The sequence below is a fragment of the Poecilia latipinna genome, unplaced genomic scaffold (assembly GCF_001443285.1).
Source record: "Poecilia latipinna isolate Pla-1442-1.1 unplaced genomic scaffold, P_latipinna-1.0 Scaffold390, whole genome shotgun sequence".
NCBI classification, from domain to species: Eukaryota; Metazoa; Chordata; class Actinopteri; order Cyprinodontiformes; family Poeciliidae; genus Poecilia; species Poecilia latipinna.
In genome coordinates, this window is record NW_015113006.1 from 175,383 (window position 1) to 247,471 (window position 72,089).

At 37.7% G+C, this 72,089-nt stretch overlaps 2 protein-coding genes across 4 annotated transcripts; one reads left to right on the forward strand and one right to left on the reverse strand.

Moving 5' to 3' along the window:
- Positions 1 to 2,845: 2,845 nt before the first annotated feature.
- On the reverse strand, positions 2,846 to 35,511 carry LOC106950296 (alsin-like). 3 transcript variants are annotated; one of them, XM_015037052.1, is made up of 41 exons: positions 35,288 to 35,509; positions 33,557 to 33,751; positions 32,362 to 32,522; positions 31,259 to 31,483; positions 29,848 to 30,038; positions 29,737 to 29,769; positions 28,729 to 28,929; positions 27,711 to 27,829; positions 27,358 to 27,596; positions 27,179 to 27,266; positions 25,557 to 25,726; positions 23,767 to 23,923; positions 22,859 to 22,955; positions 22,589 to 22,666; positions 21,247 to 21,453; positions 20,113 to 20,284; positions 19,841 to 20,036; positions 18,878 to 18,943; positions 18,540 to 18,699; positions 18,267 to 18,398; positions 17,486 to 17,614; positions 17,294 to 17,317; positions 15,330 to 15,400; positions 13,682 to 13,748; positions 13,403 to 13,584; positions 12,471 to 12,536; positions 12,267 to 12,365; positions 11,949 to 12,113; positions 11,332 to 11,443; positions 11,113 to 11,190; positions 10,911 to 11,041; positions 10,309 to 10,461; positions 9,796 to 9,910; positions 9,558 to 9,715; positions 8,594 to 8,695; positions 8,323 to 8,502; positions 7,475 to 7,520; positions 7,227 to 7,288; positions 6,196 to 6,345; positions 6,021 to 6,117; positions 2,846 to 4,413 (listed from the first exon to the last, which is right to left on the reverse strand). In XM_015037052.1, the coding sequence occupies exons 2-41, from the start codon at positions 33,574 to 33,576 to the stop codon at positions 4,375 to 4,377; spliced, it is 4,938 nt and encodes a 1,645-aa protein (XP_014892538.1). In that variant the 5' UTR covers positions 33,577 to 33,751; positions 35,288 to 35,509; the 3' UTR covers positions 2,846 to 4,374. The 3 variants fall into 3 exon arrangements, 2 of the variants coding, with proteins under 2 accessions (XP_014892538.1, XP_014892539.1); XM_015037053.1 differs by lacking the exon at positions 17,294 to 17,317 and having other exon boundaries at positions 35,288 to 35,508; XR_001425583.1 differs by lacking the exons at positions 2,846 to 4,413; positions 6,021 to 6,117; positions 6,196 to 6,345; positions 8,323 to 8,502 and having other exon boundaries at positions 7,252 to 7,288; positions 8,541 to 8,695; positions 35,288 to 35,511.
- Positions 35,512 to 61,618: 26,107 nt separating this feature from the next.
- Positions 61,619 to 66,134, forward strand: LOC106950297 (frizzled-7-A-like). The gene has a single exon (XM_015037054.1). The coding sequence runs from the start codon at positions 62,461 to 62,463 to the stop codon at positions 64,153 to 64,155; it is 1,695 nt and encodes a 564-aa protein (XP_014892540.1). The 5' UTR covers positions 61,619 to 62,460; the 3' UTR covers positions 64,156 to 66,134.
- The last annotated feature ends 5,955 nt before the right edge of the window (positions 66,135 to 72,089 follow it).

The following is a 72,089-nucleotide window of genomic DNA, read 5'->3' on the forward strand; positions in this document are numbered from 1 at the left end:
ACCAGTAAATTGGTGTTTGTTATGCCATTATCTGTCAGATACAGGCGACTTTCTGAGGTCTGATAACCTCTGATTTTGAAAACTCAAGTCGGACTTTTCCAAATAACAACTTTCATGCTGTAAGAACATTACAAGAAAAAAATGAATATGATAAATACTTTTCTTGATATTGCAGTAGTACAATTTCATAAATCTTTAGTTTTAATACACTTATTTAATCAGTTCACACCACAGATTGTCTGCAGACTGAGATGATAGCAATGGAGGGAAGTTCTTTGTGTGTCTGGTGAATAATACATTGGACATTTGGATCATCGCCCATAATTAGTAAAAGATTTTCTCTTAAAACTTACACTTCAGGAAGCTCCCCAGAGCCTTTTATAAGAGAAGCAATATAAATATAAATTCTTTGATTCTCACCAAATTCACCCAGAATTTGTTGCTATAAAACTCAATCCAAGTCTAATCTGAAGAGAGCAAACTGTCTAATGTACGGAAGAAGATTAGGGCCAATGATAAAAAAATAATTACAACTTTTTATCTCAGCAGATTGTAGTCAGAGTCCTGAGAAAAAAAGTAAAAATTCAGAGAAAAATGAGAAAAGTTAGAAAATTCTGAGAAAAAAAAAAAAAAACATAATTCAAAGGGGAAAAAAGTCAGAATTCCTATTTTTGTTCATTGGCCCTAATCCTCTTCGTATGTATGGAATCAAATATCTGGTAAAAATTTATTTTGTTAGACTGTGTTTGCTTATAATTATTATATTCCATGATTCTTTAATTAATCCTTCATAATGAAAGCAGATCTCACAACTACTTTCTGCCATTATATAAACAAATTTAGTTTTTTGTTTGTTTTTTTATGTTTTACACTAGAAACCAAACATGAAGCCAGCCAGAGTAGAGCTGCAGAGTTTCACAGATTAATCTGCTTTTCAGAGTTAACACAGTCAGCATCAGCCTGATCCAGTGACGTGCGGTCAGGGGACGCAGGTGAGGCAGAACTTCACCTGTCATCATGGAAAAATAATATATAATGATAAAATAATTTATATTGCTATTTTCACCTTGTGGTTTGGACTACAAAGTACCTATTTTTCATTTAACTTCACCAAATCTGATGATTTTTTTTCTTTAAAATCGCTGGATTTTCGCATTTTCCCATTCAAATGCTCAAAAGCGAAGCCTGTGAGGCAGCAGCGAGCTGGGCCTCACCTGGGACTGCGGTTGAGAGCATGCTCCTCCTGTCTGTACGCCAGCAATAAAATGGCTAAAAAACATTTAATATATGAACTTATTTTCCATAATTTAGCTGATCTATATAATGTAATGTACAGTGTTTTTGTCACCAACTGTGTGTGTATCGTGTTTCGTGTGCTGAGGAGCGATCAGAAATGGCAGAGAACAGATTCAAGGTGAGGCAGACAGCTCTTCTGCCTCATCGCTGGGGGCGCTCATGATCCCAGAAATTGTGACTCCAGATCTGCAGAGTAAGAGACAGTAACAGCGAGCTAGCAGCTAGCCATGCAGTAAAGTCAAGTGCAGCGATATATTTATGGTTTTCTTCTCTTACCACAGCAATCACTTATTAATAATCCCAAAATAAACATTAAGCCTAAAACTATACTACTGCAACAGACTGAACTGCGCAAAATTTTCTTATGCAAACAATAACTTGCAGGGGGTCTAGATTTGTAAATCTGATTTTGATTAAGTCAGTGCCTCACCGCCCAAGAACCTCACCGCACGTCACTGGCCTGATCACAGACTAAACACAAAGCTGTCAGGTGTTTTGCACTGCAGGTGTTCATTCTCTCTTTTTATCCACTTTCTGCATAAACAACTATTATGTCCCTCCAACAAACCATAAAACATGTTAACACTACACTGACCTTCACCACTGGCTCCCTCCTGTGTCCATTTGGTGCCATTACTCAGACAAAATCTGCAGACAAACTGAAAAAAAAATTAAAAAATTTTAAGATTTAAATAAAGTAAATCTGAAAGCTTCATATTCACAAACGAAAACAGCAAAGCACAGGGTGAAAATATATATATTTATATAAGATAATATGAGATATTACCTTTTTATGTCCAAGTAAACAGCTGTGTGTAGTAATCGTAAGTTTAACTTGGCACACTCTTTAAATATTAGTAAATTGATTCTCCAAAATATATTACACACACACAATATTACAATGTTAAGGAGGTGTGTATATGTAGTCTGTGAATCTTAATAAAGGCTTCCACTTCACTCTTTAGTGAGAAAGAACTGTGGAAAAGTCTTAAATCATCCCTGTCTTTAAAATTTTCTATCTAAAATGCATTTTATTTTATTCGTTTCCTTTAGTTGTTCGTTCTTTCCTTCCGATTTTCCTGCCGTTCTTGCTTATTTACATATTAAGAATAATTTACATGAATATTCACTGAATGTGACGATTGTGTATAATTACAAAAAACTTCAGTAAAACGCATTTAAGTGCCAAGCACGACTTATTTTGAAAACGGGAAGGGTTTTATTTTGAAGAGTTCTTAACCGGATCTGGTTTTCCTGCTCGTCTTCCGTCTTGTGTTGCTAGGATACGAATAGCCGTTGAAAAGCGTAACCGTTTGCTTGTTCAATAACATGAAAATGTTCAAAGATTTCTAAATCTCCGTCATGATTGTAAAAGCTTTCACTACGAAATGCTGATATATTGTTCAGTGTTTGAACAGTAGATAAAGGGAGAAATGGCGAGAAAATACCGAATACTTTGTTACGTAGAAAATGCTGAACTATAGATCATTGTCCAAAAACTCATGAATCAGAGACAATGAAGACAAAACAAATCAGTCAGGACACATTCCAGGAACCAAAATAAGTTTATTACCCCTTTTTTATTCTTTTTTAAATATTCAACCATCAAACTAAGCATTCAGTGCAGATGATCAGTCTTTTATAAAGCTATGAAGTTAAAAATTACACAAACTTGATTAGAAAAATAATCACTTTTAGATCCATTCAAGTGATGAAAAGGGATGGTAATGTGTAAGGTGCTACAGTTTGTGAAAACAAAAGCAACTGAAATGTTCACTGCGATGCAGGAATTACTCTGAGTGCATTTAAAAAGCAGTGTTTTAGGAAAATAATGATTAAAAACATCAAAGTACCTCTTAGATAAATAAATGATTACAGTACACTCACTACAAGAGAAAAGAAGTACCTTGATGCTTCATCGTAAAAGATGATATAAACATACCTTTCTNGAACNTTTCCTGGCATCATTATAACATCTGAGATTAAATAACTGATATTTGAACATTGGCTCTAATCATCTTAATTAAATCTTTGTTTCTTTCCAATTAAAATATATTACAAAATATTTAACTTTAAAAGTAGTGATTAATGTTCAGTGCTGACACAGTACAAGACATTGAAAAGGTTTGTTAGTTGTTTTAAACACTCATGAAAACCACAAACAGGCGTTTAATAAGACAATGAACTGCATTTCTGCATCCAAAGCAGTTTGACATTATTTTTTTTTTTATATTTTCTCTCATAGAAACAAAAAAATTACAGTAAAAACATGATTTATTCCCTTTTCTGTGCACGTAGCTGCTCTAGTAGTAATAATCCCATTGTATTTATTAACCTATACGTTCTTTTCAAGACAATTGTGTTAGTAAAGTGTTAGAAAAACATTTAAATTAACTTTATAAGTGTTTGAATAAATCAGGTTTTTAAAGTTAAGTTGTCGTTTCCTTTTGGCTGAAGTTTAAATATAAAAATTGAGAAAACAAGAGAAACACAGCAGCTCCAACTTTTGAATCACAATCAAACATGTTTAAAACAAAAATCCTCCTAGCAGCAGTCGGACTCTAAAACCATCCAAGTCTAGAAATGTTTATGTACATACTGCCATTTATTTGCACAATAATTTACTCTGTTTTTCTGCTCTTCACTGATATATTGTACTGTAAACAATCTGTTTCTTTTTAAAGTTCAGTACGCATGCACATTACGATGCACATCCCTTGGATTCTGAGTACAATATCTGTAATTTTGTACAGTATATTACTATTACTTTTGTTTTCCATTTATATATTTTCAACACTTTTGTAACTTTTTGTTCTGCTGTTGCACATGAATTTCCCTTCTGTGGAATAATAAATGTTCCTTTTCCATTGTGAACGTCAGTGATATGAACAGGTGTTACCATGTTCCAACAGCAGGGGACGCTGTGCTGCGTCATTCTGCCAACTGTTGCTTCCTGAATGATCGGCGGTCAAATCGGCTTTTTCTGTAGCGCCGGACGGACGCCGACCTCTCTGCCAGCAGCAGGAAACTGGGAGATAATACTGGTTCTGCTCCATTAAACTGGGACTGAATCATTGGTTATGTAGTGGATTCCTGTTGGATCTGGATGAAGCAAGCCTACGGAGAGTAAAGTGACTCAAAAATGTGTTTTTGTCCAGAATATAAAGAAAAAAAAACTGAAGCTTTTTAATTAGCATCAGATGAGTTCCTGTTTCCATGGGGCATAAATATGATGTGACACAGAAGCCCATTGGTCTCAGTAACTCCTCAAAATGGGAAAAACAAGAAGGCATGCAGTCATGTAAGTTCTGCCTTAACCTGTTCAAATCTACAGACAGAACAATAATAACGGCAATAATATCAGGGTTTGAACAGTTTCCAAGCATTTTCAAGGTAAGTTTTCAAGGACCACACTATGGAGATAAAAACAATATAAATTAACTAAAACAAGACGGTTTCAATTCACTACTTTATGTAATTTATTACTGGTATTAATGATGCCTCATGATAGTATGCTACAGCAGGGATAAGGTAAATTAAAATATAACAAAATGTTATGTTTTGGAAAGTCTCTCATCCCCTAACCACCTGACTGGTCCAAAAAACAACATAATTTAACCCAAAATAAATAATAAAATTCTATAACATTGTTTACGTTGTTTTATACATATGTGTGAAACAATGTATTTAAGCATCTAATTAAATTAAATGCTTTAACAATATACAAAGAGAGCTACAAATAAATCTCTGAAAAATGTTCCAAGTATGTTTTCTGGCATTTAGCAAATAGAAATAATTTTGGTGATTCTGACTGAAGTTAAAACAGACAAAATTTATCTTGTTTTACGTCAGACAGTGAGAAAAAAATGTTTCTCTTTATTAATTGTCTGAAAATATCTGGTTTCAACTGTAAATAACGTTGACATTTATTACAAAACTGCAGTCGGGTAGTGACTAGTTCACTACCCGACTGAAAATAAAAGGTTAAGAACCTGTGTTTACCTCCGCGGCAGAGGCTCCGCCGAACCCTTGAGACCGACTCATCAAACCCCTGGGGTTCGACTGAACCCAGGTTAAGAACCCCTGGACTAGTTACATTTTCTTGAGTAACTTTTTTTTTTTTTTTTTTTAACAAAAAACTTTTAGGAGTATTTTTACTACTTGGTACTTTCTACTTTTACTTGAGTAAAAATTATGTGTTTTCTACCCACTGAATGAAAAATAAACATGTTTTAACCAAAAATTCACCAGACAGAGACACACTTGCAGTTTTTGTTAAAGCTTCCTGTTTTTTATTGATAGAAACTGATTTGGAAAATTTTCATTTGCCTGGTTTTGTTATTATTCGTTATTTAAATGAATTATTGTAATTTTGATTTTCAAAATAGCAAAATTTCCACTTAACTTTATATTTTGGTCCGTCTGATGATGGGATTTTTAAATGATTGCTAATTTGATCCATTACTCAGTACATTAGTAAACTTTTAATCAAACTTTTTTATTACTCATACTTGAGTAATTTCTCAAGTACTTTTTCCTTCTACTTGAGTAAAAATATGTTGACGTTTTGCTATAGTTTTTGGGAACTCTGAAGAACTGCACACTGACTATCAGGAACTTTCAAGCAGTTTCCAAACTTTTAATACACCCTGTTGAAATTCAAGGACTTCAAGCACCAGTGTGATCCGTGTTTTAGTGTTTTGACGACTGTTGGACTTTCTCACCTTTAGTGTGGTGAACATGAGGCCCATCTCTCCGTGCTGGAGGTTGGGATCCATCAGGTCTTCAATCAGGCTGACTTCAGCTCCCAGGTTCCTGACCCTGCAGAAATAAGAACGTGAGCTACAGAAATGGCTCAGAAACATCCGAACTGGACTGCCGGTGCTGGTGAATCTGCACCTGGCTCTGAGCACCACATAGAGGAAGAGGGGGAACAGGTCGTCCATGCACCACAGGAAGTCCCCGGCCAGGAAGGGCTTCACCTCCAGCGTCAGCTCCTCAAATGTCTTCTGAATCACCAACAGTTTGTCCGACGGCGTAAACGTGGTGCTACGTGGAGAACATGCTCATTAAATACGGATTTTAATCCAGGGGTGTTCAAAGTGAGGTCCGGGGGCCATTTGTGGCCCTTGGACTGGTTCTATGAGGCCCCAACTGCAATTCATAAATGATACAAACTTGGCCTTTACATGCAGATGGAGACTTTTAGTTTGTAATCAGTGTTAAAATCATTATCAACATAATATTTTGACACAGGAAAATGTAAAGTACAACATGAAGTATTCGTCTTTTTATAACCAAATTTTAAAATCAAGAGACTTTCACTGAAAAGCTAAGATTTTATCCTCTCTTAAAGCTGACTAAATATAGCAAGCGCAGTATGATATTGTAAAAAAAAAAAAAAAAAAAAGTAAATTTTTGCCAAAAAGTTCTGAAATTTTCTAGAAAAATTGAGGAAATTTCTAAGCTTCAAAAGTCAAAGATTTGCTAGAAAAAAAAAAATGAAATTTTGAGATTAATGTGAGAAAAATTCCACAAAAAACATTGAAATTTATGAGTTTGGAAAGTTGAAAAGCTGCTTTAAAAAAATCGGGAATTTTTAGATTAACACCAGAAATTTTATACAAAAATGTCAAAGTTTGTTCTGAAAATCTTTTCTAGAAATTTTCTGAGATTAATCTCAAAATTTCAGAGATTTTGGTGTAAATTTACTTTTTTTTCCTATTTAAAATACACCTTTGTAGAAATCCCTTTCAAATCTTGGATCTACAGTAGATCTCCAGCTGCTTCATTTATCTGATTTTAGGTTGTCTGTTTTTAAGTTTACAATTTTGGAAAAATATGTGAAAAAGTTTGGACATCCCTGTTGTAATCCCTCTGCAGTGATTTTATCTGAGCCGATTATTTGTATTGTGTTTATTTTGTGGCACCTGATTTGTTGAAGAGTCTCAACAGCAGAAATGAAACAGGCGTCTTTACTGCTGGAAACGATCTGCAGACACCATAAAATAAAGTAAAAAAAACAAAGTAAATACAGTTTATAGGGACCAAAGATGACTTTAAACATTTTTACATCACAACAAGAAACTCCAGTGTTATTACTTTTTAATTATACATGTTTTTAAATCATGTATGTATGAAGGAGTACTTGCAAAAGCTGAATAAAAAACATCCTGACCTGCTTTTTCTCCCCCAGAATCGACATCCAGTGAGGCCAAAACTTCCTACAACAGGAAACAAAACAAATATCCACAAAAAGCAGTTAGCTAACTGCTCAATGCCTGATGTGAGGAAAACACTGCATGTTCCTCACTGTACGTCAGATATCTTTCATAGTTTGGTTGAGACATAATCAGGTCCAACTTATGTAAAAAAGACAATAAAAATTAGCTAAAAACAATAGTTTCAATTCACTGTGATATTTTATTATGCATTACTGTTATGCATGTTTTTTGTGGTCGTATTCTTCACTCTGCAGCTTGAACAAAGTGAGTCAAAATATTACAAATATTATGCTTTAAAACATGTTTCACACACACCTGACTGTTCTCAGAGCAAAACACAAATTTAATTCATGTTTACTGAAAGAAACTGATTTTATTTTCTGTTATATGAATAGTTGTCATTTTCGTCGTTAAAATATCAAAGATTTTCTCTTAACTTCATATCTGTCTGATGATGTAATTCTTAAATATCAAACAATTGATCATTTTAATCAGTTACTGAGTGTTTAAATAGACTTTCTACCAAATACTTTTTTATTCTGACTTGAGTAATTTCCGGTTCTGAATATCAAGCACTTTCAAGGACTTTATACGGAAATCAAGCACTTTTCAAACCTTGAAAACATATAATTGAATTCAAGTATTTTCAAGGATTTTAAGCACCTTTACCAACCCTGTATTTATGATTTTCTTCTTCTTGAGGCAGTTTATGCTCTGGAGTGACAGAGCGGTATATTGTGTGTGTGTGTGTGTGCGTGTGTGTGTGTGTGTGTGCGTGTGTGTGTGCGTGCTGCAGACTGACTCCTGAACTCCCAGGAAGCCGAGGAGCGCCTGGTCTGGCTGCTTGTTGAGCCGCAGGATGCGCTCCCAGTACAGGGCCTCCTCCTGCTCCTGCTGCAGGCAGTAGAGGGTGAAGAGGGGCGGGTAAAGCCGAGGCAGCAGCAGAGGGAGGAGCAGCGAGGAGCAGCTCACCACAAACACCCTGAAGGACAAATAAAACAACACACGACTTAAAATGACCTCTCAACATTTATCTCGTTTCCTCATACGGCCTCCTCTGTGTGAACTCTGACCCCTGATCCACTTTGATTGAGTTTCGTCGGGTTTTATACGGACTGATGTCAGGAGCGTCTGGGATGATGCCGCCATCATCTGGTAACCCTGGAAACAGAAACCTGCAGACAGCAGCAAACAAACAGCCAAAGTTTGATCATCAGTTTTGTTCTGTAGTTTGAGGTGAAACCAACAGCCTTGGAAGCAACACGATGAGCAAATAAAGCCCAGATTTCTGTTGTTTAAAAACATAATTTAATGTTTTTATTCTTCCGTTTGGGTTTAAACTGCTTGGAAAAACAACATAAGCTCTCAAAAACAAAAAATATCCAGCTGTTTTTAGCAATAAGTTAATATTTTTTGGTGTCTGGAAGATGAGATGTTGTTGAGTCACGTGCCTCGTTACCTAGCAACCCAAGTGGCGCTCCAGCACATTTAGAGAGCTGATTTTACTGCTGCCTGTGTTGTACAATGGCTCCTGGAAAAGACAAGTGTTTTGCTGTTGACTTGCCATTCAGAAACCACTTATTGTATTTTCCTTGGTTGTGCAGGAGGCTCTACTAATGCTTCTCAAAGATGTACAGTAATATAATTGTGCATTTTGTTTGCAGCCATTTTCATTTGCAAGTGTAAACTTTAAGTTGGGGGCATGGCCAGCAGCAGCTTATTTAGATTTAAAGTGACAGAGCCTCAAAACATAAAAAAAAAACTACATAAAATTGTAAAATCATTCTGAAAAGAACTAAAAAAAGCAGAACTGACCAAACTATAACCTCATTATTTCAGAATTATATGGTAAAAATAATGAAATCAACATGTTTTGTAGCTCATAGATCTATGCTAATATCCTGGTCTGTTTAAGGAAGCCTAGTAGGCCACCTTTAAATCAGGGTCAGCCATTTTGAATCCTTTAATGTGAACTCAACAGGTTCTTAAAGGAATATGCCGCCCTCTCTTCCTCTTCTTGGTGGTGAATAAATCTACCTGATGATGCTGTACAGGTGAGTGAGGTAGGCCTGCAGCTCCAGCACCGCCTGCCGGAGCAGCCGGCGGTTCGATCCCACGCCAACGTATGTCATCCTGTACGCCGTCACCAGCGTCTCCACCAGCCAGCCCAGGGGGTGGTGGGGCGTCTCGCAGGCCTGACACGGTCACACACACACATGATTCATCCGTCCTGTGGAGGAGCTGCACAGATCAACGCTCAGGTGGGAGAATCGACCTTAGTGAGGTATCGTCTGATGTTGTCGTAGTTTGCAGTGGTGACCGCCTCGCCGTACTGAGGGATGAACTCCAAACTCTCCAAAACTTTGGTGTGAGATTTACTGAGGTCTGGGCTACACACACACACACACACACACACATATTTAATCCGATCATAACAGACAGCTAAGTGTCACTAATAATCAGGTTTCACGAATGAAGCTTGTTTTATTCCCTTTCTTTAAAAAAATGACAGTAAACTTCTTATGGTTGACATTTATCGAAAATTATAAGTTGCAATTTTTAGAAAAGTTTTGGCTTTAAAGAAGTTTTATTTTTGCTGGATTTAGGGGAAAATTGGCTCTTTGGGTTGTTAAAGTTGCAGAACGCTGGTTTAGGTTAATATAAAGATAGATGGAAGATTTAGTAAACAAAGCAGAGGTTAAAGTTAGGAAAAAAACAAATTCTAGATTCTGCAGGAACCCTGACTTACTGATAAACGTTTCCTTGGTCTTGCGGTTTGTGCGCCTACCTCTGCCGTCGAGCCGTTGTTATGGTAACGGCGATGTTGTCCCAGGCTGCGGTCCGCTCTCCATTGCCGGCGCCGTCACAGCCGAGTCGACTCCAGCATTCGTCAAACACACAGATCCACCTCTGAGCTGCGGGCACCGCGTACTGACCCAGGCTGTCGACACACAAACACATTCAGGACGAACGTCGCCGTCGGGGCCCGGACGAACGTCACCGTCGGGGCCCGGACGAACGTTACAGTGAATTTTTGAATGTTGACGCTGCTCTGTCCTGCGGTTCTATTAGCTTAATGATTGTCCAGCTTTTATATTTCAAAATAAAACTTCAAAATGGTGAATTTTGCGTATCTAACCGGACTCTGTTTGTATGGTTTCTCTTTCTGGAACAGCCGCCATCTTTAATCCCTGGCTCCATTTAAGATGGCCAGTGGCGCCCTCTGCTGGATGGTGGCCAGACTACAACACTAACAGAAGATCTAAGCGGACGTTGTTTTTTTTGTCATTAAATTGGAACTAATTTTAATCTAATAAATCTTTAACTGATAATTAACTGTAAGTAGATTGACTGCTTGCATCTCTATGAGGAAGTAAAGTAAATACTCACAGTGGCTCATCTTTCTCTTTGTTTTCATCCATGGCTGGTTTGACGTATGTTCCTACGACCTTCAAACCGGCGCTCCACTCGCCACTGAACAGGCCGTCCAGACGGTCGCCATTCGCAAGCGTCAAAACCCCCTGCAGAGAAGAAGAAGAGCGATCAGTTGATCTGAGGAAAGCCTCCAGAGCAAAGCGGGCGTGTGTTTTACCTTCCCATTGACGGTCCAGTCGTCACTGAACTCCCCATGAAAAACCGTGTCATCGTCCGACACCAACAGGCCTGAACCCTGATTACAGGGATAAAACCATTAAAACCAGTAGAAACGTAACAAGTCTGGTTTATAATGCATCTGGCTGCTCAATTACAGACAGATTATAACTTATATTTGACATTAAAACAAATCACAGTTATCCTTTGCTGTTCTTACACTCATCTTGTTTTCTTTGAATGACCCTTCAAAATAAACTCCATACTGGGTGAGGACCACAGCGCTGCCGTGCCGCTGGTCATCCAGCCAGAAGCCCATGTACTTCTCTCCTCTGAGAAACAAAAACGAGATTAATTCAACCCCACAGCTCTGCTAATGCAGGTTCATTAAATTAATTTAAACTAACAAAGATCTAAAAGATCAAAAATTGTTTCAGAAACTTTGCTACAGAATGATAATCCATCGACTAAGGCATTTTTTATGGTGACGGAAAATTAGGGGGAAAAAAAGCCAATGTGAATAAAGTTACGTTTTATTTAATTGTTTTTGTGTTTTTTTAATACTTTTGTTGAACTTTTTTAAGTATTGTGATTTTATATAAATCGACTGGATGAATAATAGTCAACAGTATGCTTGAGTTTCATAAATGCACAACATAATTTTTCCTCATTAATAACCTTTTTTATTTACTTCAATGTTTTCTCAATTTCAGTTTTCTTTATTTCATTAGTTTCAGTTATTTATAATAACTTTGGTCCTAGTTATAGTTTTATAAAGCATCTGATCGTGTTTCTGTGTTTAATCTCACATTTTGTTCAGAAATGTTTCATTTTTACCTCATGATGTCATCGTGGACTCCGTACCCCGTCTTCTTGTCCTGAACCCACTGGCCGATGAAAAGGCCTGAAGACGTGCGGGCCAGTTTACCGGCGCTCAGCATGCCGTAACCGTGGCGACGGCCATCACAGAAACAGCCGTCGTACACCTCTCCGCTGCCGTACCTTAGTGCCACCCGAAACACACACAAGGGGGCGCTCTAAGTTAAGACGTCACAGATCTGGTGACGCATCCAGTTACCGACGGTTCTGATGTTCCTGAACACATTTCTTTGACTCGGTTTGAATAAAAATGGCTCCATAAAACGCCGTACTGACTTGTACTTGCCAAAGCCATGGATCTTCCCCTCTTTCCACTGTCCTTGGTACACGTCGGGTTTGTCCTGCGCTCTGTTTGGCATTACACACTCTCCGTAACTGGGGGGAAAAAAGATAAAAATCTGGTTTAATTTGTAGAGAAGATTTAAAATTCACAGTTAATGCCCCACAGTTTGAGAACGACTGGTCCAGATTCATACAGACCCGTCCTCCAGGCCACCCTTGAAGTTTCCCTTGTACACTCGGCCGTCCGGCCACTTCATGGTTCCTCTGGAAAACAAAATGTGCAAATTACACTTTCAGCTTTTCAGCACTTCAAAGCGTTACCAACTCATGTAAACGACGATAAAAAAGGTTCTTTGACATTTTTACACAAAGTCTCAAAATGATATATAAAATAAAGTTTATTTTCATCGATTTATCAAAAGCTTTTGACGACGAAAGTCACAATTTGTAGAAGCAGAGACTCGTCTGTTTCAATAATCTCACAGAACATAGCATGGTTTCACCTACAGGTAGCTGATGGTGTCCCCCAGGGCCGGGCTTAGGACCACTTCTTTTCATCGCTCTTATTTAGAATTTATGCAGCTTAAAATTTTTTACACTGATGTCACAGTCGTCTTTTAATCCTGTACAATCAAACCTTTGTGACTTCAAACTCAGAGAAAACTAAACTAATCTTGTTCATGGTTTACAGATTTAGTTTGTAAAATCATATTTGCAGACAATTCTTTTTATAAAACTTAAGTGCAAATGTATTTTTTGAACAGTTTTAGCTTAATTACTGTGAGTGAGACGTTCATTCAGCTGTTGGCCTTTTATTGAGTTTGTATACGCCAAATAATTAATCGGTTACTTAATTAATTGACAATTATTTCCAGAATTGATTAATCACGATCAATCTGATTAATTACAAATAATCACGATTAGTCTGGTTATTAGTGACATTAAAATATTATATTTTCAGCCTTTAAAGACATTTTTTAAAGAATGCATACCACCACATGAACAGATGCAGCAGAGCAGTTATGGCTCTTCATTAAAAGAGATTATTTATTATAGATCTTTTACTATTAAAAGGTTAATTTTACTAATCCACTGATGACGTTTGTAAGGGTTTGCCGCAGCGGTCCGACCTGCCGTGGACTCGTCCTGCCATCCAGCTGCCGCTGTACTGAGCGTCTCTGAATCGCTCATCTGTGACGAACTTGTACGAAGCCGTGCGGCACACTGCAGCCGTGACCCCTGGCGATGACCCCTGACCTGCACCTCCCAGCACCTGATCCACCGCCTGGTTCAGGGACCGCAGCCACTTGTTCTACAGAGAGACGGGAGGGTCAACATGCAGAACCGCCGTAAGGGTTGGTTTAAAAAAACAATTACAGTGATAATAAAAAGATAAACCAAAAACGTACCTTTTCCTGAGGCGTTGAGGCCACCAGGGTGAAACTCTCCTCTGGACATATTATTTTGATCGTATAACTGAGAAAAGTACAATAAAATATTAATTTCCCTGAAGGATATTCCAGTGCTTACATTTTGTGACGTTTTACTTTATTTCTGCTGTGATGTGGTTTTACTAAAAAGCTGACATTTCTGCACATAACTCTCCCTTCCCCTGTTTTTCTGATCACAATCCCTCTTTACCTGAGGCGACCCTGCACCTTCGTTCTGCTGCTGCCTCCCCCTGACTCTTTCCTCTTTCTACTGTGACAATGAAGATTTATTTTAAATAAGGGGAAAGCAGCAGTGAGCACAACTTCTACATTTAAATGAAAAAGGATTGGGTTTATTCCTGCCTTAACTAATAGTAAAGGATGTAAAATAGGTGACAACAACGACATTAGTATTGTTGTTAACAAGCTTATTGCGATATATTAGTGTTACTTATTATTTAGCCAACATTAACTGCTTTACGGTTTGTTTGGAAGAAAAGTTTTTGTCAAATGTTACAGTTTTACACGTCTGATGTTGCAGGTTTTGCTTGTGAGAGACGATGTGAAACAGGAAGTCAGATTAGGACAGGGCGAAGAGGATTGGTCAAAATTCAGTCGTCATGCAGCAGAAAAAAGGAAATGCAGGTCAGATTTACAAAAAAGTTGCGATGGCGAGTAAAAATGGTAAAATCTGAGTAATGAGTGAATTTGTGTCAATAGCTGCGATCCCAACATCACAACTTCCTGACTGACATTTAATACGTAATAAGCTTCAGCAACATACTTGATGTACAAAAGTAAAATGATCACATTTATTACAGTATACTGAAATAATGTATGTTGGTGATTACCACACATTTAGCTTTTAATGCACAAACTGCAATGATTAAAGCACTGAGTAAATATAGTTACATGAATTACATTCATGTAACTAATTACATTCTGTTTATCGCCTACTAAATGAAAAAGCAGCCTTTAGTTTGCATCATGGTGGGCTACCTCACACCTCTAAATTATTTTCTGTAAAGTCTGAACTGCAGCAAATAGGTTTAATTTCCTATCATTTGTGCTGGTCTTTCACAATGTGACACAATTTTCTTTGGCTGTAAATTTACAACAAAATATATAAATATGAGAAGGTTTTCCCCCTAAATGCATAATTTAAAATGTGGCCAATCTCCACTTACACAGATACTTGTTGCTGTGTTGTTACGTCATAAGCAGATTGTTCTTTGTGTGAAACTTATCAAAAAATAGTTGTGTTAATTTGGCCTGATGTTGCAGACATGGCATCTGCACATGACCGTTAAACGCTGCGCAGTGCAGAAGTTCATCTGCAGGACAGCAGATTGTGGTTATAAAGGCAATAATAAAGCAATTACAGGAAGGATGTTCAGTTTTTAGGAACTAATTCATCTTCCTCCGATGAAAAAACGCTTCTACCAAGATTCGTTTTCTTCTTTTGTAGCTTTTTTGAAAGGTTTTAGTTTCATTATTGAACAGAAATAGTCACATAATTGGCTGTAAAGTCATCTGAACTTCCCCAATGACTAATGAGCGCTAATGTCAGTATCATCATTTATCTACTTTCTTCACATTTCTGGTCAGAACGTCTTGAGAAACTCACAATCCGCTGCCGTCTTCGGTAATCGTTTTCGCCCACAGACAGGTCAGGGGATAGATTCGAAATGAGGAGAACTGCAGAGAAACGCAGCAACAGAAATTACAGCTTTTCTGAAATTCTCAAATTAAGCAACATTACTCACTGTGAAATTACAAAATCACTTGACAAAAAACGACCAAATACGTGTCAGTTATCGTCGAAAGGGCTTTTTCTAAAAACAGACAAATTGGGGAATTTTCATTAAAAAAACCCAGAAACCTTAATTTCAGTTTCACCAAACAAAATGTGCTTCTGCTCAGAAACAGCTCTGGAAAATAAATCAGCAATTTGCAACTGTAGGAAAAGTAGCAATGAGAGGAGCTGTAGCGATAAGACTGTATTTAAACTGGATAAAAGAAACTGTTTCAAAACTGTAAATTAGACTCTTTATGATGGAAAAACACATTTAAAGCCAACGATGGAAGTGAAATCAACTGAGATTCAAAACGAAGCACAAACTGAAGATGTAAAGTGTGTTTTTTCACTTATTTCCCAGGAACTAAGCTAATCTGTGGGAGAACAACTTTCCCTCTCAGCTTCACTTCCTGTAAAAGTATCACCAGAAACCTAACCAGGTGGCACATTTATTATACTGAGCCATTAAGGGTCAAGTCTCTGTGGACAACAAGCATTTTTAATTTAATAAACCTTTTCAGCATGAGTCAGCGTTATCAGTTTAAGCTCCTCTACAGTTCATGTTTCCTGTTAATTTTAAACTCCAAATAAGATTTTTACTTTCTGGTCAAAAAGAGTAAATCCTCCATTTTGAAACTCTGTGTTGTTTTACAACATTCCTGCTTTCCCTCCTGGTTTTAAGTTTGAAAGAATCAAACTTCTGATAAAATTTAACATTTCATCTGACTCTGGAGGGATTTTAATTTAGTAGTAAACTATCAGACTGCAGTGACTGTGCCTAGTATTGATCTCCTTTAAGACAAATGTGAATGTAGCATGTTTTTGAGGACTTTTAATGATAATAAACTATATCTATATGCATTTATTTAATTATATTTAAGACATTTTATCACTGTATTCTGGAGGTGTGTTTGCAGAAGGTGGTATTGTCTTCTTAGCTAAGGTTGATTGAATTTACAGGTTATCAATGACTGACAATAGGAGCAGCACTTGAAAAGAAGCAACCTTTTAAACAACGCTAGTAAATGGAAAGTTTAGGGTGATAAAGCTTTGGGGGAAAGGGAAACGTTCCTAAATGTAGCATTTTCCTCCATCAACACACCACAGCAAACCAGACAGTGGAAGACAAAGTTAGTCTCTATAAAACATGAAAACAACCAGAGAGGGAAACACAGGCGACGGTCCAAAGTAACAGTAACGCCTCGTTGTTTGGAGTTGGTCAGATTAGTTTAGTTTCCCTCTGAATGATAGTGGGCCAGCTCTCAGAGTGGATCGCTGCAGACATTAAACCCAAATGAGCACAAAGACCCCCGTTTATCACCACTGAGTAAACATGCAGAAAACAAACGTGAGCACTGGACGTCACGCAGAAAAAACAAGATTTAGTAGTGGTACGATAACATAATTCAACTCACATTGGTATAGACTGAGAAAAATAAAACCCCACAATTATAAAACAAGGTGATTTTTTTCAGATGTGGTTATTTAAATTAGGTGAATCCGACACCACCAAATGAAAATGCTGAAAATGTCGACTAGAGATGGAAATTAGCCACTTCCTGATAATATTATGTATTTAAATGTAAATTTTCACCAATATCTATTGTCCAACTTTCAAAAATAAACCTGAAACCTTCAAATACAGCCGTCTGGAAAACCTTTTTGCAAACTTTACGACGCCCAGTGCTCACATTTATTGAATGCCCCGTATCTGAACCTTCAGAGTGGAAACTGGATGCAGCAAAAACTGGTGGGTGGGACGTCAAACTAAGATGCTCCTTTATCATACTTACAAAGCTCTGAGAGGGAAGAGACCCCTGAGTGAACGAAAGACACAATGAAGACGTGTAAAGACAATGGAGGACGACTGGAAATGTCAGCTACAAACACACCGCCCTGTTTCTAAACCTTAAATGAGCAAAACGTTCTGGCAATAAATGCATTCTGATTTATAGAAGCAACTTATAGGCATTTAATTTGGGTACCTGTGTGTGCACCAGGATGTCGTTGAACAGGATAAACCAGTGATTGGAGAAGCGGCCGGCGAACTGAGGAGTCAGAGATCTGTTGCTGCTCTCACAAATGACACGGCGCTGTGGCAGACGTAGACTCTCCTGAAAAACAAACATTCACCTGTTGGCTAAGGCAGACCTAGACGATCAAACTACCACAGATGTGTGATGCTCTTTTTCTGAAATGCTGTACGTCTTTGAAAAGCAGAAGTAGAGCCTCCTGCCCAACCAACTAGAATGCAACAAGTGGCTTCTGGTAAGTTAACAACACAAATCACACTTGTCTTTTCCAGCAGCCATTGTAAAGCTGTAAAATATACAGGTTTTTGGAACATTTTTGGAAAACACCAAAAATGTTTTTGTTTTTTTTGTGTGTTTTCCAAAACACCAAAAAACCATTAAGTTACTGCTGGATGTTTTGACTGTTTTTGGAAGCAGTTGAAACCAAAACAACAAAGTATGGGAATGTGCACAACTTGAGATTTGCATAATAGGTTCAATTTAAATGGATAAGAGAAACGTAATTTGTTTTCTATATGATGCAAAAAAGTGACAAAGTTAATTATCACGTGAATTAACCTGCAGATAAACAGTCATCCTTACAGAAAATAGTAAATAAACAAAATAAATAAACAAAAAATATTGAGTGTTTTGGAATAATCTCTTCAGCAGAACAAGTTTCCAAAGAGTTATATCTACTCCCAACAAAAGCAGACAAGGAAAAAGGGGGTCACTGATAAGGCGTTGTTCTCACAGTAGTTTTGCCAGAATGAGTTTTCCAGAACAGCTGTGTGGTTTCAGCCTCCTTCTTCTTCCTCAGGAGAGACAAAGAGAGAGCGTCGTAGTGACTGCAGCCCTGCTGCAGAGACTGATACTCCTCAGTGAGCTGGGGAGAGAAACAGGCTTTCAACACACCTTACAGTAAATAAATCTGTAGTTACTGAATTATGGGGGAAAGCTGAAACATAAAACTGAAAGAATAATAAAAATAAGTAGTAAAAGTGAGTGAAACTGAGTTTGTGCTCACCACGTCATAGCATGTAGCCATTTTGAGCAGGACTCTGCTGTAATGGTGGAGCTGCTGCAGAGGCTGGTAGAACATTGAAACCAGATCAAACTCCTTGCTGACAGACTGGTCTGATCCACACAGCTGGGAGAGAACAGCCTGCTGGCCGCACAAGCACTCCCTGCAGGGAGAAACACAACAACTTCATGTTTTTACAGCATCAGAAACAATCAGCAATAGTAGATTTTTTTTAGCAAATTCTGGTTAAACAAAGAGAAGATTCAGAGTGTTTTCAGCAAGGCAAGCAGGGGAAGTTGGACTCCTCCCATGAAAACAGTTAACGTAAAAAAAAGGCCTACAGTGAGAGTTTATGAAGTGACTGGAATCCACCCATTACTTGAAAGTCGCCGACTGCAGAACAATACCTAAAGGCACAGAGACAGATTTCATGTTGATTAGCAAAACAGATGGAGGGAGCAGAGCACACTAAGGGATGAATTTTATCCAATTTTAAATTAAAGGTATTTATTTAACTATAATTACTGGATCCTTGGCTAAAGATGTGTAAAATTTTACTGTGAGGTTAGGCTAGGTCTGTGGGTTGAACGAAACATGTTCATCACATTTTTTGCACAAAATCATTCTTAGATAATGACATCTTAATTTGGTCAGTTTTGGCTCTGGTGAGCTCCTGTTTTAGGGGCGCTTGTCACTTTAAATCCAAGTAAGCCACGCCCCCAAAATCAAAGTTTACACTCGCATGAAAATGGCTGCAAACAGATGAGCAAATATACATTATTTGTATAATATATTTGCATATTTGCTTTGAAAACAGAAGTGGAGCCTCCTGTACAACCAACAGGAATGCAGCAAGTGGTTTCTGTATGGTAAGTCAACAACAAAGCACTTGTCTTTTCCAGCAGCCATTGTACAGCACATATAATTGTAAAACCAGCTGACCAAAAGTGCTGGAGTTCCGCTTGGGTTGCTAAGTAACGGGGCTGGGCTAGGCTGGGGTTGCTAGGTAACGGCATAGCGACTATTGAATGTGACTCAACATTTGGGAGGTTTTGGAATTGTCTCATTTTCCAGACTCCAAAAACCTATAAACCTAAAACTGGTTGGTGTTGTTTTAAGAGCTTTGGTTGTTTTTAAAAGCAGCATAAAAACATGCAAAATGGGAATTTAGCATAACGTATCCCCTTTAAAACTTATTTATTTTTCTGTCTGTGTGATCAGTGACTGCATAAACACTAAATAGAAAATGAAACTAGCAGTAAAGTCAGCATTTGTTCATCAGTTAGGCTTAATAAAATCCTTACTTTTTATACGTCTCCAGGAAAAGTTCAGAGTGTGTCAGCAGGGGAAAGGAAGTTACATCACGGCTCTGGGCGTTTTGCAGGAAGTAGCTAAGCGCCGTGGCGTGTCGACCGATCAGCTTGCTCAGCTGAATAAAACTATCGCAAAGTGCAAAGAAGAGGTGCGTGCATGGATCCCCCAACGTCTGACACGCCGTCTCTGTGGGACATAAATCACATCAAATCCTCTGCTGTTCCTGGGTTTGGGCTCTGATTGAAGCAGCAGAGCGCCGCACCCTTTTTACGCAGCGGAGCGATGACGACCCTCCGGACGTCGTTCATCCAGCAGGAGAACTGCCTCTCTCTGGACGCCAGGTCGTGGATGGCCGCGATGAAACCCATCACGTTGTGATCCATCAGCGCCGCACAGAGCCGGCCGCCGCCGCTCACGTTGCTGATGTAACTCATCTGCACAAAGACAGACCAAGGAGTATGCAGACTAGAGATTAAACAATTAATCGGATTAACTGTGATTAATTGATTATGAAATGATCATCTTTTGTTTATATTACAGACTAACAAATTTATTGATCTACAAAATAAATAACTGGATAAGAAAACAAACAATAGCAACAAACATAAATTAAAAAGAAGAAAAATAAATAATTTATTAATTATTAACGGAAGTAAAGACTCGAAAAAAGGCAATCTGCTAAAACAACAACACACTCAGAGCTGTAATTCAGTCAAAACTGTACAAAAACATTTACATTTTGTATTTAAGATGAAAAAAGATATTTGTCTATAAATACGTTTGGGCAAAAACTCTTCAAGTAACAAAGTTTTAGCTTCACCTGGTTCAAATCCTGCCAATTATTAAAAGCAGATCAGCCTCACACTGCCTTAACGTTAGCCCAGCAGAAATTATTGCATTTCAGGAAAAAAAAAAAATCTTATTTATAAAAATTATTTATTTGCATTTTTAATGTATTTCTAATTGAGTATAAGAAAGACTTAAGAGTTTAAATGAAAAACCTGCAGATCGTACCTTTTTTAAAATTCTGACTGATTAGTCAGACTAATCAATAACTAAAGTAATTGTTAGTTGCAGACATAACAAAGAAGGAAATACTTTATGATACCAGATTGTTGTCACTTTGAGTATTCAGTGAACAAAAATGAAGCCAAAACAGATCGACTGTAGATTTTAAAAAAATTAGACCCAGATGTTTTTATTTAAAGATTAGACTTGAAACAAAAACACTGAATATACGAGTTCTGTATCGAACACATTTTATTCCAAATGTTTCTGCAGTTTTCTCATGTATTCCTGACTTCTAAGTTCATTCCTCCTCCATACACATTCAGTGGCCCGACTGGAAAAACGCTCCACCCATAACAGCCTGGAGTTGTGCGTTGAATCCACGAACCTCGATGCAGAAGGGCAGCAGCGTAGGTCTCTCCGTGCAACTCTTTGTTTTGAGGGGGGAGCTCTGACTCTGCAGCTTCTCGCCGTGAGCCGACTCGCTCTGCTGGCCGCAGTACAACAGGACCGGCTGGACGCAGTCGCCGTCCGCCAGGAGCAGGGAGTGGCTCTGACCGGCTGACAGATCCCAAACCCGGAGGCCGTCTGACAGCTGCAGGAACCAACCAAGAAACGAGTGTGGATTTAGGAAAATCAAAAAAATGTGTTTTCTTTTGATCAAGATGGAGATTTTCACTCATTAACAGCATAAAACAATTTACTGCGGTAGAAAAAACTCAATTAAATCTACGTTTGTTTTTCATATTTGTTAAAGCTGTCACCATGTCATGACAGTTTGTTATGAAACAGATAATCTATGAAAACATCGGTCTCCTCCACCTCCTTCCTTAGCCGCTATTAACATCTGCAGAAATGCAGCGAACCAGACCAGAAGCAACCAATCACAAAACAGTCGCCGGGCAGAAACTCAACAATGTTTTTCTGATGGCAGAGCACACCATGCACAAGATCTACAAGGTTTTTCTGTTGACAAGTTTATGGAAATCTCAGAGTTCAAAGAGTAATCATTTACATCCTCCAAGGGACACACAGATACAGCTGCTTAGGTCATACCAGCCACGCTGTTCGTCTCCATTTTAAACTTTTTACAGCAGTTGCAGCAGAGAGGATTTACATGAGGATGATTAGCGCTGCCAATCACCCTCATGTACTGGCTGGTCAACATTCCAATAGTGGAGAAACAGCTTACCATTACAGGAAAACTGTTTATCCGCCGTTATCAGTGGCCATTACGACTAGGCTGATCATCCACAACAACATGCTGCAGCTTTAATTTGGGATTTTTAAGGATTTATTTGGACCGTTCTTCAGCTAAAGGAGAATATGATCAAATGACAAAACACTGTTCTCTAACCCACACAAGATCAAAATTACACTCACAGTTTGCTGATAATTAAATTATAATTAAACACCCTAATTATATTTGGTTAAATGTCTCTGAGCGAGTTCAAGAAAAGCTAAAAATGAAGAAATCTGTTAAGTCCCTACCAGGAAACCAACAATCTAGTAAAGTCTAATGAAACAAAGTGATCAAATATGCATCCAGAATTATGATGGATGCTACAACATGTGGTTTCTCTGCAGAGGTAAACTTTTCTCTATATTACTGGATATGTGTGTATTTGATAAGCTACATTAGACTAAAGCAGAAAAACAACTAACTAATTAATTAAATGATTAAAGCCTAACATTGATATGACTGTATAGAGAAGAATCAATGACCAAACCTTTGCTAACTGAGGTACGGTGACGGGGCCGTCGACACGACCAAGCTGTCCACACCGGTTTCTTCCCCATGAATAAACCTGCAACACACAAGAATTATTCATTTATAGGGCCACAAATTTACTTTTCAAATCCTCACAACATCCATCAGCTCAAATTAATTTAACAAACCAATAAAAGCAAATCGTTTTAAGCTCAAATTACACTTTGGATGAAAGCTGTAGAGTGGGTTTGATGGATGGTTTGGCTGCATGTTTAAATCTGGCTGTTACCTGACACTGTGCAGTGAGCGCCAGCGAATGGTGGGACCCCGCAGCAACTTTGATCACTTCCTGCCCTGTGAGAGACTTGATGCACAAAGGCTGCAGCCTAAACACACAGAGCACACACAACCACAGCAGCAGTGGTTAGAGGAAAAATGTGGATATGAATGTAACTACAAGCAACAAGTGTGTTAAAGGGGATCTATGATGCAAAATTCACTTTTTGCACATTTCTGTAATTTCCTCTGGGTCTCAACTCCAGTTCAGAGATGTACATTTAAAACTTAATGGTAATATTTAAAGTATTATTGTGAGAACGATAAAAATGTTGATTAAAAACTATTAATCACTTCTTTAGGTAACTGTACGGCACAGCATTCATAGCACCACAAACACCGTCAGTAAACTGCACAGAGAGACATTTTTTAATATGATTTGAATAACAGTTGTGTCAGTTTCTTTTAAAACATTAACTTAAATTTATCATTACAACATTAAATCAAAATTCTTATGACTAAAAAATTTTAAAATAAATACAATAAATGGCATCAACTGCTTCAAAAAAAAAAAAAAAAAAGCCTAAATGCTTAAAAAATATCCACCCAGTTGGAAAGACTTTAATGTTTTTTGGTGTCTGGAAAATGAGCCTTTTCAAAAATCTTCATTTTGTTAAATCACATTCCATGGGCCCTGTGCCGTTACCTAGCAACCCCAGCTAAGCCCAGCCCGTTACCTAGCAACCTCCACAGAACTAAAGCAAATTTGGTCAGCTGATTCTGACAGGAGCTCAAAATAGGCAGAACAGAGCAGACTGAAATCTTATTTTTTGTACAAAAAATGTAATGAACCTGTTTTGTAGAACTCATAAACCTGTTTAAACGTGACATAACGTCACGTTTAAAGTCCATAAAACAAACCTGGCCAGATGGTCTCCGTGTCCCAGCTGTCCTTCGGACCCGCGTCCCCAGCTCCAGACTTCTGTCTCCAGGGACGGCAGCCCGTCTCCTGAATCATCTGATGCTGCACCAGCACAGAGCGACCCGGAGGCAGCCTGGCGGCGTCTCCGTGGCGACCCTGCATGAAAACAAAACCCACAGACATGAGCTCATAACCGAGATAAAACCAGATGGGTTTAGGATCCATCATGCTGTGGGCCTGCTTTTCCTCCAGAAGCCATGAAAACCTCGTCATGGTTTCTTCTGGATTTACCAGAACATTTTAAGTAAAACTCTCGGGAATTTGGTAGAAAAAGAAATGGATCTCGACTGGTTTTCAGTTGTAATAATAAAAATATCAAAATGTGTAAATCTTCACTGAAAAAACTTTCCTGAACAGTAAACAGTCATTTAATGCTGCAACTAATGATTATCTAATATTATTCTACCAATTATTCAAACAATGTCAGAGAAAAAAAAGACTCTGCTGATTTTTCATTTAACCACTTAAGCTTTTTTGATATAAAATTAGAATTAAAAGATACAAATAAACTAATAAATTAATTCCTGTATTAAATAAGAAAATAAACATTTATTTCCTAAAATGGAAAACAGCAATCCTTTAGTGAACGCTTGATCATTTGTCCAAAGGACGCATCTGAAACTTAAATCAATATGGACTAATCTGTTGAGTATTAAGTGATTGATAATTGGATAGAAAAAGGTGCTTAACAAGCTTTTTTGGACAATTTAAATCAGAAAGAGCTAAAACTGCCACTTGAGGAGTTTTAGGTAAAACATATTTGGGGTTTTTATCATTTCAAATGTAAACTATATATTTTTTGTACAGTTGTGGATTAATATCTCCTCTGTGTTGTTCAGCAAATTACATTTTTTGAGTCATTCTCGTTAATGATGAATCGATTTCTATACTAGATTATGTTTATAATTAATTAATCGATTAATGGTTTCAGCCCTACAGTCATTCACAAAATACGTGAACCAGAAGGTTTTGAAGAGTTTGTGTTATTTGTGGTTAGGTTGTAAATCTTCAGAGGTCTCATCAGCTGAAAGGAAGTTCACAGAAACACAAACTGACAAATTATTGAGCCGATCAAACCAGCTGAGAGAAGCAAAGACAAGTGAGGCTGCTGGCTGACTTTCATTTTTATGATCCTGAAACTTCTGGAAACCCAGAAAACGGGAAGTTGATCTGCCGGTCCTGCTTATTTTTTAAAACCAAACGATCCTCCCTGTTTGCCAGCTAATTTATGAACTGAAGACACGAAAACTGGAACTGAATTCATTTGGTTTCTGCAAAATGAGGGTCAAATTTGAAGCTGTGTGTTGTTCTCTTTAGCCTAAAAATGCAGGGAGTGGAAACGTTTGTTCTCAACTGTGAGCTGTTCAGGTTGAAAGTCTTCAACTGTGGTAAAATTTCTCAGGAGAGAGAATGAATAAAAACAGTTTGTTGACACACGGTCAAACACGGAAATGGGAGAGCAGAACTAGATAGAAATCATAATTATGTCCCATCAACAGATCAAAGTTCTACCAAATCCAAATGGAGCTTAATTACCCAACTAATTAACATTTTCTACTTTACTTTTACATTTCTCAAACAAAAATATTTTTAGTTGTTAATTGAAAGTGCCGGCTTCCTGGTTCAGCATCGAAAGCTTCAGGTATTAATCCCTTCATCTAAATCGCAAAAGAAAATGAGCGACTTTCCCAAATAAACAGTCCGTCCGTTCACACCCGTCCGTTCGTACCGTGGGTGGGGGTTCCAGGAAGCGAGCGCCTGCCGCTCGCCGCCGCGTTCCCCTTCTGGTGTGCGTTTGTGAGGCTGCAGCCGAGCAGCGCCTGCCTCTCCCTCTCCACACAAAGACGAACTTCTTCCAGACACACCGGCGAAGATGAGAGCGGCGCAGACGCCCCGCCGCTGCAGAACGGAAGGTCAAAGGTCAGATACTGAAGCATGGATTGTCTCCAGGGGACAGTCGTTGATAAATACAGGGCTTCTGCTTCATTTAAGGCTTTTTAAGACCATCATCAATGAAAAATAAGACCTGTATCATGACGGAAAATTTTTTATTTTATATTGTGGTGGTGTCAAAATTATTTTGCACCAACTGATCGTAACATCGTAGTTTGGCAAAAGAAATGATCCAGAGGCAAAGACAAAAGTTACACCTTTTAGCTAGCTAGCTAGAAATGATATATTAGCTGCTAGTTAGCGGTAGCCTCAACCACCTCGAGACTCAAATGTTTTCCTGACTGAAAAGAACCACGAGAAAAAAGACAACGTAATTCACAAGATTAAATTGTCATACCGCAATAAAATGTATGACCAGTGATAAGGCCAACTTATTTAAGACATTTTAAGGTCTTAACTTTAGATACACGAATATTTGAGACTTTTGAACATCCATCCATAAACAGCAGTGCATAAATATGCAGGTTATTGTTGGATTGGCATAAAAGGTGCAGCCAAAGCAGCTCCAAAGACGCAATACTGCCATAAGTTTATGAAAAAAAGTTGTTTTAATGAGAAAAAAGCTTTGATTGATTCATCAAGATCTGATGTGAGCAGCTCAGCACGTAAGTGGTCCTTTCTTTTAAATGAATTCAGACATTTAAAGAATTTGTTTCAAAGTCCTGGGCTGACGACAATCTAATGCAGAGGTGATAAAAGATTAAGTGTTTTCTTATTTGTAAATCTAATACCAACTGTAACCTCAGAAGATGCTCAGTATTCCTAATTTTAACACAGTTTGATGTAGATTTATCACAAACTTACAACTTTATTCTTGAATTAAAAACAACAAACAAAAATTTTGCATTTCTATTCTTATCTCTGATTTATGACATTATGTTGTTTAATGTTGTCTGAACAGATCATTGTTGAAAATGAGAATTTGTTCTCAATCAACTTAGTTGGTTAAATAGAGTAAATAAATTCATAAAATATAAACTGCAGATCACAGAAAAAAGTCAGGAAACAGAAAAAATCCATTTACAGCAAATGCAAAATGTTCATCTCTTCTGACAAACTGAAATATTAGCAATATTTTTAAAAAGCTTTGAACAAAAAATGTTGAAAAAAAATAAACTGAAGAAGTGAAGTTACCAGTGTAAAAGGTTTTACTGTGTTCAGCCTAAAAATGGAAATCCAATTGAATCATTTGGACTTTTTCTCTTTTGGGAATCACTCAGACTGAGCAGTCTTGATTAAATGTTATTGATAAACTGAGCTCTACACAATAAAATGCTCTGCAACAACTAAACGTATTGATCTGTTTTGATCATCGGGTCACAGAACCTTGTTTTGTACAGCATTAAACATTCTCAGACTGATGACAGAAAGTCATGGTTCAGCTGAAGCTCATCTTACTTGTTTGTCTGCATCTTGAAAATTGAATCATCTTTGTAACTTGAAGTCAATAAATCTGAAGACGGAGTTGAAGAAATGCAGCTGTCCTCTGGATGAAAGGTTAAGAGAGAGAAGAGGAAGCATTACAGGAAAGAAAGTAAGAACCAAAACCGAGTAAGAAAAAGAAATCCAAACCGAACCTGATCCGGTCTGGCTGCTCACTGAGTCGGTGTCGCCCGTCGCCGTGGCGTTTTGCGACTCCGACTGAACAGAAAGTTTATCAAGCAAACTCTGGAGCTCCAGGTCGTCAGAAAACGCGGAGTCCTTGTTGGCGGCCCAATCCGACGCCGGGTTAGCTTTAGGGCTGCCGTCAGTCTGCGACGCGCACTCCGCTCTGTTTTCCTCAGCCTCCAGCCTGCTGCATGCTGGGAAATTCGTCCTGAAGGTTCAGAGAGCAGGAAATGGAGACATAAGGAAAAATATCTCATCAGTCAGAAACCACTTTCTTTTTTTTTTAGATGGAAGATGGAGGACATATTTAAAGACACGGTACTGTTTAGGATTAGATCTGCTGTCATCAGAGAATGAAGATAAACTGGCTGAGGAGCCGCGGCTGCTGCCAGATGACATTCCAGCCGGATGGAGCCTGGGAACCCGTCTCCGGGAAGAAGGCTGGAATGCACATCAAAGAGGAGAAGCAAAAGATAAGAACTATGAAAGCACTTTTCATATCCTCACACAAATTATCCACTACATTCAGGCTTTGACTAGGCCTCTCCAGAACAACATTTGCCTACATGTCTTTTTGAAGATTTAATTTTTTGGAAAAATCTGGATTTCTTTTTGTTTCTAAAACACCAACACACTCAGTAAGGTGGATGGTTGAATACAACAACAGGTTGTACAGTTATCTGCAGTTTAAAGGGGCAGTACTATGTAACTTCAAGGCATATAGTTCAATTTTATAGCACAATAAAGTAACTATGTCACCTTCAGTTGCTTTAAAAATGCTGTACATATAAAATATGACTTAAAAAGATATTTGACTTAGTAAGATATCACCTCTGTCTCTTTAAAAAACCTTTGCTCTTTCTGAAACTCTACCTTCAGGAAGTCATCACAACATGGATCCTCTATTAACCCTGTAACAAAGTTTTTACCAGCGACTGTAATGAGATCAGCTGGTGCTCAGCTCCACTAGGTGTTTGCTAATTGCTACCGTCTAGTCTGAAGGAGCTGATTGGGGGAGGAGCTACATCTCGAAGGCGGGGCTTGGTCCAACCAGGCATTCTGTTGCCATGGAGATTAAAGGATTTGTCAAACATGCTTGAAAGACTCAAAGTAACACTCCAGGTTTGTTTTTGATGAGGTAATGATATTACAACATGATCTAAAGCTAAACAAAAGAGTTGATTTTACATAATACTGCCCCTTTAATCAAATCACAATCGTAATAAAACCAAAATATCCCAAACGTTTCAGACTTATATTAGTTCATTGCCCATTATTGTTGCAAAGCAAAGAAACTGCTGCTCTCTTTAACTTGCAGCAAACAAAAATGGCGTCTCTACCTCACTTCTTGTGACTTCAGAGAGCTCCACCCCAAGCGGACAGTAGACCGCATCATCGGTTGTAACCAGTTCCTCCCTGTCTGCCAACGGGCACTGAGGTGACCGACCCCGCTCCCTCATTTTCGGGGTACTCTGAGCGCTAAAGTCCTGAGCAGGTAAACTGCGGACAAGTGCCAGGCTGTGGTAGGCACCACATGCCACCTACAAGAGACGAAACAGAAACATTTACACCTGGTGGTCCAGCAGACTTGGTTTGATTGGGGACCAAAGTTGCAACATTTGCTACATGGTCAGCTGGTCTGATTTGGTTTCACACTGCACTGCCAAACGATACAAACTAATTGAAAAACTTGTTTCCCTCCTCGCCTGTGGAGGCGCTGCAGCAAGAACAACTGAAGGAAATGACCGGAAATTATCTGAAGAAAACACGGAGCACAACTTACTTCTTCACATAATGTAAACAAATGTGGAGTTGGTTGGTTTGGGGAGGAACAGTCAAACTCTGACATGGACCAAAAACAAACTGTAGTCTGCCTAAAAACCTAGCGGTTCCAATGCATATATGAATGCACGTGAACCAGAAATCGCTCCAAAAGCAGAAAGTGGACTATAGCTCAAGGCATTCTGGGTAAATACAACCAAAACTAACATGTTTGTCTAGCAGGAGAAACTACTCATTTTCTTTTAACAAAGAAAAAAGTGAAATCCTACAACCACTTAAATCTGATGCCACTTCATTTTTGTTTAAATTTTGTGAATAAGTAAGATGTGCTCAATGTCTTCCTCAGAGGTTTTCATGTTGCTTCCTTCAGTGGTTCTTGGTGCAGCGCCACCACAGGCTAGGAGGTGTAGTGTGAGACCAAACTGTATCAGCTGAAAATGTATCAAATGTAGCAGCTTTGGTTCCCAATCTAACCGATTCTACAGGCCTATCAGGTCTGAAAACACCCTCAGAGACAGGAAAGCATTTTATACATATTGCACAAAAACAACAAACATATATCTGACCTGAATCACATGTCTGCCTGCCAGATGTTCAACCTTCACAGACGGATAACAATGAGAATCTGATTAATAAAATCAAATATAAGAGGAACTGATGTTCAGCCTTGAGGATACCTTCTGAGGTTTCCACACAGGGAAGGTGTTGGTGACCAGGCCGAGCTGGCAGCCGCTCCCCCAGGCCCACAGCTCGTTTTGGGCCGACAGAGCCAGGCTGTGCTCCCGTCCACAGGCGAGGCTGACGACCCGAACAACCACGGGAGGAACCACCTCACTGTCCACCACGGTGACGGGACACGGCTCGGGAACTGTCACAGGGAACCATTCACTTTATTATTACCTCAATAAGCAGAAATATAGCAACCAAATTCAACTTCTAAACGTCAACTCCTGTCATGAAAGCAAAGTGTTTTGAATATTTCGAGGAGCAGCTTTAGATAATGTGTAGATTTTTACAGTTCGTTACTTTTTCCATGAAATCTCTGTCATTTTTCTAGCAATATTCAATGATGGCGCGACCACCTGGGACTCGAAGTTTAATGACACATCCAGAGTCTGAGTGGTTGAAGTGAACTAATTATTTTTGGCTCAATTTATTATCCACTCAAAGCATCCGGCATGCTGAGGTGAGTGAATCTTCATCAGTGCAGACAGAGTTACTGCGCATCGTACAAGCAGAATAAATGAAGCGAAACGAAAAGGCATTTAATGAAATTATATTTTAGAGACACTCTGGTGCCACTTTTTAGCACAAGTAAATAAATATGTTATCTTCAGTTATTAAAAAATGCTGTTTATATCTAAGCCTGTCATAATAAGCTACTAACTACGTTATAAATTGAAATGAGCCAAATAATTTCCATCTTGATTAATATTTTTGAAGGATCATTTTGTTTAGCCATCATAATCTGTTTATGCTTTTTATTTATTGTTTTTTGTAGTTGCACATTCCAGCTCCAATGTGCAGTGTTATTTACAAAATTAAACTTTATTAGTCTGTAAGAGAGTAAACTTTAATTATTATCAAAATATTACTTGAAAATTCTCTCAAAACAACATTATCTTTTATTGCAATAAATTCTGGAACAATTTATCATCCAGTAAAATGAGTTATTTTGACAAGTCTACATATATCAAACATTACATAAAAGACATTTTACTTTGTGAATTGACGTCTCTGTCTCTTTAAGAAGATCCTGCTCTTTCATTTTGCCTTCAGTATGTCATCATAGCAATGCCCTCCATTATCCCATTTACAAACGTTCTCAGGAGCTTTGGACTGAGAAGGCCACCCAGTTTCACCAGGTGTTTGCTAACTGCTGCTAGTCTGCAGGAGCTGAGGAAGCTCGCCTACAGCTCCAATGAGGAGTTTTGGGTTTATGCACCCCGAATTGGTGCCACAGAAGATTGAGGGATTCCTCAAACGTGCATGAAAGAATAACATTATAACATTGATTTCACACTATACTGCCCTTTTAAAGCAAACATTTTTGCCAAAAACTGGTCTGACATGATGAAATAAACAAACCTGTAGTGTTTGTGACAGAGGCTCTGTCCGTCTGCCCACACTGTCCTGCAGTGTTCTCCCCCCACATGTAAACGCCGCCCTGCTCGCTTATCGCGCCGCAGTGGAAGCCCCCAGCGGCCACATGGACCACCGTCCTCCCCAGCAGCGAGGCCTCCAGCACCGGAGCCGACACCGGGACGCTCACCCCCCTCCAGGAAAGCTCCCCGAACGAGAACACCAGACCCCCTGGAAAACAACACCAAACCAGTCACTGCAGGACAGAAGAGCAAATGATTTAACACAATGTACAATTTATACGACCTGCTTTTATGGATGGAATGATTAATCGAATTAATCAAGAGTAATTGTGATTAATCGATTACTGAAGTAATTGGAACTAAAAATGATTCCAGTCATCTCAAAAAAAAATAAAAAATCCAAATAAAAATAATCAATAGATCAGCTTTACACTGTATTGATGTTAAGTCAAGCAGAAATAGTTTTTCACATGTTGGTGTCAGAAGTATGTTTTAGCTGCAGATGCATTATTTTCTACAAATAATCAAACGTTCACTAAAGCAATGCTGTAATTGCATTTTAGGCAATAAAATGTTTATTTTCTTATTTAAAAATAAAGAACTGAATTAATTACAATTATAACAATTATTGTAGAAATCAATTATGGTGACGATTAATCGCAATTAATCGTCAACATATAGTTAATTTGCTACAATTAATTAAACACATAAGCCTGTCTTATGCAATATTAGAAGTACATTAATGATGTAAATCATTCAATTTCTTTTTTAAATAAGAAAATAAACATTGCTTAAAATGCAATAACTTAGAAATCCTTTAGTCAATTTGAATTTATATAAATTGTGTTTCATTTTCTGAAAATTTAATAATCGATTCGTCACAATTAATCGTTTCAACCATAAATACAAATATCTTCATTTCTCTCCATTATATCAGCAAAGAAGATCATGGAACGTTTCTATTTATTCAGCCCAGTGTCTCACCGTTCTCAAATGACCAAAAGTTTTATTAGGAATCAAAAATCAAGATCTTGGCATTACTCCAAGATGAGTCCCTAAGTAGTAAAGTTTACATTAAAAACGCACCTTGTGCCAGGAGGATGCCGTGGTTTTCTCCCAGGGAGATGTGCATTACGGGCCTGGACAGCAGCACCGTCTGTGGGCAGAGCTGCTGGGTTCCTCCTCCTGAAGGCCAGAGATGGAGGAGGCCTCTGTCTGGAGGCTGGAGGCCTCTCTCATCCGCAGGGCTGCCGGCACAGAAACAACAAACTCTGGCATTTAACTGAACGCAAAGTTAGAGCAAATGTCGCAGCTGATTACGACATGAAAAACAGACAAAAAGAAAGAGAAAGCCATCAGAAAGTGAAAGATTGACGAGATAAAGGAGTTAGCATACCATCTCATTAATCCCTAAAGTTGAAAAGGCTTATATGGGATCTGCATGCCCAGACATGCCAACACACTTCTTAGAGAAAACAAATCTAAAATTCAAACGGTCGCTATACGTCTGAATGATAGCAAACATGAATCATAATCATGTAAAAGGGAAATTTATAAATTATTCTCTTAATATACCACAAAGTTAAAAAAAAAACTGAGCCATGTTGATTATTTTTGCTGAAAGAGAACATAACTTTAAACTCTCTTAAGGATTTTTAATATATTTTTACCTTAATTTACAAGCTCCTAAACTCAGGGGATAAATTAATGCTATGTCTAAGAATAAAGTATAGCAAAAAGCCTGTTTAAAATTAAAATATCAGAAATCTTACTAGCCATGTCAGAAAACGCTTCATTGCTCTGTAAAATAAATGAAAAACATTTCACAACTTACAGGAGATCATTTAACAAAGAGAACTGGATTAACTGATAGATAAAAAAAATCATTTTTCAATTCAAACTTGCAGGATGCGGTCCACAAACATCTTAGGGACATAAAAGACGAGATACAACAAAAACAAAACAGCTCCAGGTTGTGACTCTGTTGTAGTCACATAAACACATCAGCACAGTATCAGTAGATGATAGAAAATTGTTAGGAAAGTTGATACAGTCAGTCCAAAACACTTTATAGCAGACTTTTTCACATTATCATTCAGAAATATAGAAACAAAAGGCTTGCTTTCGTTGTGAACCGGCATTAATACACAAACCCAATTAAAAGTAACTCTTTAAGACTAAAACTGAAGCCTAACAGAGCAGATGAGGGATCCATCTGATTTTTAAAAATGGTGATTTTGTTTTGAACACTAGGGGAAACAGATCGTCATGGTTTCCTCACCTTCCTTCTGGTTTCTCCATCACTTCATGCTCTCAGAGCTCCAGCACGGCGATGGCACCTTTATGAACATTTTACTCAAAACTCATCTGTTGTCTCTTCTGATTACGTTCAGCTGACATAAAGACAGGAGCCTCCTCCGTCCTGAGTTGATGCCTCTTCTGCTCATTTGGATCCAGGTTCTTGTTTGTTGAACTTCTGCTCAACAGATAAGACAGATTAAGACCTTGTCAAAATCATCCATAACTTTAACACATCTTGCAATCAATCAATGATTTTTAACAATCAAAAATCAGAGAGAAAAAAAGATTAATATTCAGCACTTCGCACAAGTCTTTTGGGGTTTTTGTCAACCACCTTAGAACATCTGAATGCTAAAATATTTACCCACAATTCTTAGCAACAATCCTAAAGCGCCACCTAATTGAATGGTGTGTGAACACCAAATCCCTCGTCTTTTGTAACTTCCAACAAGTTTTCTAAGGTTTGTCCACATTTCCTAACCCCTTATGAAGACAACTATCCCCACAGCATTATGTTGCCATCACCATGTTTAATTATTCAGGAGGTTTTCTAAACTGACCATCTTCCCTTGGACAAAGTTTCCAGTTCGGAATGTTATTTTTTTGGTCGGGTACCTTAAAAAGATCACATTAATGTAGAGGATATATGTTTTATTTAGTAATTTATAAATATACCTAATATGTATTTAGCATCTAAATGGCAGCAATGCACCAAAAAGTTGCTTCCTAACTGCAATTAAACAAGCAGAAGAAGACCACTTTCTCACAACTGTTTAACGTGTCAGAATTTCAATGTGGCGGCACCCATAGACATTGCTTGCAGTACTTTTACAAACATCATTTTCAGTTTCATTTTCCATAAGCAACCATTTTTAATTAGAGCTGCAGGCTCTACATGATTTTATTTTATTTTCCCTTACATGTGTGTCTCGTAAAATAAACATGTTTCCAAAAAAAATCATACTATTTTGATCTGAAAAGCGGCCATATTGAAACACAAAACATATTCAGGACAGTCAGAGTTGCTCCCGATTTCCTGGTGGGAAATTTGACTTGCAGGTGATTTTTCCAGGTGACTGGGGTGTCAGAATGCCCCAGTTCTGTGTACAACTGGAACGCAGCATATCCCCACAGCATGATGCTGCCATGTTGTACTCAAAATGGTCAAACTTTCCTGTACCCACTAAAGAGTCATTATGTAGTTTGTTTTGATACTGATGTTGACTGAAGGTGGAGTCTGTTTACCTTTTTTTTAAGTGTAAAGGTAAAAAGGACTAAATTACATACCAGATTTTTGATTTTTAAACGAAATCCAATACATTAAATTCCGTCCTTGCAATGTCTTGTAAATAGTTGTTGAATTCATAATAGTCTTGCTTAGTCTTAATCCTTCAAACTCAAACTCTGCACAGAGATCCAGTTAAAGTGAAGGAAACAGATTTGTGATTGTCCTCTCTCTTATCTTCATGCAGGATGCTCTGTAAACACACCGCTGATTTATTTATTGTTAGTCATTCACACTCTGAACTTGCTGACAGACATGCGTATTACAGTGTTAGACCAGAAACAAACATTTTCTCTTTCTATCCACTTCGCACACTGCTAATTCAATAGAAAGTAAACGATGTCTTTCAATATATTCGACAGTCGAATAGCGATTTAACTGAGCGGCTACGCAGCTACCGAAGCTAAACAGGCTAATTAAACTTACCAGCGACTCCATCAAACTCGGCTGGAAGTGAAGAAGTTGATTGACGCGGCGCCTTTCAGTAAGTCCGGATAATCTGGTGTGACTGGCACCGCTGATACGACGAGCTAATGAATTTTAATATATTTAAATCAGTGCAGGAGTTCAGAAAGCAGAAGTAGACTGGATGTTGCTCGGAGGGACGACAAACTGTGCGATGGAATCCGCGCAGGGACAAACATCGCGGTGACGACACACCTGAAACTGCCGCTGATGAGCCTGTGACAGAACAGCGAAGATGTACGAAAGAGGTCCCACTCCGAAGCGATTCTTACTGCCGTCAGTTGTAGAGATATTCTATTCTACGAAAGAGGGCATACTCTGATTCAATTTCAAGAGCTGTGGTATTCTTAATGGGATCAGGCTAAAAGAGAAAGTTAAAGTTAAAATTATAATAGAAAGTTTTGAATTTGTTTTCTGCCTTATTTTTAAGCTTAATTTACACAATTTTGATTTACCAAAAAAACAAATCAGCCACTTAAGGCTATTTTTTAAATCTCAAAACAAATCCTGTAATTTCAGTATCATAAACAAAACCTTACTATTTTACCTCTTACTGTGTTCTGATAAACTTTGTTTAGAGACTCTTATTACACTGTATTATTTATAGTGTTTTACTAAGGTTTATTCTTTAAAGTCTGATAAAACATTTTGTTATATTTTGGATATTTTTTCAGGACTTATAACAAAGACATTAACATTTCAGCTCTAATATTTAACAACAAAAATGAATACTTTATCCTGGAAATTGAACCACAGATATAGATTTTCCATACCAATAGTAGATCTTTGAACATTTAATTAATTTTTGTAAAGTGTACCACATATACCAATAAATTATCCAATAAATTAGATAATTATCCATTAGAGTTATTTGTTTTTCACAATAGACTAGTAATGTATGCATCTGAACAGCAGAGGTCTCACTCATTTGAGCTGCAAAGCACTCAGATAGGACACAACACATTTTTGACAATAAACAGGAGGAAATACAAGGAAATACTTATGTATACTTGCCATTCAATGCTAAACTATAAATTAGTAAAACTTGGGGAAAATTAAAAAGCTAAAACAACCAGCTCCAAAACTTTTATGAACAAATTCAGCTAAGATTTGATCCAATGAGTGGGTAATCAACACTAAATGAATAAGAGTTAAGGCATTTTTATCATTTTTCATCAAAATGACTGATGGTTGGAAAAATAAAGTGGAAGTATTTGATACTAATTGCTTTTCTCAGGTTTAATGTTATAGATTAGATAATGGTAAAACTACCGGTAAGTATTTTTCAAAATGAAGACAAATGAGGCTATACTATGTTTAAAAAGTTTAATCTACTGAGGAACATGTAAAGAAATGACTTCCACAGAGAGGAACTGGGAAAAGATGTGATGGTTGGAGGCATGCCTCAGATGGCGATCCTCTGATGTAATGCTCCTACAAATTGCTCTGTGGAAATAAACGTTTGTCATAAAAATTTTGTCTGTCAACAAGTAATAAATCATAATATCATCAGTGATTTTTCATGATGACTGACTGTCTTATAGACTGTAGGTTTATTAAGAGTAGTCTACTTTGATAAACATACTTTTGATTTCTTTTATTTTTCAAAAATGACAGTTTGTATTTTTACCGATATTAGGACTAATGTACAATTTTAGGACTGGGCTTTGGCCCACTGGCCTCCAGAAGGTTAGTAAAGGTGCCAAAATAGAAGAACCAAAACGCTTACAAACACATTTCACCTGTCAATTAAAGTCCAAACAGGACTTTTAAAGTGAACTTACCAGAACTCCTTAGATAAAATTTTTTTTTCCCTTTTCTTAGGTGATACAAATATACATAATTACAATATGTTGAGATAAATAAGTAATAAATTGTATGTCCTACTGAGAACCAAACAGTATAAATTACTTAAAGTCCTTAACTCCATTATATTTGGCTAAAAAAATGACCAATCTATTGAATACATTTATGGTTAATGGTAACAATTGCACACGGGCGTAATTGCTTATCAGTAGAGTTGATCGGGATCCTTGAGACCTTTTGTTTAAATTTGCCCCATCTAGTAATTCTGACTAAACAATTTAGAACAGATAAAGTATTGGTGGCATGGCCACCATCTTGGTTGATGTCACACGCCCCAACGGCGTTTATTTGTACTGAGCAAGCCGCATGTGTAACAGGGTGTTATTTTAACAATATTATCGATGTGAAGTTTATCAAAATGTATTTATTTTTTTTATTTAGTCAACAAGTTGTTTCTCCAGACATTTATTGGCGTTTGCTCTTGGCAGTTGGTGGTTACCGTAGCAACCGGTAACTGATGGCTCCTCCCCCTTTTTTCAGTTGCTGTTTGTAACTGAGGGGCAGAAGCTGCTGGACTGATGCTAACCACCAACTTGATTTCCTCTTTTGTTAGAATAAATACAGAGAACCTGAATGTGCCTGTCGTGAAGTCGACCTACTGGACCTGAGACGAACACAGACGGGTTACACCTGGTGCCGTGACCTCGTGACCTCATGATTACTGAAGATCAGCATTGAGCTAATCTCACATCCAATTGGTCGAAGTCATTCTTCACATGAAGATTCGGGTTTTACTGTTCTTACGGCACTTTGTGGATCAGATAATTAGCACAATTAAGTTCAGTTTTTACCTGATTTTCACACGGTTTGGTTTGTTACAATGGCAGAAATAAAGTTATGATGCAGGATATTGTCAAACATTAAAATATTGTGGTGTTGTGCTGAACTTTAACAAAGACAGCCTAATGCTTAAATGAGTACTTTTTTAATATTAATGAAGAAACAAGTTAATCTCTCCTCCCTCTCTTCTTTTGTTTTTCCCCATTCTTTTTCTATTTACCCATGTTCGTGATTTGCTCTTATTTGCAATTTTAGTGTTTTCTACATAAAAGCATCCAGCAGGTTTTGGCTCTGACTTTTACAACAACTCTTAAAACAGAGAGAGGGAAAAAAAAAAATTAGCAACGGCTGGTATTTCAGACAAGGAACATTTAATATTTTTCTTGTGTTGGATCCAAACATTGAACATTAAAAGAGCAAAGCTGTTGGCAGTAGCTACTGATATGATCTTATTTAATTTCTTTTTTTCCAGGTCATCTGATATTCAATGTCAACGTAAATGCTTTCAATTACCGTGGGTGTGGTCATCTCAAATTTTAACATTGTCTTTTAAAGAACAAGAGCTGATCAGATTTGTACAAACCAGTTAGATCAGTAGATTCTAAAACAAGAGTGTTTTGAACCTTTGAAACTGAGGGCAGTGTGAGAAATTAAGAGCCTGAAATTATGTAGTCATTCATAGCAATGGTTGCCATTTATCTAAAATCTGACACAATGTGCAAGAATCTTGCATCATCCCAAGTTAGAGTGTTTTATAACCATTTAAGGTTATTTAATAATAATGCCTCTAAAGGGTTGGGACTTTCTAAATGATTTCCTTAGACTTTGGCTCCAGTTTCACTCACTTTTGGCAACAACTGACCATTATCAAGGGATTTTATTAAAAAGCTGAATCATCAAGGCTCAGTAAACCTTGTCCACGTTTTGAAAAATTTTCTGAAATACCAAGAAAAATACAGTTTGAGACTTAAAATAATTTCTTTTAGCACCAACAAACCTCTATAGAGATAGGTAACATATTTCTAATGAATTGTAAGTTGGTTATTTGTTAACTTCTTACAATCTCATGGCTATTATGTACAGTCAGTTATCTATAGGCTAATTGGCTACGGGGTAATAGCTATTGCCACTAGCCCTTAGCCATGAAAGCTATTACAGAAGTCTTGGAACCTGGTAATAACATCTTAGAAAACAACTGTATTTGCTAAATGTTGTAGTGGTGAATGCTATTATCATTACAAGCTAATAATACATTTCTCTTAACTTGAAGGTAAAATAAGATATAGAGAGAGCACTGTGTGTTCCTCTTGTTTAAAGAGATACAAACCATCACAGGTCCTATAGTTTATATTGGCTACTGCCGCACAATTTTAAATACAAAATCTGTTTTTATCTCCTAGATCTGGTAGTTTCCCACTGGTAACTCGTAAAATCCAACTTCTGAGCACGAAGAGACTAGTTCTAAATTACCATAAAGTATGGTAAGTTAGCTATACACCTGTAGCTAAACCAGCTAATAGCTAGCATGTCTATTCTGTTAAGTTAGATGTTAGCCAATTTAGCTAAAAGTAATAGCTAACATGTGTTACCGTGTTTCCCCGATAGTAAGACACCCCTGATTGTAAGACGTATCGGGGGTTTCAGGGGGGTCGGCTAATATAAGCCGTACCCCGAAAGTAAGACATATGTCTTACTTTTCGGGGAAACACCTCTCATCTAGCTGCGCGCCGCCTCCTGCCCACTTCCGCGCCGCCGCCCCCCCCCCCAATACTTCACCCCGTCTGCCGCCCCCGTCTGATCCAAATGTATATAATAATAATGTATATAATAAATGTTAATTTTATGGTTAAAACAAAAAATTCGACAATTTTTTTCCAATATAAGACATACCCCGAAAGTAAGACATAGTGGGGCTTTTGGGGATAAAAAGAAAGTAAGACACTGTCTTACTTTCGGGGAAACACGGTATATATCGTAACTAAGCTAATAGCTTCTAGCTATCTATGATAATAGCATCATTAGCCTACAAAAATGCAAAGAACAAAGGAAATCTTGTCAACAGTGCTTGTGTTTTTACATTTGACATTATTAGTGTCACAACAACCATTTTTTGTCAAATTGTTTGGATTTTATAAATTTTTAGTGTCTATTTTTGTTATTGCTGTTGCCTATTATGATGTGTGCTGCTGCCTTTCTTGACTAGGTTACCCATGTTAAAGAAATCTTGATCTCAATTGGTTATAATCCGGTTAAATAAAGGTTTAATTTAATTTAATTTAATATGATAAACTAAGTACATGATGCATCTTGTATTTATTTTTATCAGGCATGACTTAAAGATGCTGTTCATCTTCCCATTTGAACCACTCTCCTTCACAAAGCCTGAAGAACTTTTCAAAACAGTTTTAAAGGATTACAATAAAGCCTCTCATTCTCTAAAACAAAATATCTGGAGCATGCCAAACTTAAAATGTTTGCACGTATAGTAACTTTGCATCTGAAAAAAACCAACAACAAAAACCCAAATTCGATAGAACCCTCAAAAGCAGACATGCTTATAACCTCATGTCGTGACCTGAGCAGCCTGTATTTCTCCTACCGAGCTCTCGTAAAATATTACTGCTGCTGGAAACAACACAACCCGGGTTTACAAGGCTGCAGAGGCTGCGTGTGTGCATGTGTGGGTGGGTAAACCCATGCAGGGTTACAGCCAGGCCACAGAGACGCAGCAAGAGTGACTTACTGACCACAGCGTCCTGCGCTCACACGAACATGCGTCCCTTCTGTGGAAAGCCATTCATTCATGGTTTTTGAATGAATAAATGGTGCTTGATATTTTACTTTATGCAAATGTTCTGTTCCAAGAATTATTACTGTGACTGTTTGGTAAAACTGTTTCTTTGTGAAAATAGTTTCGGTAATAGTTTAATATTTTAGCAAATAAGCCTCATGTTTTAACTTAGTAAATGTCTGTTAAATTTCTCTGACACGAAATACTGAGAAAACAAAATGGAAATATACTGAACTGTGATTCAGAGGATAAAGGGAGGGGTTTTCTTTTAACTATCTGGCATCATACTTGTGCATGTGCGTTTTTGTGTGTCAATATGTGTGTGTAAAGGCAGTATATTTAAAGAACATTGAAAACACATGTCTGGAGCTTGATAAAGAATATTTTAGGCACTGGGTAATTTGGCATGATTGTACTCACCAGAAAACACACAAAAAGCTGCCTTTCATGGAGGAGCTTTTGGAGAATAGCATGTATTAATAAAAATATGAATATCAGAGACTTATTTGAGGCAAAATAGTTTAATTCATATGGCTTTTGAGAAGCAAATGAACATGCAGGAAATCTATAGAAAAAGTGGGTTTGTGCTCATACTCCTGGGTTAGTAAATGTTTGTGTGTTTTAAGGATGAGTGGTTTACTGGTTCTTCAGTAAACCAAACAAATATCTGCTCTAAATATTTAATTAAGCTAGTAGCATATAGAATAAATTAAATTAGTGCATCTCAGTGTTCAGGCTCTTGGAACTGACTAAATGACTTCTTGGTGGAAAACTGGGACTGTTTCAGCTATCATGGGGTTTAAGTTTATTCCTCAGAACGATAGTAGGTGAAAAACAATTACAAAATTTAAAGAAATTGGATGGCAGTTGTGAAAATTGCAATTAAATCCAAAAGTTTAGCCCACTTGTGCTTCATTTAATGTCCTCTCTTACTTTTATAGGGGAGGAACATAAAAAAGCTAATCACCTCAAAGGTTTTCTATTGGATTTAAGCCTGTAGCGTATATATTAACTAATGAATACCGACTTTTTGTTTGGTGAACTATTCTGGTGTAATATGGCAATATGGTTTGGAGCGCGTTTTATTCCACTTTCTAATTTTACACCACTCAAGTAACCAAAATCGTGAGCTTTAGATGTATGCAGCTGGGATTGCAGAACCAACATGAATGAATAACAACTTCCAGCATTTATTGAGCAATATTTATATGATAAATGTCACATAATGTTATTATCTGCATCAGGTCATGCCAATCAAAGTATTTGTCAGATCACATGGCCAGTGGAGGACCATCTGTTGCGCATGTGTCAAACTTGAGGCCCGTGGGCCAGATCCGGCCCTGCCATAGCTTTTTATGAGGCCCTGTGAGTTTTAGCCTTAACACTAAATGTGCTAAAATATTACTATCTAAAATATAACTATAACTATAATAAAATATTTATCAATCAAATCAATGTAGTTTTTATCTGTTTACTGCCAAATTATATCTATCAGTCCCTCCGATCTCTTGCAAGTTATCATGGAAATTCATGATTCATGATTTGTTGATTTTGATATGCAAAATCAACAAAACCCTGTACTTTTTTTGCATTAATACATAATTGGGAGTTTATTGCAGATTTTTCTCAAAAATTGTCAAAAACTTTACTTGTACTAAACAGCTGCCTAAGCCTTAATTGATGTCAGATTATAGTCCATGATCTGTACAGCAAATAATAAAAAGTGACATTTACCAACATAAATAAATGCAACTGGAAATATTACAAATATTTCCAAATTAGTACCACAAACACTTTGATTTTTAATGCAAAGAAATTACAAAATCATGAAACCCAGAAGGGACTGAAAAGATGTTCAATATCATTTAATTTTAAGAATTCATTGATATTTTAATAGTTTGTCAACGGGTTTTGTCAATACATTCTGGCACAACTGGCCCTTTAAGAGCATTTATGATTTGGATTTTACCCAAAATAAAAATGAGTTTGTTTGACACTGCTGATTTAGTGGCTCGGATACATTGGACTCCACCTGCAGCTGCTCTCTTTGGTTTTGCACCATTACTTCATCACACTGTAACGTGATGGTTGTCACGGGGTTGTTACCACCACGGTGGCATAATATTGGCAGGGAAGGTCAACTTTAACCTCCCATTTTATGTCGGCACCTTTCATGAGATTGTGGGTCATAAAAAACACTTGTCGATCTCCATACTTACTTAACCTCATCTATCCAATAGCACTTGGGTCCGGTCAGTCAATGTAGAGTTTAACAAACTTCATATGTTTACATTTGTAATAGTGGGACAGAAAAAGCTTTTCTTTCTGGGATAAATACCAAAAAAACTGGAGGCTTAGCTCGTCACCTAGCAACCCAAGTTGAGCCCAGCTCGTCACCTAGCAACCCAAGTTGAACCCAGCTTGTCACCTAACAACCCAAGCTGAGCCCAGCTCGTCACCTAGCAACCCAAGCTGAGCTCCAGGTAGGTAAGAGTTACATTTCCTTGAGTAAGTTTTAGAAAAACAATTACTTTTAGAAGTACTTTTACTGCACCATACTTTTTACTTTTACTTGAGCCATATTCATTTCAACCTTTGCTGCTTTTACTTGAGCAAAATTTCTCGATAGAAGTAACTTTAATGAAGAAAGAACTAAAATAATTTATCTAGAAAAGACAGACACAAACCTACAGTTTATGGTAAAGTCAGACATCATGTTGTTACACCAACGTTTTTGTTCTAATGTCATTTTCTATCTACTGATAGTATTAGGAGATCAGTAAGACTAACATTACCTACTACAAATACTAATTTATGTATATTGTAATGAAAAATCTTATTTGAAAACTGTTTCTACAACAATGGTGTATAAGGGCCAAAGTAAATAGGAAAAAAAAGGAAGAGTAAATTTCCATGGAAACAATTCAGAAATTTTGAGATTAATCTCAGAAAAACTGAGTTTGAAAAGCCCAAAATTAGCTAGAAAAAAACAGACATTTTGAGTTTGACCTCAGACGTTTTTTCTAAAAAATCTCAGAATTTTTTTTCTCATAGAAAATTACTGAGATTTTTTTGACGGAAATTTACTTCTCCTTTTTTTCTAACAGCCCTAATATCCTGTCATATTCTTATTTGTAGTATTTTTTAAATGTAGTCTTTTAAATGCCAGAATTACTTTACATTTACATTATATTACAACTTTACATATTGACTGCCTGATAGCAACATTTTAAAATATTAAATCAGATTTTATGAGTTACTCAGTACTTTAATATCCTTTTTGTTCTTTTATTTTAGTAATTTCTTGAAACTCTACTTTTTACTTTTCTTACTTGAGTACAACTTTTGGCTACTCTACCCACCTCAGATGAGACAAAATGATGAAAAATGAAGCTGACTGCAATCTGTTCTTTTACTTTTGATAAAACGTGTTAAAACTGTGTCCAGTTCAATATAACGTTGATTGCAAAACACCCTGTCAGTCAGCACATTGCTCCTGGCTGCTAGAGTTGACGTGTTTGATTTATTTACTCTCCGTTAATCACAGCCGTCCATAAAAGCAGCGTGTTAACTGATAGATAATTGATTTAGTGTTGTTCACCTCATTCACACTGCAATGAAAGACTAGCGTTGTCTTGAAATGGATCCATCCCAGAAAAGTGTATTCTGAATCCCTGGTTCTTTTTTTTTTTTTTTAGGTGTGAAATATTTTAGTTTACTGAGATAACAAGACAAGAAAAAGGAGAGTCATAAAAGGTGGAGAGTGGTGGCCATCTGGCTCAGGTCAAACTCCCACAGAGCGACGATCGCCGTGGTGAGTGTGTGTGCGTGTGTGTGTGAGTGTGTGTCCTGCAGTGTGAGGTGACGACCACAGCTGGGTGTGGGGACCCCAGACCCACAGGAGGTCAACCCCTTCTTCTGCTTCCCCTCCTCCTCCTGTTCTTCAAACTTTTCCCTGGATTTCTCCTCGGTTTGGTTCCACTAAATATTCCCGAAAAAGAAAAAGAGAACATACTTTTTGTTGCCGTAAATAAAGATAAGTTTATGTAAAGCTTAGTGGGGCAGCCATTGTGAGTTCTCCTCCTCCATTACTTTGCGTCAATTAGCACGTCACCTCAAAGACTTTTGTGTGCTCTGTGGGGGAGGGTAAGTAAAACACCAGGACATTGTGTATACTGGGGAAAATAACAGATTTGCCCCACCGTTTAACTCACTTTAAACCCCCTCTACAGCCACGTCTTTTTGTTTTCAGTATTTTCCTTCTAGCTGATAAAGTAAGAGAACTCCAAGTTAATTTTTTGGGGATATTTCACATTGCTTTCCAGTGATGTAATCTCATGCGGTCATCATTCTTGCCATTGTTTAACCACACGCACTGGCACATCACATTCTCCTGCATCTACACAGTTAGAATGTAACCAATAAAACTGGTGCAACAGTTTGCTAACAGGGATCAAACGCCGTCTTAAAAAGCCTGGAAAATATGAAATCTCAGCTAAATCAGAATTAAGGGTGGAAAAAGGAAATTAGAGCATGTTTTTGTTCCTCGTTCCTTTACTTCCTTCCTCTCTTTTATCTGATCTCAAAATATTTAAGAGCAGATGAGAAACAAAGTCTGGCACATCTATCAGTTTGGAAAAGGGTTTCTCAAACTCATTCCTAAGGATTTTGGGACTCAAACATACAAACAAATGCCAACATATAAAACATGTAACATTTCAGAGGACAGAAAACGGAGGATTAAATGTAAACACATGTTATGCAGTAGAAAAATTCTCAAAAGATCACCAGCAAGACCACAAAATCCCACTTATATAATGATTTTAACATTTACACTTGCACATGAACATTTCTACAAACAGAAGTGCAACTATATAATCGTACATCTTTGAAAAGCAGAATTGGAACCTCCTGCACAACCAAAAAGAATCCAGCCAGTGGTTTCAGGATGGTAAGGCAACAAAAAAACTTTTGCCTTTTCCAGCAGCCATTTTACATTACATACAACGGTAACTGAGTAACTTAAACCTTCAGATTCATAGATCATATTTGCATGTGCTTGCTTGTTATTTATTTACTTTTATTTTCTCATATTGAATCACTTACATTCTATTCTATTCTATTCTAAAACAAGCTGGGAAAATGTACTGGAGCTCCACTTGGGTTGCTGGGTAACGGGCTGGGTCTAGCTGTGGTTGCTAGGCAACGGTACAGCGCCTTCTGATTTGTAACGTTACATTCCAGAGGTTTTGAAACAGCTCATTTTCCAGACACTAACTATCTTTCTGTCTAATAAAAAACGTTCTCCAGTTAAATAATGCTGAACTTTTACCAAAAATAATCTAGAATGACATTATTTTAAGCCATCATGACTGATTTAAAGTGATTCACTTCAATAGAAAATATTTAATGTGCTCCAAATGTATTTTTAGAGTCTATAGTAGCAGCTCTAAAACTTATTTTTGCTTATTTAAAACCTATAGCATGGGGTTCTCTTATAGCCACATTAGCATAACACAAGCTCTCCTATAGGAGGTAGAAATGTCTTATCACTTGAAATCTAATATTCCTTCACCTCCTTTGAGAGTTCAGCCTTTCTTCTGCTTGGGATTTGCATTCCTGCACAAGCAGAAAAATGAACTGAGATGGTATCAGTTGTTAGGAGAAGTTGCATGCTCAGGCAGCTTTCATGCTAACACGCTGCTGCTGCTGCTGCTGCTGTGCGAGTTTCTCCTTCCCTGCCTCAGGGAAGGAACATTTCTATTCTGCTGCCTAAACCAGACAAGCCAGTTCAGCTTAAGACGGCTGTTTATGCTGACAGATTTGTAGGAAGTCACAACAGCCAACAATCCTGTAGTGCCTGAGAGTTGTGACACCTCTCTCTTGATCTGGGCTGTTCACTTCCTGACCAAAAGAGGAATAAAATGAAGACCTGCTTCTCACCGACAGACTGAAGAGGTGGACAGAGTACCCAAAAAATACACTCAAGTAAGAGAGTAGAACTACTTCAACATAAAGCAGCCATCCAGGAAATTACTCAAGTAAGAGTAAAGAAGTATTTGGTGAAAAGTACTGAGTAACTGATCAAATGATCATTGATTTAATATTTAAAAATTACATCATCAAATGGGGGCTGCACAGTTGGTAGAACCTTGCTGCAAGGCAGAACCTTCTTGCCTTGCAGCAAGAAGGTTCTAGGTTCGATTCCCGGCCCCGGGTCTTTCTACATGGAGCTTGTCTCTGTGTGTCTCTGTGTAGCCCTGCGACAGACTGGCGACCTGTCCAGGGTGACCCCGCCTCTCACCCAGGACGATAGCTGGACCCTCCCGACCCCACTAAGGGACAAGGGTGTTAGAAAATGGATGGATGGATCATCAAATGGACCAAAATATAAAGTTAAGTGGAGATTTTGGCATTATAAGGACAAAATATTTTTTTCCAAATGAGTTTCTTTGAATAAAAAACTTATGAGACTTTAACAAAAACTGCAGGTGTGTGTCTGGTGAATTTTTTATTTAAAAAAGTTCGTTTCTCATGGGTAGAAAATCCAGAAATAAGAGTAGAAATACTTGATAATAAAATTACTCAAGTAAAAGTAAAAACCACAACATAGTAAAAGTAAATTTATTTCAAAAAGTTACTCAAATAAATGTAACTGAGTAAATGTAACTACTCTGAACGTGAACCACTTCCCCCATCATAACATCAGCAAGACCAAAGCCTGGAGGCTGGACAGCAGGAAGCTGCAGGAGACACCAGATCCCTGCTGAGCTTCAACTTTACTATGCACATCGCTGATGATCTGTGCCGGTTCGTTAACATAAACACTGTAAAATGTACTCAGATGACTGCAGTCAGATGGTGTGGGAACTATCAGCTCATCTTAACTGAGCACACAGGAAATATCTACAGATTTCAAAAGAAAGTTTGTTCAGATCATAAAATACATAGATAAATGTTTTGTCCGTGCGAGTACATGACAGAAATACTCCTTTTATTGTTTCAAGTCTATTTTTACATGTTATTTAACTTTTACAAGTGATGTAAATTTATATAATAAAGACAAATAAGTTTTTATTTCTAATAAACATTTACCACAGGAACTGAAAGACATTTTAAATGTTTCAATTAATTGTTTCAAAATTTATTTTCGAAATGTCAAATTTTGCATTTACACTGTAAAGCCAATGGAGACGCTGCTTTTGTAAACAAAAATGGCATTTGAAATAGGCAGTAGATGAGACCAAAACTCCAGGCTGAAGCCTTTTGTCATCCAGTTTTTGGTAGAAAGAGACAAGCAACCATACAAATGGAAATTTATCATGCAATTAATTGATTTACTGCGACAGGCCTATTAAATTCAGGGCTATACTGGAGGAAAAGTGCTAAAAAACAAGTTTGTCCATCTAAACTGGCAGGTTGGACAAGAAAAGCATCAATTAGAGAAGCAGCCAAGAGGCCCATCGTAACTCTAGACGGCCTACAGAGATTGATAGCTGAGGTGAGAGAATTGGTTGGCATGACAACTGGGCTTTTTCTGGAAAAGTACCAAGGAAGCCATTATTGAAATAAAGACATAAGAAGTCCTATTTGTAGTTTGCCCCAAGCCATGTAGTGGACACAACAAATGTGGAAAAGGGTGTGGCGATTGGATGCAACTTTTTTGGCAGAGAATTAACACTAAATGAAAACGCTACCTCAACAATAAAACATGGTGGTGAAGGTTTTATGCTGCGGGGAAGAGTTTATGGGAAGATAGATGAAACTAAATGCTGGGTAATCCTGGAAGAGAACATTTAAGAAGTTAAAACAGACAGATGGTTCCAAAGGTCTAGTTAAAGTCTGGCTCTAATTTAATTAAATATCTGTGGCTGACAGAAGTTTGCCTGTTTTTCAAAATAAAATGAGCACAAGCGTCTAATCTCTAAATGAGCAAAGTTGGTAGAGACAAACTCCAAGGATGGAGCTATTAGTGCAGCAAAGGCTTGTATTAAATACTAACTGATATGGGATGAAAACAACTGAATGCAACATGTTATTTTATTAATTTATTTATTAAAATGATATAAAAAAACATTTTTCTTTCACTTCCCAGATGTTCCACTTGAGATTGTTTGATCACATAAAATTCTACTGAAACACAATGTTGTTTGTACAATGGCTCATAAGGGACATTTTAGACAGAAAAAAGGGCGATCTATCTCAAAATTTTGAGATAAAAAGATTTTGACATTTCTGAGCTTGAAAAGTCAAAGGTTTGCCATAATAAAACTCAGAAATGTTGAGATTAATCAGAAATATTTCTAGAAAACAAGGAAATTTCTAAGCCCCAAAAGTTTAAGATTTGGAGCAAAGATATGCCCTGAACACAATACCTGAAATTTTGAGATTAATCAAAAATTTTCAATAAAAAAAACTTGGAAATTTCCGAGTTTTAAAAGTAATAAAATTGCTAGAAAAAAACTCACATTTTTAAAAATTATTCTCAAAAATTTTCTAGAAAAAGTTTCAAAAGTCAAAAAATTTTAGATTTTGAAATTTAGAAAATTTTCTAAATGTTAAAATCTTTTACTTTTTAAACTAAAAATATCCTAACTTTTTCCTAGAGCATTTCTAAAATTAATTTTAAAATTTTAGTTTTTCCTAGCACATTTTTGACTTTAAGCTCAAAATTGTTCAACTTTTTTCTAGAAAACATCTGAGATTAATCTAGAAATTTTTAATGTTTTTCTAGCAATTTTTTGACTTTTGAAACTCAAAGATTAAATTTTTTTTCTAGAAAACTTCTGAGCTCAATCTAAAAAAATGTCTGAGTTATTTGGCAGACATTTATCCCTATTTTTATACCTATAGTGGCACTAATACGTCGTTGTATATTTGTGTAGAACAATTATGAAAAGGTTTGTGTTGTGGGCTTCTGAAAACAACAAACTGTCTCCCTGGTTTTACAGCTGCGTCCGCCAACAGAAGGCTGATAGTCGTCAGCTTCCTGCCACACATGTTGTCAGAGTGGCAGGTCTGAAGTGATCTACGCCACCCAGAGCACAAACTGTTTACCTCCCTGCCATCTGGTTCACAGTATCAATATCAGAGTTCTGTGCTAAGGATCAGTAACTACTCCCAACCTCTGCAGCAAGTTAACTGAATCATCACCTCTGTCTGATAAATCATGCTTTCAACACAGCATGATGTTCAGCCATAAGCAGACAAAATGTGTTTTAGTTTGATGCCCAACATCTAGAAGATGGTCACTGTGTACATTTTTGTGCCTTAAAGGTAAACTTGTTCTCATTTTACAGATGTCTTTACTTCTCCACAGTGTTACCATGAAGTTGGCATTTGTGCTTTAAAGAATGTGTCTCAGTAAATGTTGGAGGTAGTGTTGTAAAAATTCCTAAGCGGTACTCGTTCAAGGTGCTGAAGTTTACCAGCGTTCAGTTGGGCAGCAACAAAAAAAAATTCAGTTTTGCTAAATGTAAACCTAAACATAGGAAGAACTTAGAACAGGATTTAAACCCAAGACCTTCTGGCTGCAAACACACCACTGTCACCTGTCATGTTCCCTTGATCATTTTAGGATTGGTCTATGTGCTACACAAAACATTTTCCTTACCTTAGATAAGATTTTAGTCAGCTCCTTTCAAAATGAGATGTTTTAGGGCGTCTTGTCACTTTAAATCCAAATAAGCTGCTGGCCACGCCCCCCAACTCAACATTCACACTCTCCATGAAAATGTCTGCAAACAGATGCGAAATTATACAACCGTACATCTTTGAAAAGCAAAAGTAGAGCCTCCTGTACAACCAACCAGAATTCAGCTAGTAGTTTCTGGATGGTAAGTCAACAACAAAACATTTGTCTTATCCAAAAGCCATTACACAGAGCTTAGAATAGTAAAACCAGCTGACCAAATGTGCTGGAGTTCCGCTTGGGTTGATAGGTAATGGCCTACGGTTGGCTGGGGGTTGCTAGGTAACGCGCAGAACTCTGCTGGGGTTGCTAGGTGACGGCTGAGTGCCCTAATTGTGGCTCAAAACTTGGAAGGTTTTTGATGCCAAAACTGTGACAAAAAGGCTGGGTGTTTTTTTTTAAGAGTTTGGGCTGTTTTTAGAAGCTGTTGAAACACAAATGGAAGTATAAAAACCTACCAAAACCTATTTTGCTTAAGCAGACATCTGAAATCCTCTTTTCTCTTGTCAGCCTGGTTTTAATAGTCCTGTCACAAATAAAGAAAATTGGCCCAAATTTCCAGGATGTCTTAATAATTAATCAGTGTTTTCCAGATCGCAGCCTGAAGGTAATGCCATCCGGTTTCACAGTCATTTTTTTGAAGGGATATTTCCCCTGGGAGGCGGCGAATTACTGGGCAAGACCTCAGCTCTTTTGTGTACGCTGTAAAGTAAATACATAGCTGCTGACAATAGGACGGGATTTATTTCCCATGTTTGAGTTGGGTTACATATGTCAAAAGCCCTGTTCAAACAAGAAACCTGTGGTGTGAAAAAGGAACATATTTACAAATGAATACATCATTTTCACTTTACACGGAATGAAATCTGGAGAGCGTGGAGCCCTACAGGCTGTTTGCTGCCAACTGGAAGCTTTCAGGACATCCTAATGAGAGCAGCTGTACATAATAATGTGAAATTATAAGCAGCTGTTAGAAGTGTAACACCTGCGGCAGAAATGGCCAGGAGTATTTTTGAGTATCTTATTAACATGGACGGTTGGTCAAAGATCACAGAACAGAATGACGATGAGTATCAGATAAAATCATGCAGCTTGCAAATGGATACTATTGTTTAAAAGAGCAGCAAACAATAAGCTTATGGGTTTATTTCCCTTTACTCTTGACGTAATAATGTCCTGCACACTTTAATGCACTATCAATTTGATCAGAAGGGAAATTTTGTTGGCTCAATATGGGGTTTTTGTTTTCCAGGAAAAGTATCCTGATCCTTTATCCTGCTGATATTTATCTGACTTTAAATGTAATAGCAGGACTTGTGTTGCAACAAACACCAAAAAGTATAAATCTTAAATGGGTTTTAATGGTCTATTTGTAAGCTAATTTTATTTAAAAATAGCTGCAGTATTATTTTCATCCATCCAGATAACTAGAACCATTAGGGAATGGTGCATGACTTCAGCTAATGTCCACCGATCATTATTTGGCAAACCATAAATGTTCCAACCAATAAATGTTTCATTTTGAAAGGAATAAGACAATGTTATGGCTGCTGCCAGAATTTAACTGCCCTAAATGTTATAATCTCCTATTTTTATCCTCAACCTTCATCTATTTTGTACCTTAAAACAAACCATAATTTACCAACTGACATTAAACTTATTTCTCTGGAAGATGACTAATCTGATGAAGGCAAAATTTACATATAAAAAAAACAACAAAACATAAAATATTTTGTTTAAATTACAAAACATTTTAAATCTGAATCAAACCAACACTTCATTTGACTTTTGGCTAATGTACATTATTTATTTATTGGAGTAATTTAAGCATATTTCATATTTTCTTACAGTGGATTACAGTAGAAAAGGATCTAAATCACGAGCTATCAAAGGCGATTTAGACAAGTCTGGGACAAAGCAACCAAAATTGCAAAAGTATGAAGTGGCAAGGCTGTCATTTTGGTTGCTAACGTGGCTAGCAACCAAAATGACATAATGGTTGTTTAGGCAGTTTTTGTCAGTTTGTTCATGTTTATTTGGGTTACAAATCAACTTCCTTCCATTTTTTGCCTATAAACAAAACGTTTTGTATCCCGTTCTTTAACTGTTACATTTCAATGATCAAATGTTTTGATGCATTAAATTAAAAAATACTGCATTAATCCCAGGAAGGAAAGTAGTTGTTGTTGGGTGTCAGATTATACAATTGTCTTGAAAAGAGTTGTAGATGTCAGATTTGTGGGAGGCCTAATTGGAAATGTTCTTCTTCTGTCCCGCCCGCAAGACATAAAAACATTGTACAGTGTTTTTGCAATTACTTTGAGATCTCAATAATGTTTCAATCTTAACATAATGCAGCTCTAACAGGTTGATCATCAGCAGTTTTCCCCATTGTATTAAAAGCCTGGCGGGCCATCAGGCTTCAGTTCCTGCCCTGCCAGGCTAAGCATTGTTTATTTTAAGTGATTTAAAAAAAGAAAATATACATACACACCATACAAAAAGACTAGTTCTATTTAATTCACTACTGTATTTGCTTTGTTGATGGTTTATTTCCAGAATTTCCTGTCAGATTTTAATTTTTTTTTAACACAAAAACACAGTGGGGCAACTTGTGCCCCCCCACCAGGCTTAGCTAGAATTTTTGGGGAAACCCAAGTCTTCACGTTTTTAAAGTCCAATAAGAACAATTGGACACAAGCTAACTTGCATCACCAAAGTTCATCCGTTCCTCGGTCCTCCTAATTTTGACCATATTTAATTGGTTTGTGTCTCTTCTTCCAGTTGCAACAACATATTTCTTGTAATGTAACGTATGGGTCTGAGCAACTGGGCAATCTGGACTTCTTGTCCAAGTAGTTGAGATATCAGCCTCCGAGCTTCCTGGAGCCTGCCCTACCGGCCCGAACACACACTCTGCAGGTCCAAATAAATCGCTCTTTCATCACTGTGTGTGTATGTAGTTCAGTACTGTAGACTCTCTGTGTTGCAATGACAGACACAAACCAGCTGCCCACATTCCTCTCTCTCTCTCGCCGTCTCTGCTGACTTCTTACAGGGATCTCCCCTCCCCCACCGCTCAGCAGCATGTCCCACACATACCTCTGGCTTGCCATATACACACACACACACACACACACACCTACCCGTGACACATTCACAGTAACACAAGGAAACTAGGCGAGAGACAACTCAAACTATACGATCTAATCCTGTGGAACGGATCCACATTTTGCATGTTAAACCTTCTGAATTGGGTTTTAAGACATCACTGCAGCCCAGTGGGTTTCCACCATGCTATAGTACAGAACAACCCCTTCAGCTGTGTGATCTATTTCTGTTTTGCACCATATAGTTACTGTGACTGCTGCTTCAATGTGGTTTCTCTTTATAGCAAGAGTTTTTAGCCTGCAGTTCTCACCAAGTTCGTTTTGAGTGTTTCAGAAACTCCAAAAGCTTTTAATTTAATTACACATTGAGAAGTCACTCAACATTTTCACTTAGACTGAGTTCTTCCCACAGATGTGGAATCTTAATTCAATGTCCTGCAAAATGGACTCATGCACCAAGAATTTTAAAAACAATACTATGATACCCTTAAATAGAATCCTGTCTAAATAATTGCCTTCAGAAGGCACCAACTTAGTAAATAACTTCCATTCAGAACCATTTTTTCAGCGATTGCAGTTACTTCTCTAGTATGGTTCTACCAGCTTTGAGCATCTAGATAGTGACATTTTGTCGACTGCTCTTTACAAATTAGCTCAATCTCCATTAGATTTGATGGTGAGCATCTGTGAACAATTTTCCAGGCTTACCACAGATTCTTAATTAGATTTCGGCCTGGACTTCAGGCCATTTAAACACATTAATGAGGCGAAGCCTGCAAGCTGGTTCAGACAGAGGATTTCAGCTGTGTTGCAGCTTCACATGTGATCTTTCTAATACTGCTGAATAAATCAAGAGCACCCTAATGATTTGGGCAGCAGACTTCCTGCTGCACTCTGCATTTCACGCGCTGCACCTGACTGGCTGCATTGTTAGGATAATGTGGCTTCTTCGCAGTGAACTTTGAGAATTTTTGCATCAATGGTTTTCTTCCAGGATTTCACTCTCAATAGCTCCACCCATCCTTCCATCAACTCTGACTAATGGTGCGTTCCAGTTACCTGGAAATTTGGAATTTGGAGCTGGATTTGACGTCAGACGAAGCAGCGTTCTAGTTAAGAAGTCAGAATTTCAACACCCATAAACATTTTTTGTCTAACAAACATAATTTTATGCTTTACTGTCAATAAACAAACACTACTTTTAATTTGTTCAGTTTATAGTTGCAGTTGTGACATTGGTTTTAGACGCACTCATATAAATCTAAAATCAATGCCACATTTTGCTACTGTTCATGTGAAGAGCGGCCATATTGAAACTCAAATTCCACCTTATGAGTCATGACTGGTTCTTGTCGAAGTTGCTCCCAGTTTCCCACTGGGAAATCTGAGTTTGAAGGGCATTCTACTTGATTTTTTCAACTGGGAAGTTGAGATTTCCCAGTACAACCACAGCTGGAATGTAGCATAGCATTTTACTGCCATCATGTATATGTAGTATTAATCAATTTTGTTTTGTAACCAGGTTGCTGTGTACTGCAGACTTCTGCCCAGGTCCCCCTTGAAAATGAGATCTAGATCTCAATGGGGTTTACCTGGTTAAATAAAGGAAATAAAAAATAATAAAATAAAAAAAAATCATCATGGGTACTATGGGACTTTGGAAATGTCCAAAATATCGTCCAAAAAAAAAAAAGAAACCGTGGCTTTCATCAAAAATGTCAAATTTGTGGAATGCCTAAGTGATGGCGTTCCTCTCTGTCCCGCCCAGAAGACATAATGTTGCACGTTTACTTTGCAACACCCTTTCTATGGACATCATTGGAAAGCTACGATTCTTGAGATTCCAACCATGTTTTCCAATCAAGGATACAATAACAACTGTAGACACAGTAAACGCTTTTGTCAAACCACTTGGAAATGCAAAACAATGTCTAACTCATCGTTCAAAACCTCATATCATTGACGTCTTAGATTCATCTCGAACAAAAACTGTGTTTTTCCACAGGTGTCCAATTAATGAGCTACAATAAAATAGTCCACAATAAGTCTTACGTTGACAATCCAATATAATGTGAACCTGATAACCTTCAAAATATCCTGACAGGTTCATATCCATGTTTTGGTAAGTTTGCGATTAAGTCGCACGTTTTCCATTTTCTTTTCATGGATTGAACATTTGTGCTGTAAGCTTGCCTGACCTGACCTGTCTGCTGTGTTTCTTGCCTTTCACTGTGATGCTTTTTTACAAATCAGCTGCATTTTTACTGGAAGTAAATGACACAAAATTGACTCTATTCACTAACTAGGGGACTTCTGAAGGCAAACAGTCTGAACAAAAATGGACACCACAGTTAAGATGCTTTTTCTAAAGAAATTTGACACCATGTGCTGGTTTAATCAGATAAAATCTTAATAAAATTCGTTAAAGTTTGCAGTTTTAACATGACAAAAAGGAGTGTAAAAACTTATGTCAGCATAACCCATGATCCCTAATGTTCAGATTCTTCTGTTTTACTTGAACAGTTGCCAAATATCAGTGCCAAAATGTGCAAAGTAAGCGTCAAGCTTCCCAAAATCTTACATCTGATAGCAAAGCAGGGAGGGCTACAGGTTTTATAACACTGAAATGTATAAGCGCCTCCCAAAATTATGTCTTTGTACCACACCCACAGATTTTGCAAATAAACACACACTGCATGACTTCATGTTTACAGTAGTGAACCCATGAACACCCACCTTAACGTTCAAGCTCTTTGGAAAGAGCAACTGCAGCTACACAAAGCATGAGGATATGAAACTGTAGCTGCTTTTTTACAATCGTCATAAAACCTTTTGCTTATGAATCTATGAATCATCAACATTGAGAGTGTTTGTCAGAAACACTTAAGATTCTGGTTAGACCAACTTGGTGAGCCAACATGTCCTGTAAGCTGAAAATCTCCCTAACCAAACTAAACTGTGTTTTTCCACATCAGCTCAACATTTAAATAGTTGTTCAGTGTTGGGTTTCACATGGCAGCTCAAATGCTTCATATAGTGGTCACACTCCAGTGCAGTAAAAGCACAGTCCAAACCATCAGAATCCTTTTTGGCGGCGTGCATCTCGTCGTGTTCTGCTTTAAGCTCGCTTGCCGGCCTAACCCATTTCTTTTTTTCCTTTTCTTTCTCTCCCTCTTTTCCTCTCTGCTGCAGACTTGAGAGCAAACAGTGACCGACTGTCTGGAGTCCCACTGGAACTGCCCACAGCTGCTTGACCGCTGCAGACACTATCCACAAACATATGCGCGCACACAAACAAACAGCTATAGTTAGTCGTGATGGAGTGCGTCCCATTTGACCCGGTGTGGCTGCTAACTGCTGGGTTTTACACCGCAGAAGGCCGGGAGGAGGCAGGGACAGAAGCACAACAATCTCTGCTGCAACTGCTCACTCGGTGGCCAAAAGTCTGTGTTTGGACAAAGCTTATGTGGAATGGTGCTCGTGGCAGCTTCATTGAGATGATTTGTCATCATTTATCACTGAGCTCCAACAAATCCTCACATTACAGAGATAAATTATAATCGATTGCCGTAAAAGTCGGCTGTGTTCGCTCTTCTGGTTCCTAAAGCAAAACATTTGTCTTCTCCATAAACACATTTTTTCACAGAAAAGCTTCAACGGTTAAGATGATTGGGAACATGATTTTGGTTTGACATAGGTTTACATTGTATGCTCTTAATAAATGGCACAGCTTAAAGCGACTGTTTATAATATCCAGGAAATTGATGCATTTCAAGTTGGACGGAGTCCAAGCTGCAGGCGCGGTTTAGTTTACAGTAAAGCTTCCCAGACTTTCCTGCTGGAGATTTAGGAGCTCCACATTCACTGCGTGACTGTAACATGGAAACGTTACCACTAAGTAAATTGAAAGTAAATTGAAAGGAGAGACTAATAAATACAAGAATGTGAAAGAATGAGGTCACCTGCCAACACTCTGTGTATATCTACTTATGAAGATGAATGTTTTATATCAGTTATAATGATAATACTGGGAAATTCAAGTAATACAACCTAACATTCAAAAGAAATAAGACCTTTTATTTTTATAGTATTATTATGCAAAATTCCATTTGCGTCTAAAAACAATCCAAATGCCTAAAAAAAATGCCCAGTCGTTTTGTGGCGGTAAGTTTAATGTTTTTTGGTGTCTGGAAAATGAGCCATTTCAAAAAATCTTCCGAATGTAACATCACAAATCAGCAGGAACTCCCCATCGCCTAGCAACCCTAGTGAAGTCCAGCCCGATACCTAGCAACCCAAGCAGAGCTCCAGTACATTTGGTCACCTGGTTTTACTGCTGTATGGGCTGTACAATGGCTGCTGGAAAAGTTTTTTTTTTGTTGTTGTTGACTTACAATCACATGTGAGGGTAAACGTGGCCAGCACCAGCTTATTTGGATTTAAAGTGACAAGATGCCCTTCAAGAGCTCAAAATACGCAGAAGTGAGCAGATTAAAATCTCATTATGTACAAAAAAATGTAATGGACATGTTTTGTTCTGCCCCTAAACATATCCTAACCTTAAAACTCCTAACCTTAAAACTTTAAAAGTTTATTAACCTTTTTGATAAACTTTATTATTAACAATTAATAAAAATAAGAAACTGATGCATCACTTTTACAGTCGCGGTTCACCAGAGTAACTGGGGTTTAAAATCCTTCAAAATGCCAAATATGGACGTTTTCATCATGAACCTGATGTGACCAAAATAGCTGTATGAGGAGCTAACATCTCCTTTAGGAAGAAGACATTAGCAGCTTATGAATCTAGCAAAGAGATCTGAGAAGTATTTGAAGTCAGCCATTCCACTGTAATGACAGTCATCTCTATGTGGGTGTTACTGAAAACAACAGCCTTCATTTCCAGCTCTAGCTGTCTATCCAGCTAACACCCTAAAATGTAATCAAGGTTGTCTATATTAGGCTTTGCTCTCTACAAAAAACACAAGGACTAGATTATAGTTTGACTGCAAGGATAGAAGCAAAGAACAGGAGATCTGGAATCATGCCTAAAAGTGAAATATCTGCAAATTAGACGTTGCAAGAGAAGCACAGAGGTGGAGGTGTCATGGCTTTGGAATGTATTGGTGCAACAGGGCTTGGTCAGTTCAGCACCACAGAATCCAGCAAGACTCCCACCGTGTGTCAGAGGGTGCTTGAGAAAAATGTGAGAAACATCTGCAAAAGTCATTAAAAAACAAGATCCTGCAACACAAAAGTTACCCAAAGAATACCAATAAACTCCTCAAAGGGTGGCTGGGAATTAAGAAATGGAAAGAGTCAAAGCTGAACATGAAAGAAACGCATCAAACATCTCACAGCTGAAAGTAAGGAGTTTCCTGACTTTCTTCTGACTGGCTATAAGACGACTTTCTCTGACGTTATCTCAACCAGAGATATTTTACTTATTCAGTTAAATAAGTAAAATAATGTTCATTTGTTTAAGACGGAGATAAAAAATGAGATTGGATGTCAGATGTGAACATTTCTTAAGAAGTACCTGATATTTGTTAGCAAATATCAAGTATTTAGCGCTAAATTTTAGTTTAGCTCCTAAAGTTTAGTGCCTCCTATTTTTATCTTTGATAATGATAAAAAGATTTTATGATGATTTTAAATTCATTAATGGAGATTCATCAGACTCGAGAAACATTACATCTTCACTGACACTGATTATTCTATAATGGACCAATCTTTTATGCAAATTTTTCTGCAACTAATCCCAAATCTCTATAACTTAACCAAAGTTTTCATCATTCCATACACATCAATGATCTGAATATTCATATGTCTTGAACTCTTTTCACATTTTGTCATATTACAAACACAAAATTTGGTGTATTTTATAAAGATTTTAAGTAACAGAAAAAACACGAAGGAAAAGAAAAAGGACACAAAGGCCTGGAAGTAAAATCCTCCCAACTATAAAAAGGTAAGTTGGTAGGAACTGGTGGGTGGAGCGGCGACACGTCAGATCAATATCTTCACCAACTGCAGCCTTTAATTGTTATACAGCTGTGATCAGCTCTGCCAACAGAAGCGCTGAGCTTGAAATGAGTGAGTGTGATAAGATCAGAAACGAAGTTCTTTCACAAAACAGCGCTGATCCCAATTTGGAATGACTGGATCAGACATAAGATAAATTCATGCTGGTCAGAGTTTTCTTTCAGTTTTATATGTTAAACAGCAACAGTGAATGTTATCTAATTAGCTTAAAAAATGACATTACCTTGCAGAAAAACTATGAAAATCAAACCCACGTCTTGTTTTAATAACAAATATCCGTATAACTTTTATATCTGGTGTCTTTTTTAACCAGATTCAGAGCAGAAAACTCTCCTTTTGGCTGAACCTCTCCTCCTACTTCTTTCCCTTCTCCCCCTGCCCTCTTTGACCTCTCTCTTCTTCCTGTCCCTTCCCCCCACTGCAGCCCGAACCCCCACCTCCTTTCATCCCACTCAGGGCAGAAATGGACCAAATGCAGCAGGGGCCACCATGCAACCCCACCCTCCCACACTGGGTCGTCCTTTGGTCTGATTGATCAAGCTGCCACACTAAATTACAGCTGCTTTTGCCTGTTGTTGCTCTCAATTCCCACAATGATGAAGGGTGCTGCGCTGGATTGTTCGCAGTGAAACACTTAACCGCCCGACCGCATGAGGTGCCTGTTCATATCTACAGCTTAAAATGCTAGAATCCGTTTAGGTTTCTTTATTTTTTCCTGTGGTTTGCATTTCCTAGATGCACAGAGAGAGATTTTGTGCACAGCAGCAGGAAACTAATAGTCCAAAGTCTTTAATGTGACGAGAATACAACATGGACATTTTTGGGTACGTAAAATAAATCTCAAAATCAAAAACTTTGCACCTTGGATTTTGCTTCCAAGTAGCCAAATTTTTTAGTACATTTAAAATCCAACTTGAAGATTTGACCATCAGGTTTTAGAGAACTCTATATTTTCTTTTAATGCAGCTATATTAAATATTTAATAATAAATAATAAAAAAGCCTATAGTTAAGTTAACAATAAAATTAAAAAAGGTGTCTCTAAGATATTTTCCTCCATTTCTGTCAGTTGTACCAGTGTGAAATGCCAAAGATAACATTTTTGACATACTTAAGATAAGACGCTTGCAGCAACAAAATAATTCCTAAAGAGTTTTTAACAGAAAGTTTTGAGTAACTGCGTTTAAATACATCTGAACAACCAGTGGAGGGCAAAAACAACAGAAACCAACCAGAAACCTCACCATCTTTGTTTCAGTGTCACAAATAGAAAACGATGAACTGCAAACATTAACGCCAGTAACAATAAATAAATGGTAAGAATTCAAAGATGTACTTTGGGAAGAATGTGGAAATATTGTCTGAGGTTGAGCTTTTATTAAATTTAAATTTGTTTTTGGATCTTCTCAACAGAAACCAGTGTCGTAAAACAAACAAAAAGTGGTTATTTTATTTTCATCTTATAAAATATTATTGAAGTATAAGCTGTTTTCTAGGTCAAAAAAATGGATGATCATAAATTAAAATTTAATTTCTTTTGACTTATTTTCTTTCATAATTAAAAAGAGAAACTATCCCAATATGCTGAACACCTACCTCAAACTATGTTTCACCATGAAATGTTTTTGTCTATAGAGGTTATATTAGGGGAGAGTATTTTCAACATCAGGTTCACAAGCAAAATTTACAACAAATCCATTTTTAAACAACATTTTTTAAAAATTGTTTTGTAGTTAATAAATATGCTGGATAAAAACTTTTTAGATACAGTTGTGGGGGGAATTAAATGCAAATTAGAAAGGTTTCCTTCAATGGTTTCACAGTTAGAAATTTTAAAAATTTGTCCTTTACAGTTCTCTTCAGTGTTATAGTTGAAAAATTATATTTAGACCAAATTAAAACTTGTAGTACTCTTCTATTAACAAAATGGAAAACTGTTTTTTTTGTAGTTTGTCGCTTTATGTATATATATTTTTTATTTTAGAAAAATAATCTAATAAACTCTTTTTTCATGAGTTCTAATGACAGAAACGAATTATCAAAATATGCCATTCAGTCTTCGACCACAAATCTTTTTTTTTTTTAGGACATCAAAGGGGTAACATATACTAGTTGTACCAAGACGAAAGATAAGGATTTAATTAAAACGAGCAAAGATCCCACTAGAAAACTTAATTGTTTGGGTTTTAAAAAGTCTCTGGTGTAATGTAATTACTGTAACATACTTTCCTGCGGTGGGGAAATGAACACCAATCAACATCGAGTCCTGTAGGAAAACAAACGCTCTGATTGGCTGAAGCGCGGTTTCGGTTTCAAGGCGGCCCGCGCTTAGTGCTAGAGAAGGGGGGGTCTAGTGAATGGAATGGGCGCCTTGAAACCGGCGGAATCCTTGCGGAGAGAGGGGAGCGAGCCTCTGGACTTCCAACCGCCCAGCATGTGAGCCGACGCTCGGCGTGAAGTTTAGACGAAAAGCCCTGGAAATACTACCCGTTTCTGAGTCTGGATTTTGGACTGAGTAGCAGCTGAACGCGCTGGGGTGGTTTTATTTAGATTTTTTTAAGTAGACGTGAGTTGAAGTGCAGTTTTCCACGGAGTGTGAGTGAAGAGTGGACTGCTTGGAGTCACTTACAAAGAACATTAAGAAGTCATGACACGACGAACGTTTTACTTGGATTTATCTTCGTAAACTGCAAGTGAAAAGTCGACACAAGCCGCTGAAACTCAAACAAAGTGGACTAAAAGTTAGAGCTGTCGACATTTATCGTGGATTTTTCACCGTTTTCGGACGTTTTTAAGTCTCTCTACTTGGATCAAAGTTTTTCTATCCCACCCCCTCCTCCTCCTCTCCAGCTATGGCGGCGGCCAGGTTCACCGCTGGCTCCGCGCTGCTGCGGATCATGTGGCTGCTGTGCGGGATTTCTCTCTCACCCACTTCTTCTGCTCAGCATCACAACAGCGAAAGTGGGATATCCGTCCCGGAGCACGGTTTTTGCCAGCCCATCTCCATCCCGCTCTGCACCGATATCGCCTACAACCAGACCATCATGCCGAACCTCCTGGGCCACACCAACCAGGAGGACGCCGGGCTGGAGGTGCACCAGTTCTACCCGCTGGTGAAGGTCCAGTGCTCCGCGGATCTCAAGTTCTTCCTGTGCTCCATGTACGCCCCGGTGTGCACCGTGCTGGAGCAGGCCATCCCGCCGTGTCGGTCGCTGTGTGAGCGGGCACGGCAGGGTTGTGAAGCCCTGATGAATAAATTCGGCTTCCAGTGGCCGGACCGCCTCCGTTGCGAGGCTTTCCCCGTCCACGGAGCCGGGGAGATCTGCGTGGGACAGAACACATCGGAACCCGGCAGCCCGTCTTCCTCCTCGTCTCCCCATGCATCCGAACCCGTGACCCCTCCACAGCACCCTCGGATCCCGCAGCCCAATTCGCCCAACCAGTTCTCCTGCCCCCTACAGCTGGAGGTGCCGCCCTACCTGGGCTACAAATTCATGGGGGTCAGAGACTGCGGCGCCCCCTGCGAACCCACGAAACCCAGCGGGATCATGTATTTTCGAGAAGACGAGGTGAAATTTGGCAGACTTTGGGTCGGGATCTGGTCCATACTGTGCTGCGTGAGCACCCTGTTCACGGTGCTCACCTATTTAGTGGACATGAGGAGGTTCAGGTACCCGGAGCGGCCCATCATCTTCCTGTCCGGCTGCTACTTCATGGTGGCCGTGGCCTACGCCGCTGGGTTCTTTCTGGAGGACAAGGTGGTGTGCGTGGATAAATTCAAGGGGGAGGCCTACAGGACTGTGGCTCAGGGTACCAAAAAGGAGGGCTGCACCATCCTGTTCATGGTGCTCTACTTCTTCGGCATGGCCAGCTCCATCTGGTGGGTCATCTTGTCCCTGACTTGGTTCCTCTCCGCCGGAATGAAATGGGGCCACGAGGCGATAGAGGCCAACTCCCAGTACTTCCACCTGGCCGCGTGGGCCGTCCCGGCCATCAAAACCATAACGATCCTTGCAATGGGCCAGGTGGACGGAGACGTCCTGACCGGAGTGTGCTTCGTGGGGATCTTCAACGTGGACGCCTTACGCGGTTTCGTACTAGCGCCGCTGTTCGTCTACCTCTTCATCGGCACGTCCTTTCTGTTGGCTGGCTTCGTGTCGCTGTTCCGGATCCGCACCATCATGAAACACGACGGCACCAAAACGGAGAAGCTGGAGAAGCTGATGGTTCGGATTGGGGTGTTCAGCGTGCTCTACACGGTTCCGGCCACCATCGTGATCGCCTGTTATTTCTACGAGCAGGCCTTCAGGGAGCAGTGGGAACGCACCTGGCACATGCATACCTGCAAGCGCTTCGCCGTCCCCTGCCCGGTCCACAACTTCGCCCCCATGACCCCGGACTTCACCGTGTTCATGATCAAATATCTGATGACCATGATCGTCGGGATCACTTCCGGTTTCTGGGTCTGGTCCGGGAAGACCCTCCAGTCCTGGCGGAGTTTCTACAAGCGTCTCAGCAACGGGAACCACGGAGAGACGACGGTGTGAAGGCGAAACATGCGCGAAAATGAGGTCAAAAGCTTTCATTTCATTAATCCTGGTTGGATATTTTTTTTCTTCTTTTTTTTTTAAGAACTGAGTTATAGTGTTTTACTGTTGTGACAGCAGCACACAACACCTTTAAGGAAGTTGGACAACCTTCCAATATACTCACTTACTCCCCCGTCCCCTATTTTGTCAAAGAAATCATGGCTTTTGTATTCTTGGACCATAAACTGCTATAAAATGGCCATGCAAAGACTTAACCCTTTATAATATACACATATATTCCTATGTTACAATTTGAATGTACTCCCTATTCACCCTTGAGTTTGTCAGTGGACTGTATGAGAACAACAATGTGATAAAATTCATTCATTAGGGAAATTACTGCAAAGCTTTAATTGATGTTAGAGTTTGCAGGGTACAATCTCTTCTGCTTTAAATGGGAGGAATAGTTAATCATCATGTTTATGTGCCAAGTGGCTGCCTAGATTTCCCTCTTTTTCTAATCTTCCGACTGATGAATATTCACTTCTGTTTTGAATGTTCACTCCGAAGTTGAATGAAGTTATGTACTGGTTTGCACAGTGATCGTAAATGTAAAAAAAAATGACTGTTACACCACAGATTGACCTGGATCTTGCTTTTTTTTTTTTTTTTAAAGAGGCCACACACACATGCATACAGAAACCTGGAGACACAACGGCTCATTGTTAGTCTCTGTGTGTGGTCTCTCTACTTTTGGATTACCCATCAAAAAAGCTTTTTTTTTCCCTCTTTAAAGCCTTTAAGACACCCAAAGCACCATTTCAGTGATCCAGATTTAATCCATGGGAGTGCAAATGGTTCTTCTGGAGCTCTGTTATTTTATCCAGGATAAAATTGTACTCTGAGTTAGCACCTGCGTTCTGCTTGGTGTAACTTGCCTTATTTTTTTTTAATTTCATGAAGTGTTACATTATTGCAAGCCGACTGAACATTTTTTCTAGATGTTTTATTTACTTATTTTTAATTATCTGGGTTGTTTTTTTTTCTACAGAAGCCTAAAAATCTGAGAAGTTGCATGTTGTTTCTGTGTTAGAAGGAGGTCAAATAGAAGAGCTTGTTACTGAGGAGAGGGTTGTTTTTAGGAAATAAAAAAACTGGTTTACCAGATTGTGAGAACAGAAAGTTAAGGTTGTGTTGTACCTGACTTTTAATCATGATAATTTCCTAGTTTTTGATACAGGATTGTATAGGAATAACACCTTATTTTAGGCTTAAACCTGAGTTTAAATGCTTTTAGTTAAAGTGAGACGACTCTTGTTGAATGTCTGTCTTATCTTGATTAGGAGAAGTAATTACCAGAGTCGACTTGACGCTTGTAGCATTTAAAACAAGTGACTTCGTCATTCAGACTAAACAAATATATTAGTGGCGATTTGTCAGGAGTCAGCTGAAACCGCCTGCTTCTCGTCTCGTAGCACATTTTCTCAGACAATGAGAGCAAGTCAGCAGTTTGACCTTCGTGGTTATTTAAATTCCTAAACATGCCCTGTTGTTTTTTTACGTATATTCTCACTAAAATTGTGCATACTTTATACTTCATGCTGTATTTAAAGGCAGTCTGTATATACCATGCCATTTTCTTCTTCTTCTTCTCCTCCTCACATGGATGTACTACATACCTCAAGACCTGCTTAAGTTCTGCTCAACAGAAAAATGTCACTTCATGCATTTTTTACCAAACAAAGCAAAGTGATTCTGTTATTGCTACCAGACTGACACGTTTAGTTTGTTCTGTTTGCAGAAGGAAAATTAGTTTTTTTGTGTTTTCAGAACATATGCAAACCAGCCAGCAAACAGAGACTCTTGATTTTTAGATGCATATTGTATTTAAGGGGGGGGGGGAATACCCATTTTTGTCTGTTTTTACTTGTATTTTTTTAAAAATGAGATAAGCCCATTGTACATGTACAGTTTGAATAAAAGTGGTAAAGTTTGTAATGTGGTGATTATCATTTTGTGATGTGGACCTTGAGTTGTGCTAATGTTTACCCAATGTTGGCTAATGTTTAGCCAACATTAGCGATGTCTACAGCAAAACAATAGATAAGCCAGCCTTCAGATCAGAGCTGGATGTCAGTTAAAGTTTCAGCAAACGTATTGCTCTCTCATGTTTACAGAATCCTACTAGAGTGATATTTGTGACAGAGGTTCTGGAAAAAAAAACACATTTTAAAGTGTTTGTTTCTAGGTGTTGGAGCTGTTTACTGTGCAGCACCATTTAGTTTTACAGCCCTCTGACGAAGTGCTTGAGGGATGAGTCAGATAACTTTATTAGTCCAGTCTGCAGATTCACTTTCAGCAAAGAAAAGCTAAACGAAAGCAAAGGAGCTAATCTTGTTGGCCTTTAATGTCGATGTAATGTAAATAGACTGTCGTTTATGTTTAGCAGTCTATAAACAGGACATAAATGTGACACATTCACCACTCTTAAAGTTTTATAACATCAAATAAAAATACTAGGATACTAGGAGGAGCCATCGTTGACCTGTTTTGCAGTTGGCTAGTGAGTCATCAACGAAATAAAGTGGTTCAGATTATCCTTTACTTGGCAACCATGAGTCATAAAACTGTATTTTTTTAAATAAATACTACTTGGAAAAAGTGCATTAATCCTTGGGAGGTTCTTTCATTTTGTGCTCCACCCTGATCTCTAAAAGCAGGGGTGACCAAAGTGTGGCCCGAGGGCCATTTGTGACCCTGAACTGATTTTCAGCGGCCCTTGAATTGATGGAGAAGGAGACATTTTGATCCAATTAGTTCAAAACTACAACCCACAAATAAAAGCTCACAAAAAATGTAAGGCAACAACACAAAAATAATCTTTTAATAGCCAATCCTTCTTGTTTCCCTTTAATTTCATGGTAAATAGGTGCACAACTATCCATTGACTTTTATACTAAAGCAGACTTTTTTTTTAACTTAAATCTGTTTTTAATTACATTATTAACAGTTAGATGAATATAGCAAGAGTTTTCAAATAACCAGGGAGCTAAATCGTGGTTTTTATTGCTGAGAAAAGACTCAGTCTTAGTGAGGAAATTAGTGAGATTGTTAGTTTTCTTTCAATGAGAAAAAATGTGCAAAAAACTTTGAAGCTTTGGATTTACAAAGATTTACATATTCATAATATGACACATATGACAACATAAGATGTTGTGGACATTCAATTAATGAGTTGCTTTAAGTTCTTTGATGGTTGTAAAATAGCTATGAAGTTTGATTCTGGGAGGAAAAAGTGGAAAATGTTTTATAGGTTGCTTTTAGCCAAAACAACACCCTTGGGACTCGCCCGAGTCACTAAAGCCTACCTGGTTCAGTAACAAGTGCAAGTTGTAATAAAGAGAAAGAGCGACTGTTAACAGGTGTGCTCTGTGAAGCTAGCTGATTGCGGTCTGCTCAATCTGGCTAGTTCACAGGGTGAAAAAGGGTGGGACATCTGGAGGCAGAGGTCGTTAGAAACCAGGCTAGTCTTTCTCGCGCCCAGCTTAAACAGAATGTCCTCTATATTCTCATCTGTAGTAATACCCAGAAGTTAGAGGCTTCTAGGACCCGTTAGACGGAGAGCTGGAGAGCAACATCCCCCTCCTCTCAGAAGGGGAAGTAAATATAGAGAGAAGAGGGGAGGGGGGGTGTTGCGCAACAACAATTCCTGTAAAAAAATCTGACTATTTTGTAAATATTTCATGCTTTATTGTTGAGCAGGAAATACATTCTCAAGATCTTAGTTTTTAAAAAATGTTTTGTATTTTGGTCACCCTTGCCTTAGAAACAAAAATAGCTATTATTAAATAATACTATAGAAATATTATGTATCATAGTGTTTCCCATTTTATATATGAATGCCATTATAAGCTTCAGTCCTCATTATGCACAATTATGCATTAACTTTCTACAGTTTTGATACGACCTTGGAATATGGCTGACTTACTAACAACAGGCAGAAATTTAAAGAGGAGCAGCAAAAGCAAATGAGGTGGATAAGCAGAGCTTACCAACAACTGATGATGTCATCCAGGATATGCTGCTGTGAAATATCCTCTACAGATATTGAGCTAATAGCATGTCATGAGACTCTCATAGAGTAACAGTATTGACTCTGAGGCAACTTTGGGTGTGCTGCAAGACTGACTGCTACTGGAAATCCATTACAACTCTTTGAAGATTATTGGATGATATGAGTTCTGAGAACATTTGATTTCCCTTTCGGATAAATAAAGTAATCTTTTTAACTGAAATGAATGAAAGTTTAATCAGCTAAAGTTTTTATTTTATTTTATTTTATAAGTTGTTCATAAGTTAAAATGTTCACATTTTGCACATTTCATACATGCAAACTGTTTTTTTTCTCGGAATATTTTCCTCTGAAGAATTTTGATTGGATCGGTTTTGCAGCTTTGATCAAAGTTTTTAAATAAACTTTTTATTTGTGTAATTTAGATACCAATAATACTTTTTAATTAATAAATCTCTTGTAAAGGTCATTCATTTCAATCTTTATATAGAACAAAAAATGATTAATTTTAATAACTTTTTATTTGTAATCTTACCAAGCTCTTAGAATCCTCATCTATTTAGTGAAAATCATTGGAAATCATTTCCTCCTTTGTGAAAATAATTATGAATGAAAATAGTTTTTCCAGTGTGGCAGAATCTCCTGTTCAGCTGAAGACAGTTTGGTGTATTTTGTCAAACCCTTTAGAGTTAAACTTTGGCTTATGTTTTTAACAGAAATGTGAGTACATTTATTATGCTAAACTGTTAAATTATGGTAAAAATCAGTTTAAAGTTGATGGAAATGTGTGCAGAATTAAAAAAATGTTTGTTTTTTTTTACAGAAATCTTTCTTATAGTGTAAAGAGAAAACAGCAGAAAGGCAAATTATGTGAGTTGAATATTTAACTTTTTTCAGAGTTTAAACCCTATCTAACACATTTTTTAAACGAGAAGAAATAACTTATGTTACATATTAATGTTCTGAAGGGAAATTATTTTCTTTTTGAAATTAAATTAAAATGTGACAACTGCATGTGCTTGGGATTTTCACCAAGAGTCATAACGTGACTATTTATTTTTAATCGTTTAACTTGTGCCTTTATTGTTTCCCTGTCTGGGACGAAAGTAGCAAATAAAACACAAATACACTAAAATAACCTTTCATTGCCCTAACATTGTGGCTGATGAGACAGAGCTTTAGGCTATTTCTCTAATTTATTGTGATAATAATGTAAACAAAAGCAGGAAAAATGAGAGCAGTAAATTCCTAAATCCACAACTTAAACACTCTCACACGTCCCAGTAATTGATCCTGAGTGACTCTGGTTCTGTAATCCTCTGTATAAATACTGAAACCTCTGAGTCTGTGTCAAAGTGCCGCAGGACCACAGCATGGTGAGTGACTTGTAGAGATTTATCTCCCCTGCTGCTGTTCTCATTTCACCCAGCAGGGGGCGACACGCACCGACATGTAAGGTTAAATCCACTTTGAGACGTGGAGTGATACTTACATCTGGTGGCAGCAGCTGATACAAGCAGCTTTTCTTAATAATAAACGCACAAAATTAAGTTAGATCGAGGTTTCATGTTTGTATCTGTAAGGTTTCATATTTTTGTTTTTAAAACAATTAATAGAAGCAAATCTGCATCGAAATTATGCAACAAAATCCTAAGGACCTTGTAGGAATGTTACATAAATTATGAAAAGATTAATAAAAATTAAGTAAAGCTAATAATTAAATATATTAAGAAACATAAGTTGTTTAAATTAAGTGCAAATTTTAGCTTACAAAAATATTTTTATTCAAAACAACAAATTAAAGAGTTCAATAATCACAGCAGTAATAAAAAGTATTGTCTGATGAACTGAATTATTTAAACACCCAAATTTAAAGTACAATAAAACTACAGACATAACTATGGTTAAACTATGAATAAATGCTACAAATCAAATAAAAGCCAAGCTCCTAAGTTTATTTATATAAAAATCAATGACTACTTCTTCTCTTAACTCTTCAGGAAGGCTATTTCACAGGACAAGGTATAATAATAATAATAATAATAATAATAATAATAATAACAACAACAACAACTGTTGGGATGAATACTAATTAATATTGGTTTTAAAACCGTTAAAATCTAATGCAAAATACGGAGTTACCCAAATAACTACCTGAAATGTATTTATTTATGGTATTTAAAGAAAACCAGAAAGCGGAGCATTGCAGTTATCCACTGTGTAGATTGTAACTCCCGTCTCAACATTTACACTCGCCCGTGAAAATGTGCAATTATACAACCGTACATCTTTGAAAAGCAGAAGTGGAGCCTCCTGCACAACCAACAAGAATGCAGAAAGTGGCTTCAACAACAAAACACTCGTCTTTTCCAGCAGCCATTGTAGAGCGCATGCAGTGGTAAAACCAAACGTGCTGGACCTCTGGGCTGCTAGGCAATGAGCTGGGCTTCACTGGGGTTGCTAGGTGATGCTACATTCAGGAGCATTTTGAAACGGCTCATTTTTGAGAAACCAAAAAACACTAATTTATTGGCAAAAAAGCTGGGTATTTTTCTTTAAGCACTTCGGCTCAAATAGAAGTGAAAAGATGTGCAAAATGTGAATTTTGCACAATAGATTCCCTTAAAATATACATCAACCATGACAGCCCATTGGTTGATTTTGTTGAAGATCATTGGACTAATCCGATTACATCTTTGACCATGGTTATAAATTTGGCCATTTGAACTGGTAAGAGTTAGGGAAGTGAAACTGAATAAGTTCAAAAAGTAAAATGAATGGAAGTCAATACAAAGTCCTTATAAGGATATAAATACAAACGTGTGCATGTGTGTGTGTACTTGTATGTCTGTAAATATGTATATGCACAGACTACATGTAGTACATTTGTTAAATACTGACTGGAAAGGGATTTATATTAATGCAGTTATTTCATGTCACATATTTTAATTTAGTTGTTAATATTTTGCTAAAAATCCATTTTCACTTTGACATTAAAGGGATTTTTCTGTGTTTTGCCAAAAAAGCCAGATTTTACTGATCATGATTAATTTGTAAAGCAAAAAAAAATCGTTATATTTGGTGTAGATAAGTAGGTAAGCCTAAATGTGGAGCCATGCAAAAGTATTCACATTTTTCCCCTAAGTAAAACCCAGTTGCATATTGCATAATTAGTAACTAGAGTCCAGTTGTGTGTATGGAAACATTTAAAGCAAGCAGCATTATAAATCTACATATGTAGTCTAAATATTTTTTGGCAGGTTTGAGGTTATGCAGCATCTAAAATAGTTTTAATAAAAGTTTTAACTTGACAAATCTGTAATCTGAACATATCTGTGAAAAGTCAATCTGATGCAATCAGTCTGGACATCAGGGATTGTGATGTTTATGATGCCAAAAGATAAAAGTTTGCTCCCTGTTGTTGTGACATGAAAACACAGTGATTAAACCTCTGGGTCATTAGTCCGCTCTCTCTGTACTCCCTGGACATTAATTTAAATTTAATGCTCTGGGACTGTTTTCCATGAAGATGTAACTGTGACAAAACTCCCTTTACCCCCCTGTGGGGCAGATGACATCGGAGAGAATACAAAAAGTAAAAACAACCCCCATAAAGGTCAAATATACACTTTGTGTTTTAATATTAAAGAAAATAAGACGATTAAAGACAAATTTTATCTAAATAAATAATAAATGTGTAATTTATGAGCAAATCCATTGACCATATAGGAAACTCGCCAATTAAAAAAAAACTCAAATTGTTGAATTAAAAGTTTTTGCGCTAGGGTGAGATGGTTTCTTTCAGCTGTGCTTCACAAAACTGCAATAGAAACACTTATTTTGCATCACATGACTCACATGACCAATAACCGGATGTTAC

Bases quoted from the DNA above. Each gene is read 5' to 3' on its own strand.
- LOC106950296 (XM_015037052.1), bottom strand. From the start codon at position 33,576: ATGGAGAAACCAGAAGGAAG. The intron at 27,267-27,357 runs GTTCGGTTTGGA...CCTTTCATCCAG, and splicing joins GAGCAGCCAGACCGGATCAG to AGGACAGCTGCATTTCTTCA. The intron at 25,727-27,178 runs GTAAGATGAGCT...TCCGTTCTGCAG, and splicing joins TTCAAGATGCAGACAAACAA to CGGCGGGGCGTCTGCGCCGC.
- LOC106950297 (XM_015037054.1), top strand. From the start codon at position 62,461: ATGGCGGCGGCCAGGTTCACCGCTGGCTCCGCGCTGCTGCGGATCATG.